The sequence below is a fragment of the Lepisma saccharinum genome, chromosome 21 (assembly GCF_977018435.1).
Source record: "Lepisma saccharinum chromosome 21, izLepSacc3.1, whole genome shotgun sequence".
NCBI lineage: Eukaryota > Metazoa > Arthropoda > Insecta > Zygentoma > Lepismatidae > Lepisma > Lepisma saccharinum.
In genome coordinates this window covers 19,903,766-19,970,376 of record NC_139249.1, presented here as the reverse complement: position 1 = coordinate 19,970,376, position 66,611 = coordinate 19,903,766, and the positions used below count along the sequence as shown (strand labels likewise).

The window sequence follows — 66,611 nt, the reverse complement described above, 5'->3', positions numbered from 1 at the left end:
GGAACTAATTCATAACAAGCTAAAATTTGGTATGTAGCGTATTTATAGCATTAATAACAACATACCAAAAGTCCTCGGCGATCACCCGTACGCTAAGTCCGCCATATTGCAAAATGGCAGACAATGAAAGTTTTCACGAAATAACAGAACTATCATTCATAATAAGCTGAAATTTGGTATATAACATCTTAGTAACATTAATAACAACATATCAAAGGTCGCCATATTGAAAATGGCGGACAACGAAAGTTTTCACGAAATAAGAGAAATATAATTCATAACAAGCTGAAATTTGGTGCATAGCTTCCTTAACATATCAAAAAGCCACGGCGATCACCCTGACGCGGATAAATTCAAGTTTTCACTAAATAAGAACTATTAGACAATAGCTTGATACATATCTTTCTTATAACACTAGTAACATCAAATACAACATGTTAAGTTTTCTGCAGATCATTGACACGGTAGGTGACGGCGCCATATTGGAAGCACGGCGGATAACTTCAGACGGGCTATTGTTTTCACGTGTCTTGTTCTGTTCACAAACTAAATCAGATTGTCACCATATTAATGCACACCTGTAGGTAACACACCACAAAAGACATATCTGAATCAAAGAGTTCGTCGCTTGTATCGTTGTCATGTTGGTCATGGACGTCTTCGTCATTGTTTCCTCTTGAAACACTGAAAACAAGAATGGAATTCGGACAGGAAACACCTTGGCCTGCCTGCATGCAGATACGTATTGTGCAAAGTATTAAAACAAGATATTAAACCCGAATTTACGTAAATTATTTAAAGAACTTAAAGATTGGTTTATGTAGGCCACATTCTCCATCGCGCTCTTCTGACGACAGGGTCTCCTCCCCGATTGCATGCGGGGACGTCGAGGGAGCAGAAGTAAACTGCGCGGGTGGCTGTTTGGTCAGTTCCACCGCTGGAAATAGCGTTGGCAGGAGAAAACTACTTGTTCCTTTCCAGGGTTGCCCATCCCCCCCAAAGTCTATCACGCACTCCCCCCAAAAAGGTAGAACACCCCCTCCTTTATGCCGAATTATTTACTCAAATTATTTTGGTTACAAAATATTTTTCGGAACGATATAATACAGACATATTTAAGCAATATATGTTTACTTTAGGTACATACTTTAGGCTTAGTTTCATGTTTGCTAAAAAAAACGTTCAAAATTGCTCAGGCTCACTGCCATTGTTAGTGCACTGAACCTTATTGTTAGCAGTTTGTCTGCTTGACTAACCTTGTGTTATTGTATTAATGCGAACAGCACGTCCCCCCCCCCCCCAACCCGATTTTAAAGGCATAAGAGGTGGCAGTGGTGGCGATTGAGTTCCAAAATTAGGGTGGCAAGGTGCCAAACCGTGGGGTGGGGCAAGGACAGTATACTTTCCCTTGGTAGATAAAGCTTAGCATACTGCAGGAGCAAAATGGGCTAAGGTGGGGTGGGGGGACAACTGAGAGGTGATGTTTCACTTCAACCCCATCTCCGTGATCACCTACAGCCATAGGTAGGTATAAAAACTGTACATAATAACCATAACTAAAATCAATAACAAGTCAATCAAACTAAACGATGCCATATATAGAATTGATATAAAATTTTGTCCCCCCCAAAAAATTCCCATGACGCGTCTCGCGTCATGAAACCCCCTATGGGCACCCCTGTTCCTTTCTACTGCTGTGCCGCGCTTGGCAGAAGCAGTGTTGCTATATGAACGGAAATTTGAAGGAAAATCCAGGACCAATTTTCGATGGACAGGGAAATTTTTATGACAAATGTCGCAATTGCCGGAAAATTTGAAATTGTCGTACTTTTGATCTACTTTGATGTTTTATTTCTATTATATGTAATTGATTGATTGATTTGGTTTATTTTACCTCGCTTTTCTGCCACATTTTGTCTAACCGCGAAGATGAGGATGAGTGATGATATAATGAAGTGATACTCACAAAGCACACCCATGCTTAAGCCGGGATACGAACCCGGGACCCCTGACGACGTAGCGCGATGTGCTAACCATTCCGCCACAGGGGCCGGCTATATATAATTCATCTAGATAGGGAGTGTTAATAAATACGAGCTATATAGCTAGGTACACCCAACGGCGAAAGAAATAGTAGGCAAATTGTCCGTCACCATTTTCATTCAGTCCGTTTTCCACAATGTGATGATCATGAATTGAAGTAAAAACGTCGCTAGAGGACAACATGTATCAACAGAAATACATTCCTTAAAACAACACAGGATGTGGAATAAAGAGGAATGAAAATAATGATGGACAATTTGCCTACTGTTATCTTTGCCATTGACTGTACAATAAATAAGATATGTTGCGTGGTTAACACAGCGCACTACGACTCCAGGGGTGCCGGGTTCGAATCCCGGACTAAGCATGGGTGTTCTTTGCGAGTATCACTTCATCATATAATCACTCATTCTCATCTTCGCGGTTAGACCAAATGTTGCACAAAAGCGAGGTAAAATAAACCAAATTAATCAATCAATAAAAGAATTATTGCTGTAAACCAGGTCAAATTTCATGACACGCTGGACGCTTCGGTGTTCAGTCTTACGGCGGGCGCCCTACATGCTGGCAAGGGAAGTGCGGAACGGGGGAAAACGCAACAGACCAACCAGACAACAGCGGTGGCGCCGAGAGTTACGACTTCGCGGGAGGAGGTGTGTTGCGTTTCTTATCGCGCTGGATAGGTTGCTTCCCCGCTCCCCACTTCCCTTGCCAGCATGTAGGGTGCCTGCTGTAAGACTGGACAAGAGTTATAGAGCCGTTGTACAGTCACGGACACTGTCGGCTTGTAATGAATACATTGACTTTCAATGGAGTTGTTACAAGCCGGCAGTGTCCGTAACTGTACAAGATCGACTACTTTGTTGATAGGGATGTGTTTGTTTCATTGATTTGCTTTATTTTTATGCCACTTTTGTCTAATTTGCGAGGATGGTGACGAGTGATGATGTGATGAAATTGATGAATGGACACTCACAAACATCCATGCCCAGACCAGGATTCGAAACCGGGACCCCTGGCGTCGTAGAGTGGTGTGCTAACCACTTCACCACGGGGGACGGCTGTTGAGACGGATAAAATTGGAGGAGGAGAAGAGCCAATACTAGAATAATATATATATTTGAGACAGATGTCCTTGCTTTTCAATTATATGTACAATCTAGGAAGCTTTCCCTGAAAATATTTCATACACCCTTGAGCTAACCCAATCGAAATTCTCTCCCAATACCAGTCTGGAATATAGATCCGATGAAAATGTGGGAAACGTCCTATCGTACGAGTGACAACTTAAGACTCGCTTCAATGGTCAACTGGCAACGCGCTTGGGATCGTTTGAGCGTGACACGAAATGGACAGGCTGTTTTATGCAACATTGTGCAAGAAAATCTCCGAGGGTTCCTTGGCATGAAGGAAATTTCTCGTAGGCGTAGATCGACGCAGAATGATATTTGTAAAGGGGAACACCCATGCCCCCCCCCCCCATTTTGTTTACAAATATTTATTCTTACCAGATGGAGAGTCGTCATGGGGTGAGGGTGGACACTGTACAATAGTCCTGCCTATGTAGTCTACATGAGATTTTTCTCATTAATTTATAGTTTTGCAAAAATCATACAAATAACTAACTCTCTGGCATTCCCAAGCCCGAAGGTTTATTGCTGAAGCTACATGTTTTCTAGTTGACTTTATCCTTGTCAAGGTCAACCCAGACTTCACAATCCTTACCAATTTCCCCCAGGTTCATCACCCGAACAGAGCAATAATGAGAGATAGGAATAGGTAAAAATAGAGAAATAGAAAGAGTGAAAGACAAACAGAAAGAAAACAGTAGAAAGAGATAAATGAAGATTCAAATGCATTGATTTGCTTCACTTCACTTTTCTTCCACTTTTGCATGGACGTTGCCAGAAATGTTTGTACATGGGGGTTAAGCCATTGATAAAACTTGAATAGTACAAACAATAACAGTAAAAATTATTATTATCATGATTATGATTATACAAAAACAAACTAAATAAACCAAATTCATTTCAAATTATTAATTTATTATATCTTTGGGAAGACATTTCAATGCTATCCACAAGATAAGTGAATATCCAGCAGAACTATTTTTCATTGTATTTTTACATTTCATACAGTTAGTGTACTGAAATGTATTCAGGTACCCATGTTATTCGACGCTGGGTGGGTGCCGGGGCCGCTTTCAACGTTAGAAAAGTTCCCGGATTTGAACCGGCCGGGGATCGAACCCGGGACCTATAACATGGTAGTCAGACGTGTTACCGACTGAGCCACCGCGGCCGCGGCCACTTTGTATTGTATTGTCACATAAAATAAATGTAAACCTAAATATTTTTTTATTTGAAGTACATTGTAACTTTAGTTTGTTTTTTATTACTGAAATTAGGTATTAACGTTGTTTCTATGCATTAAAAAAGTGCATGCACAGTGTTGTCTTAATATACTGACAAATTGTTACTGTGTAGAGGATAAGAAGGCAAACAGTTTTCTCAGTAACATCTTGTTCGTTGAGCCCTCATTTCAACAGTATGAGATCTTAACCCCCCCCCCCCCCCACAAAGAATGAAAGTACAGTGAAAATGTAAATTAGTTTTGACTTTTCTACGGGACCTTGCTCAGCAACAGATCCAATATTATGTATATGCATTGTAATCCTTTAATTAAGCATGCTCCCTCATAATTAAAAAGGAATAGTACATATATTGATATGATCACTGGCGGCCGATGAAAGGGGGGGCTGCACATATTATATTTTGTTGCCATTAGTGCAAAAATTAAATATTTGTACTTCCGCTTTCTTACTGCGTCCCGTTGCGCTGTGTGGAGCTTTCAAATTCACTTGGCGCGCGACAAGCGGCAAACTGGTATATGAAGCCGCTTTCCCCTCGGCAAATGCCAGTAGTATATCTCCATGTTAACTCTAACGCGCACTGCTTCCACTTCCCTCCCTGCTAGGCCCTTTTCAATGCTAAAAAGCGGACTGCATTCAATGCAGTCCAATGTGCAGACTAATGTACGGTGGCACTGCCAAGTGGTAGAAATCGAAATGATACGGCGACAGCGTGCATAAACATGCGATTACCGAGAGAAATAGTGGCCGGTCATGTAACGCGTCCGTTTCGCTTGTCAGTAAGTGCGTGATAGTTTGTTTTCGAATCGATTCAAAGAATTATTTGTTTTCTGGCAGTAAGTTATATGATCTAGTGTTCTGAATGGTAAATGGTAGGGGTGTGCGGGATCCCGAAAAGTCGGGACCGGGATCGGGGAAAACATTTCCTGGCCCGATCCCGACTTTTCGGGATCCCGAGCAGTCGGGAAATACCGAATGGTGATTTTAAAATGTCGTTAATTCTCGACGTTTTCTGCATTGCAAGTGTCTGTAAGTTATCGGAAATTGTTATTTTTATTCAGAAATACAAAAAACAATCACTTAAAGTGAAAATGACGTGTAGAATTCGAGATTTCCAGAGCTTCGGGAAATTTCGAACATTTCCCGTCCCGAATGTCGGGATTTAAAAAAATTCCCGTCCCGATTCTGTCCCGCACACCCCTAGTAAATAGTACAAGTAAAAATGAATAATTCAGTAGCCCTACACTATTTAAAGTCTGTTCGTTTTAGCTCTTTAACACTGCAAGAGAAATACGACATAAAAATACGCGTGGAAGACCAACTCATTGTTGAATATAACGCGAGGTGCAACAAGCCGCCAGAAACAATACACTAGGTGTTTCAATCCTGAAGGTATTTTTTTTTTATGAATGCAGCCCTCCCAACATGGAAAGCTATTAGCTGGATGCAAGCTTGCATTAAGCAATCTAGTCTAGTTACCACAATTGGAAGTTGCAGCAAGCTTGCCAAGGCATGCTTGCATCAAGCTTTTCATAAAGCTGTAAGCTTACAGAATGCAATGCTCGAAGTAAGCCATAATGTGTATATTTAAGCTAAATATATATATCTTTGTATCAGGCACGTATCCAGGAATTCCTTTCGGGGGGGGCTCAACACCATTTTTTTAAGGGGTATAGTAAGAACCTCACAATCTGCTCACAATTGTGTGTTTAAGACCAGAGGTGGCAATTGGGTTCCAAAACGGGGGGGGGGGGGGGTGCGGAAGGCGTTGCAAGGAAAGTTTACTTTCTCTTGGTAGCCAAGGCTTAACATTAAGAGGTCATAATGTTCAGGCAAAAAAATAAAAAATGGGGAACAACTATCTCTTAAATCGTTGCCACTGTAAGGCTGTCATTTTAATCAGAACGTGAAATCGGAACATTTTTTACCACTCGACTCCTCTGTTTTCATGTATTAATATTGTGTGCCGGAACCATCTCAGTATGTGTGTTTGTCCATTTCATCTCATCAGACATAAAAACATCTATGGTGTCTTTGAGTGTTTTTACTAAGCTGTTACACATGCACGGGATGGACAATCCACTCGACAACGCGAGATTCAAACTGTGGGCTGCGAACTGGAAGCAGACAGCTCTCGAATATTTCTCTCTGATTCGAGCCTGAACACCACTAACGTGTCTTGTCCTCCCATTTTTCAGCTCTTATAAAAGCCGAAACCCACCAAATTGTTCAGATTCAGGCCTTAGCACTCACAAGTGTTCAAAAATGCCTGTCACAGCTTCCGCTGTCTTGTCATATATCGGCACGAAACAAAGGAAGTCTTCTCGAATACAGGTGGATCACGAAACAATTAATGCACAGTGAAAACCCCTCCGTTCCCAACACATCTAATGTTTCGTCTCCCAGTATGATGAAATGCTTACTCATTTATCTCCAGTGACGTGCCCAAGGGAGGTTTGGTGAGGTAATAACCCCATTTGACCCAGTATTCCCCCTCTCCCTTCCGAAAATCCTGGGCACGCTTCTCTTTATCTCGGACATTTTTTTAAAAATCAACTCACCAAAAGTTTTTATCGTCGTATTGGAGATTGAAGTAAGATGCGTTCTTCCTGCAGGTTTGGATATGATCCTTTAGGGTGCTGTCGTCTGCCTGCCTTCACACCTAACCTTAACAAGACCCTAATTTTCCATCCTTGTGACTTGGATTTTCAAGACTTAGGAAGGTTTCAGACCGAAGGGACACGCGATACATGTCCATTGGAATGGGCCAATCAACAGCAACGTTTCACACCGTAGCGACACAAAAGGTCGCACAAACCTAATTTCGATTTGTGAAATCCTCAGGCGACAGGGTGTGAAATCTCCCTTATTAGGCCACTGTCATTGTCACCTCGAAGTAGTAGCTCTTGTTGACCACAGAAAAATTATCCTCAACCGGTGATAATGCTCCTCAGTTTTCTTCTCTCTCCTATATTTTCTGTGCTTGTTACGATTTGATATAGGACATGTACTATGTAGACATTTTAACGAAAAATCGGTTGAAGTCAAGGATGGCTAGGTGGCTCAGTTGGTAAAGCCCTGATTTGGGTCCTGGTAGAGCCTGCAATTTCCGCCTAAAATGTCTACATATGCAACATCTTCTTGCTTTCTCTTCTCGACATTCATAAAATTTTCGGATGTCTCTTTATGGTAGTTAAGTGTTTGAATGTGTTTCGAACCCAGTAGGCTTAAAATAAAGTATTTTTTATACCATGAAATTCTCGGACTGCATATACGAAATTAAGTTCTGGCAAAACTAAATCATCACTCAAAACTTTGATTTTCAGTTGATCTATGCAGTTTATTTCTGTTTTAATAAACCACTCCAATATCCGGTACTGCTGAAATATTCACTTTAGAGAGAGACCTTTGATCTCTTCAGTCCTCGAACCGAACTAGCACTACACTGAGGCCCCGGAAATTCTGCTGTCGTCAATGTCTTCATTTTCGAATCACTATATCTTATAAAGCAATCAGAGGACGCTGACTGATCTGATCACCAACGACTGTATGAATTGTCACACTTACCTCTGAAATCTCATTAACCGATTCTTTGTACACATCAACCGAAAAATTGAATCCGCGTATTTATATCCTCATTATATTCTAGAACGTTCCGCAGTTAAACGATTCGTTAATATCCTTCTCTCATTCAAGAACGTACCCCTTCCCGCCTTCCAGAGATTAAAAATTACAACGAATCGCCCTAAGTGTGGCGCTACCTTTGTTGTGCAGCTTCCAAATGCTGACAAGTATCTACATAGTGCTCAAGTGCACTGCGAGAACACCGAAAGCACAAGAAAAGTGTACGTGCAATATTATCAACAACAGGGTTATAGAACATTCTCCGTCTTGCCTCGATAATTGTCTATCTCCTTAAATCATCGTCACATTATTCAAAAAGCCAAAAACCTGATTTCATCTACTGTAAAATAAAAAAAATTCCGGGGGGGGGCTCGAGCCACCTCAACCCCAGCTTGGATACGTGCTATTAACAATAACAGGGTTATAGAACATTCTCCATCTTGTCTCGATAATTATTTCTCCCAAATTATCATCACATTATTCAAGAAGAAAAAATCCTAGTTTTATCTAGTGTAAACAGAAAAAAAATTCCTGAAAGGGGTCTCGAGCCTCCTGATTCCCACCTTGGATACGTGCTATTGACAAAAATAGGGTTATAGAACACTCTCCGTTTTGTCTCGATAATTATTTCTCTCAGATTTATAAATTTATTATCTTCACATTATTCAAGACGCCAAAATTTTAATTTTATCTAGTGTAAATTGAAAAATTTCCTGAGGGATGGGGGGGGCTCGAGCCATTAATATAACAGGGGTATAAAACATGATCCGTCTTGCCTCTATAATTATTTCTCTCCTTACATTATTTTCACATTATTTAAGAAGCCAAAAACCTAATTTTATCTAACGTAAACTGAAAAATTTCCTGGGTAGAGGGTCTAGCCCCCTGTGCCGAATCTTGGATACGTGCTATTATCAATAACAGGGTTACGGAACATTCTCCGTCTTCCCTCGATAATTATTTCTCTCCTTAAATTATTGTCACATTATTTTATTTCACACCACATGAAATCAAAAACCTCTTTTCATCTAGTGTAAACCTAAAACTTTCGGGGGGGCTCGAGCCCCCCCTCTGGATACGTGCCTGCTTTGTATGTATCCACACATATGCATAACAGCAAAACTAGGAACAATTGGGGCTAATTAACAACAAACACTCATGTTTATAACGTCACAGTTTCTATTTGCAGTTTATAAAAACTTTTCATGCTCCCCAAAATAGGCAATAGTTAGGCTGAAGAGTTCCATGAACTAATCAATGTAAACTATATGCTAGTAATCAATTTTTCTTTACACTACTTAGCTCCTAATTATATACTCTGGGATAAAAAAATTATCATGGGAGTTTCACTTTTATTCACCACATTTTATTTTCTGATCTTCGTTGCAACTTCAATATTCACACATCTTTCGAAAGATAATAAAACACATTTTTTCACTAACTACCATCAAAGCTACTTTTATTTATGTTACTAAAACTTATGTTTGTTTTACATTTGAGTCGCACCCATCTAGTGTAAGCCGCATGAAATAAGAGCTTTGGTGCTTTATTCACACTGGAATTCATTCCACTGTATTTCGGTTTTATTTTATTTTGTCACTATTGTTTATGTTTAGTAAGTATCTCTATTGTTATATTAAATGCGTGTCTGTATTGTTTTATTTTTAAAAAAATGCATCCTATCACGCTATTTATCACATGCATCAAGCTTACATCCAGCTTGCCATGTCAAGCTTGCTTTGACAAGCTAAAAGGAAGCTATCGCAAGCTTGCCACAAGCTTATGTGCTATCTGGGTAGCATGAGCCGCCACTGGATATGATGTAATAAATTCTAGAAAATCCTAGATTTTTTTATATACTCATCATAACATCACTACTGTCCATTATAACACAAAGGATAATAAAAATAATAATGTTCTAATTCTTTGTAATAAGCTGTTAAGTATTTGAAAAATTCCAAGTTGGGGCAGGGGTATTCTATACCAGTGACGTGCGGTGATGTTGACAGTTGGGGTAGCAATCAGTGGCGTGCCCAAGTGAGGTTGGTGTGGGTCATAATCTCCCTCCCCCCTTTAGTGCCCAGTATTCCTAAAAATAGAACATCAAAGAAAGGAAAGGATTGCAAAATGAGGAAGGACTACTGAAAAGAAGCACATGTTAATCTCACCCACTTTCGAAAATCCAAAACATGTTGATTTGACTATTAATCCAGAGATCCCGGGTTCGGACCCCGACCTGGACATGGGTGTTATTTGTGTTTGTCCCTTCATCAATTTTATCGTACCATCTTGACGATTAGCCAAAAGTGTAGCAAAACCGAAGTAAAACAAACCAAATGAAACAATCAATCAATGATTTGATTTATGCTACTTAGCATCGCTGTCACATTTGGTTAATCGCGAAGACGGTACAATACAATTAATAAAGATACAAACACCAAAAAAAAAAAAAAAAAAAACATTCCGAGGTCGGGGTTCGAACCCGGAACTCCTGGTGTCATAGCGTGCAGTGATAACCACTCCCCCACGGCTGGTTGATTTGGTGTGTAAGTCCACTTTATGTACATAAAAGCTAATCGGGACTGGGCCCACAGTTTAAAGTCGGATCCAAACCACTATGTGCGTCCACCTGGTACCGATCCGGGGCCACTTGCACTCCCCCACGGAGGTCGGCCGACAACAAAGATGAGTGGAAATCTGTAATTATTCGGATACTTGGGTATCGGTAAAGCAAACTGCGTATTTACTCAGTGGTACGTAAATTTCAATTGGATTTTTGAAACACCATATTTGCATATGATTAACGTTTTTCCAAAAAAAAATGCATTGCTTGATTTCCCTAATTTCTTCATCTCACGATCTCGTTACTGAAGGATCCGGGTTCGAGCCCTGGCCTGTGCATGAGTGTTCCTTTGTAACAACTTTTAATCCGTTTAATTTAATCAACGTTCACCGTCATGGCAGAATTTAGGTAAAGTGATGGAATAGCAACGCTAAAGAAAGGAGGGAAAATACAAATAAATTCCTCCCAGTGCATCTGCAGGCCACTGTGAAATCAGGAGTCCAGAGTTCTCTGTTTATGATTGTCCCTCGTGACTTCCATAAGCTCATTAGCTACTTACCGCGATTAAATCTATACAGCTAGAAAAAGTGATGGAAGGTGGCAAAAATTAAATATATTAGAGGGGATGAACAGGTAACAAAACACACTTTTTTGTAGTTTCTTCAAAAATATTAATTTGGCTTTTTTAGTTCTGAGATACATTTTTCATTCCAAATTATTTCATTATTCACTGCAGAGTACAACACATAGGAACAAGAATGCGCGCTCGTCACGGGTTCGAATCCCGGCCTGAATTGTTCTTTGTGAGGTCCCTTCATCAATTTCATTATATCATCACTCATCCTCATTTTCGCGATAACCAAATGTGGCAGAAAGGTGAAGTAAAATAAACCAAACCAATAACAACAATTAGTCTTCTTGCCCAAATTAATACATCCGTATTTATGACTGTTTAGCTTACCCATTTTTTTATTGGAGGCCAAATTATTAATATATTTAAATAAAGCACTACTAAAACGAGAGCGAGAGAGAGAGCGTGAGCAAATATTTGTTATTTAATCATTATATATTCCATATTTGAAAAAGAAAAGAAACCATAACATTTTTGTCTGCACATAATACAAGTACGTTCCCATTCATATACAAATAAAACTACATCCCATATTATACATATATATTGTACAACGTTTAAAAGGTTGTGTAAATACAGAGAACATAAGTACTGCAGAAAATTTTCCCCTGAGTTCTTTAGAGGATTTACAAAGGAATCGAAAGGAAACCTATCCCCTATCTGTCCTATAGGAGATAGACTGGAGGACCTGAAACCACGGGCTTTCAACCATGGGAGCGGGGTGCGAGGCGGCAAGGGAGGTACAGGCAAAAAAATCTTCCCTTTCGCTTCGGGCAGTTGTCTATACCTGGATCTGGTAAGGCGGTAGAAGAGCCAGCTAGGGTATCCAGCCTTGCCAGCTGATCACATCGAGGGACGAGAAGCGCGTGGAAAGAAATGTTGCATATGAACTGAGGCTTCAAGATAATAAATATTGTGATTTGAAAATAATTAGAGACGTGAGATTGATTGATCTATCTCTGCTAGACTAGCTACTCCTCAGTGCACGTCACTGTTCTATACAGATATTCTAAAAACTGCATTCATAATCCATACGAGCAAAAAATTACAGATAACAATAGTTTAGCGAGATATACATCAGTACAATGAGTTTTACAATGGAATTGCGATTCTGCTTTTTGTTTGACAATCACATCTTCTGTAAAGAATAATAAATTCTGCAACAGATTTTTGAAATTGTAAACCAAGCCGTACAATCAATCACAATAATATTACAGTTCTCTACAATCTCTACAGTTCCACATGATTTTTGTTTCCACAAATATCAACAACGTGACCCAGTACCTGAAGTGGAAAATCTTAGCTGGGGGGATGTTTGGTTGAGCCTTGGTGATGCTCCAATGGCTTAACATGGTAACAATGATACAACTGGGGGAAGCATTTGCAAAAAAAATTGCTGCTAGCTGAGGGAATACAGTCCCCTTGCATTCCCCCAAGCTTTTCTTCAAGGTAATCCCTTCACAATCAAGAAACGGGCCTCCCCGGTGGCGCAGTGGGAGCGTCGTCGCCTTGTAATCAAGGGGTCCCGGGTTCGATACCCGGTAGAGGCACAAGTGGTTCGGATCCCACTTTAAACTGTAGGTCCAGTCCCAATTAGCCTTACTGTCCGTAAAGTGGACTTAAAACAACAAATCAACCAACCACAATCAAGAAACAGGCTCATAGCCGACAGAAATGTATACATGCTTCCCTCCCCCAGAAAGCAAGATTTATTTATTTCAGAACTAACCTGTCAGTCAACTTGCTTAGTCCTCACCACACCTTAATAGAATGCAAGAGTAGCGAAAATCGGTCAATGTGGTGAAGTTCGGATGAGCCGCGGCTTGTTTCATGAGAAAAGGAAAAGAGGGACAACTGCATATGTATATATAGTCCTGCATGCATAAAATGTACGTAGGGCCAATGCGGGCCACATTGAGGGATGCTGGGGGCCACATGTGGTCCGCGGGCCGTGAGTTTGACATGGCTGGTCTACAGCATTCAAAGGCAATTCCTTTTAATTCGAACATTCGAATGTCAAGAGAGTAAAGAATGTAAGCCTGTGCAGCTGTTTCATTGCCACGTCACGTCATTTGTTTGCTGTGTTCAGTTCAGTGTGGTGTAGATAGCTGCCTGTGCAGTTGGTGCCATCAACCTATTCACGTGGCGAGTGTGATGGGCTGTAACAATGAAGGTGCCGATTGCAAATCCCACCGACTCGACTCGTAAGTACGTGGTATGATTATTTTTTTGCAGGCAGAAATAATTTAACCCAGTGCCATTCATCCAAAACCTGTTGCAATCTATGGCTAAGATGTTATGAACGTGGCAAGTGTATGGAAATGGTGCGTAATGTTGTAGAATGGGTGAACAGATAGATGTTCATGACACAGAGCAATGAGGATGGCCCCCTGTCATCATTATTATTATTATTTATTATTTGAAGTAGGGTTACACTTAAGCTTACAGTATTTTTACCCGGATTATCTTACTACAGAAACAGCTTTTTGCTGGATGTACTGAAGCAAAAGGTTAAGCATGTCATTCAAAAGAATCGACGTAACTTTTGCCTTTTATTCTGAAAATGAAGGAGCACCTTGCTGGTAACCGCTTTGCAGGTGATTAGGAACTACAGGATGCTGTGATGGACTGGTTGAATCGCCAGGTGGCAACATGGTATGAGGGGGGATAGTTCCAAGGTACGAGAAGTGCTTCAATGTCGAAGGTGATCATGTGGAGAAATATGTGGCAAAATGTGTATATTCTGTTTCTGCAATATTATCAATAAATATCTTTCTATGGCGAAGCGTTCTATCCTTTCCAAATGAACATAGTACGATAATCTGGTAGATTTTATTTATACATTATTAACACTACTGCATCAACATAAACACATATATTTTATTAAAAAAGTAGAAGTTAAGAAACTTATTAATCAAAAAAATAAGAAGCATTGTTTTTTATGTATTTGGTCTAGGAATTAATTCGTGCGCCTGGACAAGAGATGGCGTAACGAGCGTATCGTCCCATAGTTCCGTGTATCCACACATGCGTTGAAAACTCCTGTCAGCGCGCATCGTTCGTAGTATAGGGCAGTTGATTGACGCGTCAACAACAGCATTTTGTAGTCAACTGAACATGGCGCAGTTCGTGCCAGATAAAGTGTTTTTGCGGGGTGTTCTGTTTCATTACTTTAACATGCAGAAAAGTGCTACCGAAAGTCATCATATTTTGGTGGAAGTGTATGGTGACCATGCGCTAGCTGAGCGAACGTGTCAGAAGTGGTTTGCACGGTTTAGAAGTGGTGATTTCGGCCTGGAAGACCAAGAGCGACCTGGACAGCCAAAAAAATTTGAAGACGAAGAATTGAGAGCGTTGCTCGATCAGGATTCGTGTCAAACGCAGGAAGAACTTGCAGAAGCATTAGGCGTTGATCAAACAACAGTTTCCAAACGCCTCAAAGCCATGGGAATGATTCAAAAGATGTCACATCGGGTTCCACATGAATTGAAAGACAGAGACGTTGAAAGATGAAAAACCATTTGCGAATTGCTGCTTCAAAGACAGAAATGAAAGGGGTTTTTGCATCGCACTGTTACTGGCGATGAGAAGTGGATCCATTACGAGAACCCGAAATGAAAAAAGGCCTGGGTGAAGCCAGGTGAACCAGGTCCATCACAACCGAAACGAGATATTCAATGTGCAAAGGTTATGCTGTGCATATGGTGGGATATGAAAGGTGTGGTATACTATGAGCTGCGGCAACTGGGTGAAACTATTAATGGAGAACGTTATCGACTACAATTAATGCGTTTGAAGCAAGCTCTGGCCAGGAAACGACCAGAATGGGAGAACAGACACGATAAACTTATTTTTCAACATGATAACGCTCGCCCACATGTCGCAAAACCGGTCAAAAAATATTTAGAAAATGTCGGATGGGAAGTTTTACCCCACCCGCCGTATTCACCAGACGTTGCTCCTTCGGACTACTACTTGTTCGATTGCATGAATAACGATTTGATTGGACAGCGGTTCACTTCTTCAGAAGATATCGAAAAATGGGTCTCTGACTGGATCGCTTCAAAGGATGAGGACTTCTTTCGCCACGGAATCCGTAACTTGCCTGACAGATGGGCGAAAGTGGTGGCTCGCGATGGACAATATTTTTCTTAAGGTATTTATGTATTTTGTGTTTGAACTACAGCTTCAATGTGTGCGTAACAACCACACAAATTAATTCCTAGACCAAATAATATTTTGTTCATTACTTCTCAAATTAAATGTGTGGGTTAATTTCTACTTTGATGGTTTTTATTTGTACTAATAAGTTAATCAGTTCAAGGAGGTGGTGAAACAGACAGCCACGGACATGAACTGTCCTGGAGTGGCTATTTACTCTCACTAGAAATTGGAATCATCAGATAGTAACAGCATTAACACAATGGACCACTGACACAAATGTGCATGTGCTGACTAGACAGGTCCAGTGGCAAAATAGGCATTTAATGGATAAGGGAAACATTAGATGAAAATTGTCTGCTGCTGAAACAATGAAGTTTCAAATATAGCAACGGAGCTGCCAAAATAGGGCTCCCGCATAGTCAAGTGGTTGTGGGTGCCCCCAAAATTTCGGCATTGACCCAGCGTCGTGAGGACAATTGAGAAGCTACTTCAAGAAGAAGTAGCAGGCTCCAGTCACAAAAATCAGAAAACAGTGGCGATGGGATCTGATGCCCTTACCACGCATCACCCAATGCAAAGCTGTTCTGGCACGCCCTGGCCCTTCGAGGGCTGTTGCATCACAGAGTTTAGTTTAGTTTAGTTTTAGCTGCCAAAATAGGTTAAAAATAGATTTAAAAGTTGTAAAAGCTATCATCAGACCTCTTTTATCAAATGTTCCTCCACCCCTCCTCTCTTTCAACTTTGTTCGAGTCAGTGGAATACTCTAGAACAGGGGTTTCCAACTGGCAGCCCGCGGGCCACGGTGCCTTTTCTTGCGGCCCGCGAAGCCAGTTTGCAAAATACATTAATTTTATGTATTTTTATTAAAATACGTTCTTTTTTTACTGAAGGAATGGAAGCTCTGTGAAGAAAGACAATATCACAGGTAGAATTGATTTTGTAGTCAATAATGATCATCAGAAGAATCTAAAGTGACATAACTTTCTCTTCACACCATGCATTCGCTATGCGGAATGAACTCGCCCGCTTCAGCGAAGGCATCACTCTTTGCGTTTAGAAACAAACTGCGGCGCTATAGAGATCTGTTTTACTATGCACGAAGTACGAAGAGATTTCGAGTGTTCCAACTCGAATTCTACTGTGACTGACTGTTCAAGTTTCTGCAAATATTGAAATGAGCAATATCTCCAAAAAACGTACGATTCAAAATGAAAATAGATTATAACTCCATTAAGCCTTGTTTCCATGATTATGAAAAACTAAATATGCTGACCAAGGCAGTAATTTATTTTATTAAAAAACATAAACTAACGTAACGTTTCAACCTTCTAGCAAGGTCTTCTTCAGACTCTGTATCAAGTACAAAAGTAACCAGATATATATTACCCTTCTTGCTGTATCTGGTTACTTTTGTACTTGATACAGAGTCTGAAGAAGACCTTGCTAGAAGGTTGAAACGTTACGTTAGTTTATGTTTTTCAATAAAATAAATTACTGCCTTGGTCAGCATATTTAGTTTTTCATGAAAATAGAACCTATCAAGAACGTTGGGATAAAGACTACCTCGTTAGAAACAACAATGGCAAGAAAAGGGGCCAGAGTTTTTCAAATACCTTTTAAAGGAACGCTTTCCAAACCTTCGTAGTTTGGGGCAAAGAATGACATCGATGTTCGGCAGCACATACATGTGTGAAAGTGTTTTTTTCTTCAATGAAGTTCATCAACAACCGCTACAGAAGCCGACTAGCAGATGCTTCACTGCTTCACCTTCAGAGACTTTCAAAAACAGAAATTGAAGTGGACATTCCAACTTTAATAAAAGAAGCATATCGGCCTCAATTTTCACATTGAACACTTACCATGAAGGGTTCTTATTTGTATGGTGTGTTTTTCATTTCTTTCAATTCATCCATAAGTATTGGGTTTTTGTGAAATAAATTGTAATTATACATTTTTGATCTGTGATTCCATTGTTTCTATTGCATCATTTTAGAAATTTAGGTCATGCGAAAGTACTACATTTTCAGTTCAGTACTTACAATTTTTGTAATTTTTAATCCCCCCCCCCAAAAAAAATGTGGCCCGCCAATCAACTGCTGGATATAATTTTGGCCCTTGGACCTTTTGAAGTTGGAAACCACTGCTCTGGAAGGAATTCTAAGCAGATGTAATTTTTCAGATTTTGAAATATCATCGCAGTTTTTCAAAAAGAGACGAAATTTAAAAAATGGCTTTGCTGACATCGGCCAAAGGTCCAGCCGAGCCTTAATTTGTTCTTGTTTTCATCACCGTTTCTTGCATTCCATCCTCTATTTACTTAATTTACTTCAATTAGTGCTTATATTATTCATGGAAGGCACAGGAAGGACTCCTGCGCTACCAAATAGTTATCACTCTCACCTTTGGTGCAGCGATCCCAGGTTCGATTCTCGGTGGGAGCCCCCAAAGTTTTGGTGTTGACATTGATACAATCACGCATCACCCAAATGAAATAAAAAAAAAACAAGTTACTATGGCAGGCCATGGACCTTAAAGGGGTGTTGCACCATGGTGTTTAAGTTTTTCTTTCCTTTTTACAAGCTTCATAATATGGTTTTCCATCAGCTCTATAGCAAGGCAAGGGCCAGAGGTAATTCTATTTATTTACAATTTTTTCTTTTCATCTTTATATATCTCCATTCATAGCATTCCTTCATTTCCTTGCCCAAAAATGCAATTAAGTGTAAAAATACTCTACTCACTGATCCAGACCAATGAATTACTGGGATCTGTATAAACATGAGCAGCATTTCAATCGAGGATTGATGACGGATGCAGAAGGATTCAATTCTCTCCAAATAAGTTTTGTTCTTCAAAATATTGACAACAATTTTTGCGAGATTTGTAACATTCATGTAGGTGTGAACATATACACAGTGCTTGGAAGTACTTTTTTGAACGAATTCTAACTGTAACTAGCTATTTTTGAAATTAAGTAGATACAACAGTAACAGAATTACTTTTTTGAAATGAAAATAATGTTATCAACAGTTACTTTACAACACTTAAATTGGTAACTTGAAAATTTCTAGCATGAGGGGAGATAAATTTGGCAATTCTGTATCCAACTGTATTTTCTCTGGATGTACTGTATTGTATTGTACCCTATAGCTGCAGGAGGAAGTAATTATTTTATGCTTGCATTGAAGGGAAGATAGTTTTAACATTAGGGCTATCCACAGTTTATTTTGAAAGGTGACAATGAAAAATATAAAAGATATCAGCACCCATTCCCACCATCCACACTCTACACTAGTGCTGCAATAAGCGATTTTCACTCGAGCAACAAATAGTTCGCACGGGCAACGCTAGATGGCATACAGAATTGATAGTTCTTCCGCTCGAGCGAAAAACGACCGAACGAGCGAAATACACTCGAACTCTCAAACCCTAAATTAGTACAAGTATTTCCGTCATTTGTCTATGGTAGTGGGCCCTCAAATATGCATCGTGAAGTAAAAGACGAAGTGAAATTGAAAAATCACTGAACATAGTCATCATCTCCATGTTAAAATGCAGTTTTGTATACCTTACCGAGATACGTGAAAATGAAATAGATGATTACGGGCTGAAACTGCTTAGGCTGACATTTTATGTTTCTACGATTATTATCTTATTAAAATGATGCCTTTATTATTTCGCAGAATATTGTTATCCTTTTCAGTAAGTGAACAATGATGTACAGTCAATGGCAAGGATAACAGTAGGCAAATTGTCCATCACTAATTTCATTCCTCTTTATTCCACACCCTGTGTTGTTTTAAGGAATGAATTTCTGTTGATACAAAGCAGATGTTGTCCTCTGCCTATTCACGTTTTCAATTCATCATCATTGTGGAAAACGGACTAAATGAAAATGGTGATGGACAATTTGCCTACTATTTCTTTCACCGTTGGGTGTACACGTACGTGTTGCACTGTGATACGATATTTGTAATCGCTTACGCAGGTCTCTCAGCATGTGTATCCATTTTACGTTTTGGTGTGTAGATACTGCATACTTTCATACGTGCTGTATTTGAGTGTTACATAATATACAAAATGGTTTCCTTCCATGTATGGGTTTTAGGATGACAGTGCTGCTTATTAGGCTCTGAAATACCAATCATTCCACTACAAGTGTGGTACGTTCGAGCATAGCACGCTCGAGCGTGGAAGATTCGAACGAGTTTGAGCAAGCAAAAGTGGTCGGATGCAGTACTCTACACCTTTCCATCCTACCATCTAGTGGTTTATGTGGAAACTAACCCTTACAGTAACAGTCTCATTCGGCTCAACCAGAGGACACAGAATTCAGTATTGAGCAGATGATTTTTCCTTGGCTACTTCATTGATGACCAGATCCCACATCAAGCAGTAAAATTGATTGTGCTAAAAAGACTTTGGCAACTAATAACTGAACTGTTGATTATTGTACACTCAACGGCAAAAGAAACAGTAGGCGAATTGTCCATCAACATTTTCATTCGGTCTGTATTGCACAATATGATGATAATGAATTGAAATAAAGACGTCAATAAGCAGAGGGCAATGCATATTTTGCACCAACATAACTCCATTCCTTAAAACAACACAGGATGTAGAATAAAAAGTAATGAAAATTACGAAGGACAATTTGCCTACCATTATCTTTGCCGTTGACTGTACAACACCTTTTCTGTTAGGCCTGCCACACACAGGATCCAACATGACACAACACGACGAGTCAGTCTCGTCACAAACCATTTCAGTGAAGGTCTCTTATGGACAATCGTACACCGGACAAAACATTTGAAAGTAGTCACCTTGTGACAGGTTGCGATGGTTTGCAGCAAAATAATGAAGGCTCTTGAAATTTGGTCTCGTGTGGAGCAACAAAACAATTTGCATGTGCACCAATCCATTCACTTCAGGCACAGATATCTAATCAAAGACAAGAAAAATGGGAAACTTGAAGCCAGCAATTAAATGTAGTCATTGGCTTTTACAATAAATGGTTAATATCGTACTTGCTAACCAATTATTTGCTATAAATATATTCAATTTACTACATATAAACTGATACATCAATTCTACATGCACATTGATAACACTGATTCTGCTGTACACTGTTACACTTATAATGAACTGCTACCCGCTTCCCAAATTATAAAAGACAGGTCCAGACCTATTGCATACATGGACGGAATCTGCAATCAGATTTTAGCTAACAAACAAAATGACTCATCTTGTGTTGCATTGTGCTGTGTCCTGTCGTGTTGCATCGCATTGTGTTATGTCGGATCCGGTGTGCATCTGGCCTTAGTGTTGTCGATCTATCAAGTTAATACTACAACAATAGGTGGCAAAATACATTTATTATCTTTAAATATTTATTTTTGGCCATTGCAATTGCTAGCAGATCCTTCACAAATATATATATGTAATACTGCCAATTGCATTTCTGGAGGTCAATTTGCTTTTAACTTGCACATGGCAAACATTGATATGAACCTGAAATATCAGCACCACTTTGCAAAAGTATACAACACAAGATTCATTTTTTCTAGAAAAACAAAACAAACATTCTAGATTCTTCTTTAAAGTCATCACTGTTCTAATTACCTGTCTTATTATGTAAATAAAAAAATAAAGTTCAAGTGTTCATTTTTCCAGTTATGAACCAAAAAAATCACAATACATCTTGAGTACACTCAATCACATGAACAAAAATCAGCCTCATTCAGCTCTTCTTCAAACCTCACGCAATGTTCATTTGTACTTTACTGCACGTCCATTCACACATGTACATTTAGATCAAAACTGTTCAGAGAGTGCTTTCGGTACTCAGGAATAACGCAAAATAACATCCACAATCATATTATGAAATGCACGACATTTATCACATCGAAGTTACAGAGTAAAACCCTCACAACATGTTAAATCCATTTAATTTGCTCCTCCGGCCTTGGGGGGTAGCCATCCTGGAAACTGTTGGCATTAGTACGCACACCTTCCAGCTCCAGAACAGGTGTCAATGACACATACGGTTTGTTGGAATGCAGGGATGTCAACCTAGGGTAGTACTGCCTGTAGCACAAGTACGAGACACACAAACCAAGCAGAGAACCAACAAAAACGTCTGGAAAATAAAAACTTGTCAATTAATTCTCATACAGAACCATTACAATTGGCTGGAGGATGAATGAAGAGGAACTTGGGACAATGGACCAAATTACAATCTGGGTACAATATCAGTTCTCAAATGAAGCTATAAATTGTACAAACCTAAACAGCTAAGTGGATGGAGGGTATTCAGAACACGACAAGAGAGAAAGGACTTTTGGAGACAAGCATGGAGGAAGGCAGTAAACATATTAATGCACACAGAATCACATGTGGAACATTGTACAGTCATGGACACTCCTGAGTTATAATGATCCCATATAAAAGTCACCAGTATCATTTTAGCCCAGAAGTATCTGTCTGTGATTGTACTATAAATCTGCTACAAAAGATTTTGATATCCACAGAAATATGAGTGGAATGATATACGTAGTATGGACAGAAAGCATTTGCAGAGCATGGCCATGATTTTCACTTTTTTTCCAAAAATTCTCAACAGATGGCATACCAGATAATCACAAGTACTACAAAAGTTCAAATTAGGTGGAACAAGACATTGCACAAACATGCAATAAATGAAATTAGAAAAATCCTCAGAACTAAACTAAAACAAATACACAAGGTTTAAAAATCCACAGCAGATCAAAGATAAAAACAGAATAAAAAATACAAACACAAAATGTTGACAAAAGCATTATAGGATGAAATAATTGCAAAATTATGGCAAAGCAATTTTACATCTCAAAATTATCCTTGTTCTGATGTGACCTTGAAAAAACTGCAAAATTCTAGTGGACAGTGGCAAACCCATCGAAATAGGATACCGTAAGCACACTAATATGAGAAAAATTCAATATGCTGACCAAGGCAGTAATTTGTTTTATTATAAAACATGAACTAAACGTAATGTTTCAACCTTCTGGCAAGGTCTTCATCAGACTCTGCACCAAGTACAAATGTAACAAGGTACAAAAACAGGACGATTTATATACACAAACATTCCTCCCCTCCAGACTATTAGAAAGTTGTTTTGGAACATTCTAGCATGCCCCTTGTCAAACGTACTTTCACCTAAAAGGCTAAACATATTTACTTCCATATAGAATGTGGTTGGACTCTTTTTATCTCACGCTCTATTTTCTTCCTTCTTCTCTCCTCTTTCTCTCTTGTCCTTTCCACTCTTTCTAACACCTTCTTCCATTCTTTGTTTAACTTCAGTCCCCCATTCCAGTTCATTGTGTCTTCTTCACCTTTCTTCTCTATTTCCTTGGACTCCTTCCATTTTCTCACTAGCATTCTCTTCTCCCTTCCTATGTGCTGAGCCTCATCCCACTCTATGTCATGCCCTGTTTCTCTCGTGTGTTTAAATATCGCATTTCTCTCTTTCTTAAGTCGTACATCATCCCTATGTTGTTTCAACCTGTCTTTCAGCCTCTTTCTCGTCTCTCCTATGTACACACTCTGACATTCTTTACATTTCACTTCGTAGATAATCCTTTCCTCTTGCTCTTCTCTGTTTTCCTTTTCCTTGTTTGCATTCTTCGCTATTCTTAAGATGCTTCTCCCTCCCTTCCTGTAAGTTTTAATGCCTGCTTTCCTACGCACTTTGCATAGTGCCTCCTATTTTTTTCTCTTCCTCTTTTCCTTTCTCTTTCAATTCTCCCCTTCTTCTGTTTATGTCCAGTCTATCCTCCTTCTCATAGCCATTCTTTTCCAGCTGTTTCCATAGGCTATTTATTTTGCCTTCTTTTTCACATTCTCTCGTGCATATTTTCTTGATTCTGTCCTGCATATTCTTTATAAAATTTCTTTTTGTCACCTCACTTACATCACTTCTTTTGTGGCACACTTCTGATGCCAAGCGGTTTCAATTTCTTGTCCTCTCTTCCTTTTCATCAATATATCTAGTCTGGAGGGGAGTAAGGTTTGTGTATATATATCGTCCTGTTTTTGTACCTTGTTACATTTGTACTTGGTGCAGAGCCTGGTGAAGACCTTGCTAGAAGGTTGAAACATTAATTTATGTTTTATAATAAAATAAATTACTGCCTTGGTCAGCATATTGATTATAACTCCATTAAGCCTTGTTTCCATGATTATGAAAAACTAAATATGCTGACCAAGGCAGTAATTTATTTTATTAAAAACATAAACTAACATAACGTTTCAACCTTCTAGCAAGGTCTTCTTCAGACTCTGTATCAAGTACAAAAGTAACCAGATACAACAAGAAGGGTAATATATATACACAAACATTACTCCCTCCAGACTATTTAGAAAGTTGTTTGGAACTTTCTAGCAGATGACTTTCACTTTCCAACTTTACTTTCACCTAAAAGGCTAAACACAATTACTTCCTTATAGAATGTGGTTGTACTTTTTAATCTCACGCTCTTTTCCCTTCATTTTTCTTCCTTCTCCTCTCCTCTTTTTCTCTTGTCCATTCCACTCTTTCCAACATCTTCTTCCATTCTTTGTTTAACTTCAGTCCCCCATTCCAGTTCATTGTGTCTTCTTCGCCTTTCTTCTCTATTTCCTTGGCTTCCTTCCATTTTCTCACTAGCATTCTCTTCTCCCTTCCTATTTGCTTAGCCTCATCCCACTCTATGTCATGTCCTGTTTCTCTCCTGTGTTTAAATATTGCATTTCTCTCTCTCTTAAGTCGTACATCATCCCTATGTTGTTTCAACCTGTCTTTCAGCCTTTTTTTCGTTTCTCCTATGTACACACTCTGACATTCTTTACATTTTACTTCGTAGATAATCCCTTCTTCTTCCTCTTCTCTGTTTTCCTTTTTCTTGTTAGCATTCCTCGCTATTCCTAAGATGCTTCTCCCTCCCTTCCTGTAAGTTTTAATTCCTGCTTTCCTAAGCACTTTGCATATCTTTTCTGTGGTCTTCCCCATACTCCTTATTCCAAACCTTCTCTCCTCTTTTTCTTTCTCTTCCAATTCTCCCCTGCCCGTTTTCTTACTTCTTCTGTTTATGTCCAGTCTATCCTGCTTCTCATAGCCATTCTTTTCCAGCTGTTTCCATAGGCTATTTATTTTGCCTTCTTTTTCACATTCTTTCATGCATATTTTCTTGATTCTGTCTTCCATATTCTTTATAAAATTTATTTTTGTCACCTCACTTACATCACTTCTTTTGTGGCAGAATACCCCTGCTGCACACTTCTTCTGATGCCAAGCGGTTTCAATTTCTTGTCCTCTTTTCCTTTTCATCAATATATCTAGATAGCTTAACTTGTCTTCTTCTATTTCAAGTTCCAATAATATCCCTCTTTCTTCATCTTGAATTTCTTTGGCAAAAATGTCAAGCTGCCTCTTCGTTCCCTTCCATATGCCAAAACAGTCGTCCACATATCTGCAAAACAGAATCATTTTGTCACCTCCCTTTTCTATCACTTTCTTTTCCCATTCATTCATAACCAATTCAGCCAATGCTGGGCTTAGACTGGAACCTATATTTAGTCCTTCACTCATTAACATTATTTTATCTCCCATTATACTGTAACCGTTATTCCAAATGGTTTCCAGCGCCTTCACTACCCTTTCACTATCCCATTCTCCTATAATTTCTTGTCCCATTCTCTTTTTAATAATGTCCAAAACGTGTCCCCTCTTGATGCTCGGGAACATACTTTTCACGTCTAAGCTAAACATTGTCGTCTTCATCTCATTTAACTTAAGTCCTTTTATGAGGTCTACTACTTGTTCACTGTTCTTAACTGCTCTGCTTTCTTGCTGTGTTACTAACACGTCAATAACTTTCTTTAATTTCTTTTCTAAGGGTTCCAAAATATTGTTTCTGCAGTTCATTACTGGTCTTAACTTTATCTCCTCTTTGTGTATCTTTGGAAAGCCTTTCAAACTTGGTAGTCTTCCTGTCTCCTTTATGCATTTCTTGAATCCACTCCTCCTACAGTCTTTAATTATTCTTTCTTTTATAGTTTGTTCTTCACCTGTTCCACAAATCTCCTCATATCCATTTTCAAATATGCATGAAAGAATGTGAAAAAGAAGGCAAAATAAATAGCCTATGGAAACAGCTGGAAAAGAATGGCTATGAGAAGCAGGATAGACTGGACATAAACAGAAGAAGTAAGAAAACGGGCAGGGGAGAATTGGAAGAGAAAGAAAAAGAGGAGAGAAGGTTTGGAATAAGGAGTATGGGGAAGACCACAGAAAAGATATGCAAAGTGCTTAGGAAAACAGGAATTAAAACTTACAGGAAGGGAGGGAGAAGCATCTTAGGAATAGCGAGGAATGCTAACAAGAAAAAGGAAAACAGAGAAGAGGAAGAAGAAGGGATTATCTACGAAGTAAAATGTAAAGAATGTCAGAGTGTGTACATAGGAGAAACGAAAAAAAGGCTGAAAGACAGGTTGAAACAACATAGGGATGATGTACGACTTAAGAGAGAGAGAAATGCAATATTTAAACACAGGAGAGAAACAGGACATGACATAGAGTGGGATGAGGCTAAGCAAATAGGAAGGGAGAAGAGAATGCTAGTGAGAAAATGGAAGGAAGCCAAGGAAATAGAGAAGAAAGGCGAAGAAGACACAATGAACTGGAATGGGGGACTGAAGTTAAACAAAGAATGGAAGAAGATGTTGGAAAGAGTGGAATGGACAAGAGAAAAAGAGGAGAGGAGAAGGAAGAAAAATGAAGGGAAAAGAGCGTGAGATTAAAAAGTACAACCACATTCTATAAGGAAGTAATTGTGTTTAGCCTTTTAGGTGAAAGTAAAGTTGGAAAGTGAAAGTCATCTGCTAGAAAGTTCCAAACAACTTTCTAAATAGTCTGGAGGGAGTAATGTTTGTGTATATATATTACCCTTCTTGTTGTATCTGGTTACTTTTGTACTTGATACAGAGTCTGAAGAAGACCTTGCTAGAAGGTTGAAACGTTATGTTAGTTTATGTTTTTAATAAAATAAATTACTGCCTTGGTCAGCATATTTAGTTTTTCATAAGCATATTGAGTTTTCATATCATGGAAACAAGGATTAATGGTGTTATAACACTAATATAAGCATATATCCCACAAAAAGGCACCTTCATGGAAGACTTTCATAAAGTACACATCATAGGAAATGGTTAAGAATCTGATGTTAGTACAGTTGAACCTGTGTTATACGTATGTCAAGGTGAAGAGAAAATAATACGTATAACTATGAATTACTTACAAATCAGATTAGATACCATGCCATATCATTACGTAAAATACTGTAATTTTATCTATTTTGAGCAACAAGATATAATACAGGTTATTTCTATCATAAAATGGTAAATTAACAAATCTAATGGTTTGATTCTTAAATACAGGTAAGAAGCTTCCTCCAAATCTGCATTTCTTACCTATAATTGACAGCTGTTTTTTGTTGATTTACTACCCAAGTTTAAAAATTTGTCTAAAATAGCATTTCTCTCACTAATGACTGTGCAAAGTCTGGTATAAGCGAAGGCCTAAATCTGCAGCTATTTCAGTTTTTAAGTTTTATGTAGATTAGCGCCAACTACCCATACAATTTTTTTCTTTCTGCTCAAGCATGTAACTTTTCCTCCTTCTGATCCCCATGCCCGCCCAGTACAACTGAAAACGTTCACTGAAGGAAGCCGTTCTGTTGTGTACTTTCACATCGCAATTACGTACAAAAGCAAATGTGTTTCATATTCTGAACAACTTAGGCAAATCTTTCTCCTGATTTCATGCCACCTCTCCTTGCCTTCTCTGTGACACCGTCGTGCCACACTCGTCTTTCTCAACTCGAGACAGATTGCCGCTATGCCCGCCTATCATTTTTCATATTTGAAAGTCGCCTTGTGTTTTTGGAACAAGAAATGTCATTGCTGTAGCTTGATTATATACATATGAATTTTATGAAAATTAGTACGAATAACAACAAATTACATATAAATGCATTACGTACAAATAAGGTTTAATTAACAAGTTTTTAAATTGTATTTTGCCGGGACCTACAGTAATTTACGTATAAAACAGAATTACGCATAACCAAGTTACATATAAAGCAGTCACAACTGTATTAGCAAATAACAGCATCAACCAATAGTAGTATCAGAAGGTAATCCACCATGTAAATCTACAGCATAAAAATAATTATTCTCAAATAAATAGTTTTTCTCTGACTGTAAAAAAGCTCATTTACTCCACAAATTTAACAACATTTTGTTATAACACCATTAAGCCTTGTTTCCATGATTATGAAAAACTAAATATGCTGACCAAGGCAGTAATTTATTTTATTAAAAACATAAACTAAAACGTAACGTTTCAACCTTCTAGCAAGGTCTTCATCAGACTCTGTATCAAGTACAAAAGTCTTGACACAGAGTCTGATGAAGACCTTGCTAGAAGGTTGAAACGTTACGTTTTAGTTTATGTTTTTAATAAAATAAATTACTGCCTTGGTCAGCATATTTAGTTTTTCATAAACTTTTTGTTGTATACGTCCCTATAAAAAGCATCATGCAATCATATAAGGGCCACCCACACAGCAGACATGCAATTTTCTTCACTTACCATGCCTCCACAACATACAACAAGCTTTAGCATTCATAAAAATGCAGAAAGATCACAAAAATTACTTGCCTTGCCAGTGATGGTGGTAATCGCATGTCCGACTTAGAGCAATGATAAGACCGACCACTATAGGTGAAAGGAATGTGCAAAGGCGCCAAGATCGTCCTCGACCAGCAGCATTGAACACTTGTAGTTTTCCAGCCAAATAAAATGAAACAAATCCCATACTGGCGAATGCAACTGGAATTCAAGAAAATTTATTTATTCTTAAAATGCAGGCATGCACATGTACAGAACACAAATGTACCAGAAGTCAAGTCTACATATGCCATAAAACTTAACAATTTACTTCACTTGCAAACAAAGAAGAATTTGATGTTGGAACAAGTCAATTTGCAAGCAATACAGAGTTAATGCTACTACTAATTATACTACTTTATACTTGTAGGTATCAAACAATAGTTATCCAGAGACAGAAGGAACAGAAATCTGGTTAATTAAATGATTTTTATCCCAAAATGGTATTTTGTATGGTAGTTAGGTCTACATTAAAGTGACTGAGTCCCCCCCCCACCAGAAAATATACTCGACCTCTTCACTCATTTTTTTTTTCAAACGCTGTCACTATACTCATTCTCACCACTATCAACAGCTGTGAACATTATATTAATTTTTAAGTTGTCCAGACAGTTATAAATTTCATTAGCTTTCCATTGCAGCCATACCATATCAATCTTCAAAAGATTTGCATATAGAAGATACTTTTTTACAGGTTTCATTGTTCTGTAGACTAATGGCTGTGAATATTCATGCAAGCACAGTAAAACGGAAAATAATTTGAATACCTTTCAAAACATCCAGACAAGCAAAGCAAAACTCACATACCTAGAGAACTAGTGGATTTACAACCAAAGTATTTTTAAATGCAGAGAAATTAGTACTCACTTTTCCTGCAAAACTGCTTTATTTGTAGTTCTATTAATTTCAGTGGGCACTGAAATTAATAGAACTACAAAAAAAAAACAGTTTTGCCGAAAAAGTGAGTACTATTTTCTCTGTATTTATCTACTACCTTGTCTCTCATTTCCCAATTATGAATGAAAGTATTTTTATTGTCTCAGGTTTTAAGAAAAGATTCCAAAAATTATTTTCACTTGAGAGTTGGTTCTGTAATATTTTAAACTCACTTTTCATCAGACAATGTAAGCAGACATTGCCAAAAATTATTGGGGGGGGGGGGGGCCTCTGATCACTGAAATAAATTAATGAATGACTCACTCTCCCTTTTTTAAGTTTTGGCCTCAGAGTTCGAAATCTCATAAAAACCCATGAATTCCTAAAAAATATCAAAATTTTTATTCTAAGTTCGAATGCAGAATATTAATTGTCCACAGATGGATTTCGTCAACCATAATAGCAAAATATTCCAGCCTTTTAATATCTGCTACCACGGAGCGCAAAACAGATCTCCATAATATATCAATGATCTCGTTCTGAATGTCATGTGAGAGCCATTTGTAGCAACAACTATCCCATTCATGCACATCGTCTTTTGAAACTCTTTTTAATAAAAATTTTAACAATACTCATAATTACATACTTAGTATATAGTAATAAGTCATGTGTTTTGTTGTCTCTGGTCATAGCCCCCCCCCCCCCCAAAGTTGATGGTTTAGTGGTCTCAGTCCACCAAAGTTGATGGTCTAGAACATTTCAAATGTGTATTTAAAGTTAAGTTCATGTGGCACAATTCAGAGTAAACTTTACAAGAGAAGAAAAATAATACATTACATCCTCTTAAGCAATTATTTGGGGAGCTCTGCCCCACATCGTTAACATTGGGGGGTGGGGGGCATGGAGTCGGCGCCTATGATTGTAAGTGGTTGTAAGGTGTACACAAGAAATTAAATAAAGATGAATCCAACATGACAAGCACAAAATGTACCTGCATAATTCAAATTCCTCACCAGCCATTAAAACGAAAACATCTGTACCTAAAGATATTTATGTGTTATTATTATTATTACTTTCTTATACTAGTGGAGTTACATTGAAAGCTACAATTTTTGTATTTGCATTTTTGAATAGAGACAATGTCGTGGGCGTGATTCCCCATTTTAAAAAGGTAAAATAATTAGTAAGTTTAAAAATATTTCTGAGATATTGAAAAAAAAATTACAATATGGATTACAATACTAAAAAAGTAAAAAATATTATATTCACTTATAAATGTTATGTTTACAAAAATAATAAAGTTGTAAAAATAATACAGAAAGAAATTAGAGACAAAATGGTACTTTACAAGATTGGAGGCAAAACGAATAACAACAATAAGCAAAAGCCAGCTGAAATTTAAAAAAATAAAACTGGTAAAAGTTAACAAGTGATTATGACAGTATTGAATGATGTGAGCATGCAGAAGCACAACTTTCATGATCTGGAATTGGTGACTGCCTTAATCTTAAGATACTGTCCACAAGTGGATGTGGCCATGTGTTCCACGACTTCTAGCACAGTGTTGCCACATTCTGTACACAGCAGCATTGACAAAGAACCTATTTAGAACTTTAGACAATGTCAAAGTAATTACAAACACCTTGGATCTGGCAATCGTGTAAATGATGTAATGCAGGAAGTGCATGTTGGAATTTAGACATTGTCATCAGATATGCAAATGCAATCATCAACACATGGAGGAGGTTTAAATTTAAACATTTCGCTGTGGGATTTACACATGCTTATATCACTTTTGACGAGTAGTTTTTCGTGACATTTTCAGAATTACATAAATTTGTACAAAAAGTATTCTAAAGTAACTACTATGAATATTAAGACTATTCTTTGAACAAAGAATCATAGCCAGGAAGCCCTCTTGGTGTTAGATTTTCATTATTATTGAAGTGGATAAATGATCCTTGTCAGCAATAATCATCTCGGACGTAACTGATGAAAAGTTGGGTGTAGCATAAAGCCCATCTATATGGGCAAGGTACATTTCAGTCACTTTCTTCAACTGTCAAGAAACAGCAATATAAGGCCATGGATGTTCCCAAGGTAAAATATTCCGGAGGTAAAATAGTCCCCCGTTCGGATCTCCGGGTGGGGACTACTTTGGGAGGTCCCTGGACTAAGGATAAGATCTACGTTAGGAATAAGGATATTAAATTAGGCACCTGGAATGTTCTGAGCCTTTACCGGCCTGGGGCATTTCAGTGTACAGTTAACGAGATAGTGAAGTATAAATTAGATGTAGTAGCTGTCCAGGAAGTTAGGTGGCCAGGAGAAGAGAATTGTAAAACTAAAAATTATACTTTTTTCTATGGTGGTACTGAAAATCATAATTTTGGAACAGGCTTTTTCATAAATAATAGAATTATCCCGGCTCTTAAAACAGTAGAATTTATTAATGATAGGATATCATATGCAGTTTTACAGGGTAGGTGGTGTAAAATTATTTTAATAAACATACATGCACCAACGGAAGATAAAGATGATAATACTAAAGATGATTTTTATACAGAGTTAGAACAGGTCTTTGATAAATTTTCTCAGTATGATATGAAAATTCTGTTAGGTGACTGTAATGCACAGATTGGCAAAGAAGAGACATTTAAACCCACGATTGGTAAAGAAAGTCTTCATGAATTAAGTAATGATAATGGTATAAGATTGATTACTTTTGCAACCTCAAAGAATTTAATTGTGAAAAGTACCACTTTTAAACATAAAGATATCCATAAATATACCTGGTCTTCTCCAGATGGTAAAACTCATAATCAGATAGATCATATTCTCATTGATAAGAGAAGGCATACTAGTATAATTGACGTTCGTACACATAGAGGTGCTGACTGTGCCAGTGACCATTATTTAGTAATTGCTAAATTAAGAGAAAGACTCTCAGTGATAAATCATAAGCAACAAAATCTAAAAGTTCTAAAATTTGATACAGGAAAGCTTACTGATGAAAGAATTAAGAAAGATTACCAAATTAAACTGTCAAATAGATTTGATGTTTTGCAGAATTTAAATGATAATGAAAATATAAATGAAACAGACGTAAATAAGAATTGGGAGCACATACGTAATGCAATAGAATCAGCAGCTAAAGAAAGTATAGGATACCATAAACCAAGAAAAAGTAAGCCGTGGTTTGATAATGAATGTCATAATCTAATAGAAATAAGAAATCAGGCTAGACTTAGGTGGTTAAATAACTCTAATGATACAAATCTAAACAATTATAATAGAATAAAGCGAGAAGTTAACCGCACGTTTAGAAGTAAAAAAAGAGATTACTTGAAAAGCAAAATTAACGAAATTGAAACAAACAACAAAAATAAAAATATCAGAGATCTATATAAAGGTGTAAATGAGTTTAGAAAGGGGTGGCAACCTAAAGTAAACTTGATAAAAGATAAAGACGGTGATTTTCTAGCTGACCCAAGCGATATTCTAAATAGATGGAAGAACTACTTTAATGACCTTTTAAATGTCCATGTAGGAGATAAATCAGAAGTAAATGAAGTCCACACAGCAGAACCTTTAGTTCCAGAACCTAACTTGACTGAAGTTAAAGATGCTATTAAAAGGCTAAAGAATAACAAAGCAACTGGCATTGATTTAATACCAGCTGAGTTAATTAAATATGGTGGAAATTCATTAATATGTCAAATTCATAAATTAATTTGTTTAATATGGAATAAAGAAGAAATCCCTCAACAGTGGAAAGAATCCATAATTGTTCCTGTGTTTAAAAAAGGTGATAAAATGAACTGCAATAATTACCGTGGAATTTCTCTACTCTCAACAACATACAAAATATTGTCTAACATTCTTTTAACAAGACTAACCCCATATGCTAATGAAATTATAGGTGATTATCAATGTGGATTTAAACGTAACAGATCAACTACAGATCAAATTTTTCACATCAGACAGACACTTGAAAGAAAGTGGGAATATAATCAAAATGTCCATCAGCTATTCATTGATTTCAAAAAAGCATATGATTCGGTCAAAAGAGATAAATTATATAATATATTAGTAGAGTTTGGAATACCTAAGAAGCTTGTTAGTATGATAAAAATATGCACCAGTGAAACAGAAAGTAAAATTCGTGTAGGTATTAATATGTCTGACAAATTTACAATTCATGATGGGTTAAAACAAGGAGATGCATTATCTCCATTGCTCTTTAATTTTGCCTTAGAATATGCTGTTAGGAAGGTAAAAGAAACTAACGAAGGACTAAAATTAAATGGTGTGACTCAGTTGTTAGCATATGCAGATGATGTAGACTTACTAGGGGATGATGTGATTACAATTAAGAATAATGCTAAAATATTTTTCAAAACTGCTAAAGAGATAGGTTTGGAAGTTAACAAAGAGAAAACTAAATATATGCTTACAGGCCGAAACCAAGTGTTAGGTAATAATCAAAATCTAATTATTGATAACAACTCGTTTGAACCAGTTTCCAAATTCAAATACCGTGCGTCCATTTCGATCTGCAGCCGAGAGATCGGGAGAAGCGTGGCGGGCGGCGCTGGCGGAGATGCCGACATTTGCGGCCTGTAATGCTCGCTTATTTTTACGGACATATCCAGACATTTATATAAATATTGCAAAACGAGCACTAACCTGGGTTATAATTCATCATCTGTAATTCATCCAAGTTCTGCAATTATATACACAAAAAAATAGGCTTTAGAAGTGACGATAAGAGTCCCAGATAATAAAACATTTTAATCATAGTTTTGACCAGCAACGTCCTGCTTAAGTTTATATCCTTGAAAGAGTTTTGTGTCGATGGGGATCGTTTGGAGGTTTCGAATGTGCAACACTGTATCAAGATTACGCTGCCGACGAAACCATTAAAAGTCGATGGTTTTCGTGAGCTTCCTCGATGAACTCGATGAAATTGGGGCATCGTTAGAAAGTTATCCAAACAAACCTCTACGCCGTGTTTCACAGGAGATGGGAGTGTCAAAATCATCAGCACATACAGCCACTAAGCTACTAAAATTAAAACCATACTCTTATAACACAGGTTAGTGCTCGTTTTGCAATATTTATATAAATGTCTGCATATGTCCATAAAAATAAGCGGGCATTTCAGGCCGCAAATGTCGGCATCTCCGCCAGCGCCACCCGCCACGCTTCTCCCGATCTCTCGGCTGCAGATCGAAATGGACGCACGGTACTTAGGAGTAATATTAACAAATGAAAATTATATTAAAGAGGAAATAAAAAGTAGGCTTAATTCAGGAAATGCATGTTACTTCTCTCTTCATAAACTTTTGTCTTCTCGTTTAATATCTAAGAAACTAAAAGTTAAAATATACAAAACAGTAATTTTGCCTGTAGTATTATATGGATGTGAAACTTGGTCCCTTACATTGAAAGAGGAACATAAATTGAGAGTATTTGAAAATAAGATCCTTCGGAAAATCTTTGGACCTAAAAGGGATGAGGAGACAGGTGAGTGGAGAAGGTTACATAATTTAGAACTACATAATTTGTATTCATGTGCAGATATTATTAGAATGATTAAATCAAGAAGACTTAGGTGGGCAGGCCATGTGGCACGAATGGGAGAGGAAAGAGGAGTTTACAGGATTCTTGTTGGGAAACCTGATGGTAAGAGACCTGTAGGAAGGCCAAGACAAAGATGGAGGGACAACGTCGAGATGGACCTAAGGGAAATCGGTAGGGATGGAAAAGAGTATATAGAACTTGCTCAAGATAGGGAAAGATGGAAGGCCTGTGTTGCTGCAGCCATGAACCTTCGGGCTTAAGAAGGCTAGGGAGAGAGTTCTTCAACTTCTCCAGCACTAATTATGTCTGATCCGAATTCAGTTTGAAATATCATTCAGTAACTCTGTTCTCAGTGTGTGTCAAAACTTTACGTGCTGCCATTGTTGTTTACATAGACACAGCGGTACATGTTATTCATTTGTTCAGAACCAAAGCAAGTTATTTCTTTGGACAACAGTTCAAATGTCAGATACTAGATGGCAGCATGTTCTGGTAATGCTTTTCTTACAGGATGACTTGGCTTGACATCAGCAGCGAAGGGAACATTTGAAATCGATTGCAGTCGCTTTCAATAAGTTACACATTTGGAAAAAATGAACTGAAGTCACTTGCAGCTGCGAACGAGTTAACAAAACACTTAATTTGGCATGAACAAATGATTTTTTAAACAACCCTAGCAAAATAGACTAAAAAATGCAATGATATTGATCAAAAGGATGCAGATTTTGGCATCTCTTTATTCTTATATACTAGATTTTAATGTCATAAATTTGTTTCATGTTGTTGCAAGATTGTTAATGCATTTTCTAGTGCCTATAAATGCCTATTATGCCAAATCTTGCCTACAAGTACATTTTTTAAAACTTATTCCCACTTTCTTTTCCCGCAGCACACCATAAAAGGCAATCTCTTGTTTTCTGAGTACCCTTCATAAATTCCATCAATCACCATTCATCCTCATTGTAACTAAGGAATTAGCAAAAAGAAGCAAAATAGCTACATAAAAAATAAGAAAAATGCAATAAATACAAAAAAATAAATTAACTAAGAAAATTAATTTTTCATTCAGGTACTCACATTTTCCATGAAGCTGTTTTAAGTGAAATTAATAGAAAATTACTTAAAACAGCTTCACGGAAAACATAAGTACCTGAATTATCTATTACCGCATTTCTCATTCCCATAGTATGAAAACATTTTCATGTTAGCTGTAGGTTAGGTGATAAACTGTAAATTTATTTATGAGTTTTTAAACTCTCTCATGAATTTTGGCTTTATAGTTAAATATATAATTTTGGACTGCAATTTCAAGGTAATACATACAATGTATTAAGGCCTAAAAGAGTGCCCAATTTGGTGCCTTTCTTATAAGATTTTAGTGCCTATAAGTCTGCACACTACTGATCAATGACATCACCTTGCATATTCCAGGAAGTCTTTCATTCCTTTCTTAGGTTAAGTAAAAAATAATGGAAGCAAAGTATTTAACCATGGAATTCCACATACATGAAGAATGTCCACTTGGAAAGCTTTTCCTTCCTTCTATTACAGTTGATTCATCGCCAGTGCATTGCATCTCAGGATTGGGTTGACCGTCTGGAAAGCAGCGCCAGAAAAAATCTGGTCTTGGTCTCCCTGTAAGCATGAAACTTTGTTTGAGAAACCTCATGGACAAAAATATAACGGATTTTAAATTTACTTGCAATTCAAGTTCATTAACCAAACAGGACTTAGCTTTCCCCAGGAGACAGGGAGGTTGTTTTTTTTGCTTTTGATATTTTTCTAAAAATCATAGAAAATATGTTGTTGGGTGTGTTATTATTTAACATTTTTTTCTAAAATCTACAACACTTCCTAATTTCACAGATATATAATATGTTACATTTCATATAAATTTTCTCACAATTATGATTTTTTTCTGTAACAATTTTTTGAAAGTAAAAAATATATATAACATAGCATAAAAGTTCTGAAAACATAAATTGAGTAGGTAATTTAAAATTAATTCATGAAAATAGCTTAAAACCTTCTCTTACGATCAAAATCATCACTAACTGCGAAATCCGAAGCGGAATCATCATAAGAAATTTTCACAATGTAGATATCAATTATTAAATGCTATTCTCAAGAGTATAGACGAAAGTGCAACTTAATTTGGCACAAGTACAAGTAAAATTCAACAACAAACGAGACATCTAGCATTAGAATATAAAAGAGGTAGTTACAACATTTGTGCACAAGAGACCCAGTGCGATTATAACCAGTTGTTCATTCACTATGGAATTTTATAGTGAACACTAGGCTATGCCTTTGTTCTAGTTGACACATGAAAATACAGCACAGAAGCAATAAAAATGTATGATGTATCACTTGCTTATGAAATTCCTCAGTACACCACTGAAGAATACTTTACTAACTCCCTCTAATTATCTAATGATGACCAGTCACTTTCTGAAAGTATTTTTAGCAAGTGTCCGACAACAAATCCATACTAAAATTGCTTCATTAGATTGCAAAAGAAAAATATTCAACAAGTCAGTGGTGAAATGTACAGTCATAAACACTATATCCTGTCCCAGCTTACTGTAGAGCAGGGCTCTGCATATCGGCAGAGGAGGAGAAAAATTGAGTGGTGAAAGCGCAGCATTGCCAACTGTACGATCCTGACCGTACATTTACGGATGTACGGTCCAAACCTTAGTCCGTACGCTAAATGCACGGATTGTCAAAATTTGCTCTTGCAGATTTATCCCTAATACTTCCCTAAGAAATTCTTAAACCAATCGTACGGACCTGGAGACAGAAATATGGCCCATTTGCCATGTGCGTTCAGTATTATCCTTTTCAAAAGTTTGCAACGCTGCATATCGAAGGAGGAAATCAGGAAAACTCCCGTCGCCCATTACACAAACCCGTTTCTCTCACTGTTCATTGGTAGAGCTGTCTCGCGTCATTACTTGCGCAGAGACTTGTTCTCGTTCACCTGGTCTACAGTTAGCTGGTACAGATAATACTAATTTTTTTATACTGAACATGCTTGCAATAATTTTATGCTATAGCCTGTAGGGGAGATGGGGAGATTGCAAGCAACTACCAAGATGGATAAACACTGAAGCAGAACTTAGGGAAGTACTGTGTAGATAAATGTGTCCATATCTCCGTAATTGGATCATCATGTGAGGTGGGTACCAATACTAGGTAGTCTGTCTGTAAAGAATAAATACAAAGTTTCATATGTTCTACCAACTTAAAACTAAAAGTAAACACACTCCACTTTGAATTTAAATCAATTCTCAAAGAAAGCAGCGTTTTTACCAAACACGACTGGCTCTAATTGGGAGTTGAAATTTCACCAGGAAAATTGGCAAAAGTTATTCAACATAAGAAAGCTGGACCATTTTTGGCACATTTTAAGTACCGTTCAATCTATTTGAAGTGAATTTACTTGACAACAAACTCCACAAATTTCCAAACTTAAGAACATACCATTGAGGTAAGTTTCTTAAGACTGAATGCCGAATGAAAAACACATGTTTGCTATTCACTAAAGGTAGTTCTATTAGACTCTCCTTAAGGCGAGGAGATACAGTTACACATCATGTGTGCATTTATTTGAATATCGTCGGAATGGGCAATGCTACTGAAGAAAAACGTGGGGGTTCAAGAGAGTATGAATTTCTCCACATGTGGCAGGTCAAAGTGTTTTTCAAAGTAGATTATTAAGCTAGATACGACCTGTAAAAAATATGACGAATAAGAATTTTCGGAAGTTGATTTGGGGAATCAACTTCAACATCAAGTTACGGCTATCAAATGGGAGTTTCAACTATTCTGCTGGGCAATCACTTCTTCAAACTGTCCTCTTCTCGTTGATAAAATTTTCTATTCCATCGGAAATTTGATATTCCCAAAATAACAAATCAAAAAATACTCCCATATGCCCAATGCATTTCTCCTTGCATCCTTGCAGTGTTGCCAAACCTACTGCGCATAAAAGAGCTAAATTTCACCTTAAATGGAGTTAAAACTGACTTTCAAGGAGCTAGATTTACGAAGTGCTTCCTAGAGTAATGTTAGTTGTCAAAGGGGTGGGGTGCTGCTATTACCGTTAACTCTAAATTGATGACAATTTATTCTTAGTTTTCACCATCTAGATCCGGCGGCATAACCCATCTCATGGTCGTACGAAATCGAAAATAAAGGATTCCCTGATAACAATATTATGCCAATTTCACAGCGCTAGAAAAAATGTAGCTGTGGATATAAGAGGGGATGGGGCGACGCCAATATAACAATATCACGTCACATGCAAAATGTATAATCATGGCAAAAGTTGGTCTATGTGGGCCGGAACCAGTGATGGTATCATAGTGAGGCAACGGGGGCAGACGCCCCAGTTCACAGGCAAACTAGTGCATGAAAGAACCAGATTTGGCTCCAAGAGAGCTAAGTTGGCAACACTGACTCGGAGGGGAAAGCCGAGTGGAGACTGTCTCGCATGCCATTAACAAAAGAAGTAAAATTTGCTACATATGAACCAACTTTCAGAGTCAATCTATAAAACATGCAAGATAAATAAGAAACTTAAACCTAAGAATGGAATACATTAGCATCGCCGTTATTGAAAGGGAATGTTTTGACCTTGCAGGCTGCTTGTGCAACAAACCCTTGTGAAATACATATCAGAGTTGGTACTTTACATTGCACTTTTTAAGAATCACTGCTGAAGTTAAAAAAATGGCAATACAGAAAAAATAACACACATATACTCATAACATAATCAATAAATGCACTATTAATACAGAGTTAAAACTGAAATCAATATCTCATTCCTGTTCATTACAGCAAAGGCAATGTTTGACACTATTGTTTGGATGGTTTAATTTGTGCATTGCAGGGTGCAGATAACCTGAGTTCAGTGGTGGGAATTTATTATCCCTGTGATTACAAAAGAATTTCCAATTAGTGTTGTTTTACATACGGGAAGGGTGAATTTAGTTTTCTGAAAAGGTTAATTTGTTTTCCATTCCTCCTGTATGAGGCAATTTGGTCATATAAATACTTAGTCTCTTGTTCAGAATCCTGTACAGTAATGACAGTGCCAAAAAATGTTCTGGTTCTAACATTTAGCCACTTAAGTGAAGTCATAAAATTATGGCATCCTGCAGCATAGTTTAAGAGTTTCAAACTAAGATAAATTTACTTACCGACAATAAGTTTAATAATATTTGTAAATACTCCATTTAGAGCTAATCCCAGAGACAGCGAGAGAATTGCCTGGCTGCAATCTATTTTATCCTTCTGTAGCAGGAAGACTGTAAATATTACCAGTGTTGGTGTGATGAATACTACCGGCTGTAAAAGATTTGCAACAATTATTATATCATCTCAATAAACAAAACTACAGAATAGAGAATGATGGCAATGAATAGAGAATAGGTTAAATCAGCATTAGCGTTCAACATTTCGAGCACATACATTTGTCTCATTATCAGGTAATGTATAGGGTGTCCCAAAAGCCTCCATACATAGGAATAATGTTATTTCTTAGCAGGCGAGATGCCAAGATATTATTGAGCTGGACAAGTGCATCAACCTATACAAATTTAATGGGAAAAATGTACTGCCTGTGTCGAACTCTGGAAAGCTGCCACGTAGAGTACATTACTTGAAACTTTATTTTGAAGTCACATTTCCTATGTATGGAGACTTTTGGGACATCCTAGAATTGAAGACCAGCATTTATAAAGTTAAATATATGGGTATAAGGGGGCTGAGGTTAGAATGACTGTAGATACCATAAACATTGCCAAACGTGCTGATTACTGGCACACACAAGTAAAGGAAACCATGAACCTTAAAAGGGACGTGGGACCCCAGCTCAGTCATGCCTAGAGCCCACTTCTCGAAAAAGCATAACATCCACCAATAAAACACCAGGATATAGAGTGAACCAAAAAGAAGGCATATTCGAAGCTTTGTCCCATCATACTCACATATTTAACCTTATACTGGTCTTCAATTCAACATTCCTGACGATGAGACCGATGTATGCACTTGAAATGGATGCTAATGTAACCTGGCTGGTAGCCCGAGAACGCTTGTTTGAATCACATTGCCAGGAAAGCTACAATTCCTGATATGATGTACATCTTTCTTATGTATGTAATGTCAACCAAATAACTTGACATCAAAAATGACCACCACATATGTTTCTGAGGAACTGTCAAATCTCTTAGTCATGTTAGCTCATTTCCTCACAAATACATTGACATTTGATAAACAAATTAATCATACCAAATGGAATATGGCTCATGAGCGCTCATATAAACAGTATTGTGTCATACATTACAATCTTTGTCATTATCATGTAAGTATGCTGATGCATCAGTAAAAACGAGGGCCTCCCTGATGGCGTAGTGGTATCATTGTCGCCTTGTAATCAAGGGGTCCTAGGTCTGATACCCAGTGGAGGCACAAGTGGTTCGGATCCCACTTTAAACTGTAGGTCCAGTCCCGATTAGCCTTACTGTTCATAAAGTGGACTTAAAACAACAACTCAATCAAAGTGTCAGTAAACGCATGCTTGGACCCCTCTATCCCTAATACACATTTGGCCCATAACAGCTAAATTTACAAGTGGTGATGGTTTATAATCCTTAACACCAAAAAGATAACAGCAGTTTAGTCTAGTACGTTTTGACACCAGGTGTAGTGCAGGTACATCCCATGTCAGGCTGGAGCAAGTAAATTGTGTTCAACAAAGTAGACACTGTACAGAATAAAAATGATGTTAGCGTTCGGAAGATTAAACAAAAGCCTATCTACTTTAAACATTCATTTGATTGTCGGAATGAATAAGGAAGGGAAAACAGAAATTGATGACACCATTGGTATTCTTGAAAAAATAGTTTATCTCAAGCAGGCAACTAACCATTCGACAGGCAAACTAGTATGTGGCAGTTGAATTATCATAGAGGTACTATGTATATTAATTGACCGTTTTGTAATAAAGACCTAACGGTAACATTTCTTTTCCACTTCTAGTTTTAAGAAAACAAATGTTTCCATCACACAAACTAGTTAGATAAACTTGGAAGAAACAAAGTACTACAACTAAATATCTATATAGCAGTTATATTTACTTCACATTGACTCTGATCATAAAATACAAAGAAATGAAGTATACAAGCACAAAAAAAAGCTCTGCCAAGTATTGTCTGAAAATAAAACTAGTAGCCAGTTAATAATTTGGTGTCTAGTCTAGCAGTCAAGTCTTTCTAATATGAATTCTGGCTCTATGGAAGACAGTTTAAGATTCAGGACAAGTCGGGCAACCTAGATTGTTCATGTCTTTTATCAGCATGTAACCAGTGTTACCGCAGGTAACAGCAAAACGTGAAGATTAAAAAAATGTTTTGAATAAAATAACAACATTGTTAAATACATTAACCAAGAGCGTTGCCGTCGAGTAGATATTTCCAGCCGACAGGAACGAAGAAGGAGGCAGTCTCTGCTACCCTGAATCAGGGTTGGCCCAGCCCAGTTTTTCTCACGTGTTTTTTTTTTCTTCAGAAAAACCCACCTTGAAAAAACCCACTAAAAATGTGTTGGTTTTTTTTTCAGAAAATGTTGTAAATTATTGCTTTAAATAATTGTAAGGTTCTAGAATTGTCAACATTTTGAGAAAACTTGTAAAATAAAAGCTTAGCCAAACTTATGATACTCAAAATAATTAATGTGGTACAAGTCACAGTGGGTTTTTTAAGGATATTTTTCTCAAATCATGCTAGAAATAGACTTTTAACAGAAATTATATAATATAGCCTATCCAAGAAACAAAAATCAAGAGAGTCTGAAATATTTAGATAAAACATTGAACGAACAAACTTATAATTTTGAAATGTGGTAGAACTTTAGATATCAGTCACTTCAGTATGTGCACTAGCCACATAAGTTTCAGCTGTGACGATCAACTTTTACAACTTTTGCATATTCAGGGTGGCTACTCCCGGGAAATTCCTTGAATTCTGGGAGTTATGCATGAAAAATTGGCTCCGGGAATGCTGCATGAATTCTTCGTGAATTTTTCTCCGTACACATGAAAAATTGCAACATTTATTAAATCCATATCGCACTGAAGGCATCTCCGATGGTGAAGTGGTAGCATGGTCACCTTTTAATCAAGGGGTCCCGGGTTCGATACCGGTGGAGGCACATAGTGGTTTGGATCCCACTTTTAACTGAAGCTCCAGTCCCAATTAGCCTTTCTGTGCATAAAGTGGGCTTAAAACACCAACTCAATCAATCAAAACATATCCCATTGAATTTATAAATGCTCTGAGGCAAGTTTTTAACCGATCAATTTTATTTTTACTGAGGAAGGAAAAGAAAGCTACGTGAAAAATAAAATTGAATTCTCTTGATCCGTTTACTTTCTTAGTGTCCTTTGTAAAACAATCTATCTGATAGATGGAAGATTATTGCATGATAATATATCCTGAAGTCGAATAGGTAAATTTCAGCTTAAAATTATTATACAATTAACAATTTTTCGTACATTAGTATATCCCATAACTGTGTTTGTAGATGTATTTCGAGTCTGAATATGTGAAATCCAAATGTAAACTCTGCACCTTAAATTTTATATTTGAAATATACATATGTGCCATTTATTTGGATACATTGGAATCACACAGACCCTCCATATTTTTCATATATTTGTGTGTGTATGTGTGTGTACATATATCAGAGAAAATATCTTCTGGTGACCTTCAATTTTTGGAAAATTCATCTTGAAAACTGGGAATTATACTTGAATTTTATCATGGTCCTAGAGTGGCCACCCTGATATAGCACCGCACCATGAAGGCACATTCAGGGGATATAGAGGTAGGGGCCCCGACATATTCTTGATTTGAGGCTGAGTTCCACATCTGATTTATGCAGGGACAAGACCGGAAAAATTCCAACCTTAGATCACGCACCCCAAGATTTAAACCTGGGTCTTCTGCCTGGCAGTCAGCCAGCCTGTCTACTTTTTTAACGTAATAAAAGTAATACCGCTAAGCAGTAGTATCCCCCCTTTCTCTCTCTATTTTCTGTATATTCTCTGTATTATCATTGGGACAAACATCCACATCTGAACCAGGTTTCGAAACCGGGACCCCTGGCATTGCAGCATGCTGTGCTAACCCCTCTGCCACGGAGGTTGACTAAACCACCATAGCTATCAAGCATTATTATAGTATTTCAATGTGCAACCCTAGGAACTGATCACAGTCTATTAACTGTTATGCCATCCAGCAAGAGTAGAATCAAACTGTTGGTCACATTTTTCAGAACATAGTATTTTAGATAATTTAATAATTTGTCCCACAGTGTGGCTGTGCGGTCATGCTTTGTGCTCGGGCTATGCAACGCATGCAGGTTTGAATCTCCTTGGGGAAACTTAGCAGCTTTTCTCCTGAGATTTCGGCCTGTGTATAAGACTGGTGAACACTCACCATCATGATTAAATTGGGGAGCTACAAATGAGTAGCGTAACCCGGTCTTGAAAACCTACGACGACGACTGGGGGGTCGCCATGCTGACCATACGTCACCCCGTAATTGGTTGTATGATCTCTCACCTTAGAGTAGGAGCAGGTGGAATTGCGGCCGGCAGTTGGTAGGTAGGCCTGGCCCCTCAATGGTCTGCGGGATGGGTTATGTATGCTTTTAGTTTAATCATTTCAAGGTGTGAGACCTTGATTGTCAATTCTTAACTACGTATGTTAACAGAAAATATTAAATACTAGGGACGTTCAATATATAAGTTTCCCTGTGCTATAAAATATTGTATAAAGCAATGCCATTAAAAAGAAGCACATGGTTGACAAGCGCCATCCTTCGTCTACAAGGAACAACAATCGATTCGTTATCAGATGTGAAGGCGCATGCACTCAGGGCGAAAAGTAAATGCTTGTTCGGAAAACACGGGCTCGCGTCATAAGGAGTTCAGAAGCATGGATGCTAAGGGTGTTCTGCTGATGGACTTTTTGGAGCGAGGAAGAACAATTAATGCTGACCGTTATTGTCAAACATTGGATAAACTGAAAAACGCAATTTGACATAAGCAACCAGGTCTCCTGTCAGCTGGTGTCATTCTTCTTGACGATAATGCTCGCCCCCACTCAGCAGTGCAAACACAACACAAAATTGAAGAATTGGGGTGGGAATGGCTGCCCCACCCTCCATACAGCCCCGATTTAGCGCAAAGTGATTTCCATCTTTTTCTGGTGTTAAAGTCTGAATTGCAAGGTTACCGTTTCTAAACAGATGAAGAAGTGAAGCGTAATGTGAGAATATTGTTCAATAGCCAGAGCCCTGATTTTCTTGCAAAGGGTATAGACAAATTGGTGCAACGGTGGGACAAATGCCTGAATTTCTATGGACATTAGGTGGAGAAGTGAGGAAGGATCCTCCTACACATGTATGTATAGTTTTCTAATGTATCTTAAAAATACATTTTTTTACAGCATACGGAAACTTATATATTGAACGACCCACGTAGTTTTTGATTCAGTGAACTAAAACAATAAAAATTGAATGTTCCAATATATGATTATCAGGGGAAAATGTATTTCATTTTTAAAATATATATATATATAAACCCAATAAAACCCAGTTTTGCCTGGGTTTAATCGGGATTTATCTGAAAAAAAAAAACAACTGAAAAACTCACCCAGCAGGCAAAATGCCAACCCTGTCCTGAAAAGGTGACAAGGGGAGAGGACGCCAATGAAAAGAGAAGACTTTGGGACAGTGTGCTACGGGGCAATTCATATGCCTCTTCAGGGGCCCAGTTACCGGTCAGGTCTGCCTGTATATATATATGCCAGTGTTGTCACATCGGATAGGCAGAAAAGAGCTAAATCCCACCTAAAATGGGGATACTATTTATCTGAAACAACTAGAGCTAGACTGCAAATCCAAGGCTGGCTTGAGCTGCAACTGAGACCGGTTAGGTACTAGACAAAAATATACTTCCTTCGTGTCATTCATGATTTGGACAAACCTTGCTCCAAAATACTAAGTTCGCAACAGTAGTTCGTACAGCTGGAGTTCTCTTCCACAATTTGACTGGCTGGAGGAGCGGAATTCTGTCGTCTATCACCGCACAAACGCCAAACTGGCCCAAGAAATGTGTCGTTCTTCCTCTTCCCCTTTCCACCTCATTTGCAAAGAATTGACTAGGCTCGACCACTATTCATTTGGTTTTCATAGTAATTGTATCATGAGTGCTAGTTCTTGCTAGGATAAGTGTTTGTGGCTAATCACCGAGTGGATTGCAAAAAAACGAAATGAACAAAAATCTAGGTCAAAGGCATGTTTTTTTGGGAGGAGAGTGTTATTATTCTAGCAGAATAATTGTTGCACTGATGGCCGGTAACATCTTTGAAAAAGTCACGCCACGCCACTGTCCTTTACGTTATAAATTATCAGCTAATAAAGGCCTAGTGCTTGAATTTTCTAATCTGTGATTGGCACAAACCACAAAAATTTATGTGTTACTTGTTTCTAATAGAGGCATTTCATGAAAAGTGGTCCCACTACATGCAAATAACAAAATTAATTAATATGGAAATATGCATTAAGCTTTATTGTTTGTTAATATATATAATTAACATATTCCACCAATAAAAATTGTTAGCATCTGTAGCCTATATGTTTCACGGACAGATGATCAAAATTTGCTCCATTTTTAAAGCATCACACACATAACACATCGTTTCATGTATTCAGGCTATGTCATCACACCCATTTTTTTTCATTTGTTAGCAGACACTACAAAGTACTTTATAATTCTACCCTGGGGGGTAAAGGCGGTCAGGGGCGTGATGCTGATCACATCACCCCCACTCACGACCGGATCAAGAAAGTGTGGGGCGTTACCCCCACACCCCCTATACGCCTTCATGGCGTGGTGCTATGCACAGGGGAACACTTTACCTTTTTTTTTTTTTTTACCTTTACCAGTTCATTGTGAATATTTTAATCCAATCGCATGTGTAGAACCTTACATATTATGTGAATGTCACACATGTAATGCTAGAATGCCCAAATAAAGATCTTTTGTGTGGTGTACTCAAATCAAACCATAGTTATTGTCTCCAATTCCAAACTTCAGTACTAGTGTACATCAAGAACTTTGGATTTATACAAGAAATAAATACTAGATTCTTTGCTCACAACACAAAAACAGAAACATTAAAGTTCTTACCAAATTACCATATTTAACTTGTACAGTCATGGACACTTCTGGCTTGTAATGATACAATTGACTTTCAATAGAATCATTACAACCTAAGTGTCCATGGCTGAACCTATATCACTGTTTTTAAAGTACATATAACCATTATCATATATCAAAGGTATGTTAGAAAATGTGATTTACATTGATACGGGTTAATAGAAACCATGCGTTACTGGACACTTTCCAAACCAACCTATCACAACTTAATAGTTTTCACTTGTAACAAATATAAAATATAACAACAATTCATAACTGAACAATTAATAATGTATGCTTCTGTTCAATGTTATAATGTCAAAATAATATTTTCATATAAAAAACTAAATAAAATGCAAGTTGGAGATATATACAATAAGAACTCACCCACAACACACTTGTTGGAACATAGCTGTCAGTTCTTGGATTTTTATACAGCCAGAGTTCATCAGGGTGTATCTTCCTTGTGAACGGAGTTGCACCTTCCAATTCTCTACAAATACATGATTAACAAATCATACATTTGCTACATATTCAGTGTGTAGTGACAAGAACTGATGCAACAATATTTAGAAAAAAATATTCATAATTTAAGGAATTTGTAAATTTGAGACACCTTGTTCTTTGGGAATATTATCATAGAGTACATGTAACTAATATTAGTGGGTACTCTATGGTGCATCCAGGAAATCGGTAACAGTATCCTATCCGCCGAACGGATTTCTTCATTTTTACAGAAGAAACTACTTACTGAAATGAGTTTCTGTAGCATCTTGAAGGTTCGTGGAGCTGTTTTCTTTCATCGTTGAATCTGTTTGACCGGGAATGCATGTATTTTTGAAGAGAAATATCTCTCCGACGCCCAATTGCCATTGCTTCCATTTGCTTTATCTAAATGAACCAGATGTTGCACACGTTTAATGACGTAATCTCCTGTCATTGTTTCCAACCACGCCGTTGCTTTACAAGAAAATGACGTCACTTTTCTTTAACTATGTATGCCTAACCGAACCAAACCTAACCTTACCGTGAATAGTTTTGGGGGCTATGCGGGAATGATGTTTGGGGCTATTCGTGAATGGTGTGTGGGGTATTTTCGGGTTATAACCTCAAATTTTAACTATGTTTGCCTAACCTAACCTTACCGTGAATGGTTTCTGGGGCTATGCGGGAATGATTTTTGGGGCTATGCGTGAATGGTGTGTGGGGCATTTTTCCGTTAGTAAGGTTAGAAACACTGCATATCCAGTACACAAGTCAAGCTGCGCGGCCATATTGTGTATTACTGAAGCGGAAAAAGAACAATAATAACTGTTAATCTCATAAGTTGAAGTTATTTTCGTGAAAGAAGCAAAATTACATCTAAAAGAATGTTTCGCAATGCACAATAGGTAAGTACGGATGTAAAAAGTGACAAAATAAACAAGTGAGACATGTTCGGCAGATAAGATATAGGTAATGATGATTTCGAAGGATTACTAGCAAATTCGCATGACGTAAGCCTATCACAAACAAAATAATAAAACGTTTTGCATGTACACACACACACATACATATCGATGTTATGCTTACAGAAATATCAAGGAAAGCACAGCCCTCACTACTATCTCCAACCAAATGTTCCCATCGATTTCAGCATGGCTTAATCGAGAATTAGCCATCTTATGGTAATTTCAACACGAAAATTCGCTACACAAACTTATAACATAATTTATGTTCCACTTGTCAAGGTAAGGCTAATCTAAATTTTCAGCAGAAGCCGCTATGCTTTGACTGTCTGTAGTTGGCCCAGCTGGATACAAAGTACAAGCTGAACTAGTTGACCGGGAACTTATCACCAGTACAAGTTTTGTTGACAAAACAAAGGGCAAAGATATTTATTGTTGTTGCTGTACTTTAAGTGGAAAATAAAACACGTATACATAGTTGTCTAAAATTATTAACTTAATATTGTTTTAAAATTGTTAACATTATTTTATGGTTTATTTTCGCAACAGATTTGACCAGCAATGAGACTAAACGTTACTGCAAAACAACTGAGGTAATGCAATTAGTCCTTCAACGCAACATTAGCAAAATATTACTAGGGGCGGATTTTTGCATATTTTTTCCCTTGGGGCAAAATTAAAAATCCATATGCTTTGCACTGATGAATCCATTTCACTTGATTGGGAATAATCTGGTGAAGTTTTATAGTGCATATAGAGTATATTTGAGACGTTATTGCATATTTTAACTTAACTTGCACATAATGGAACTAAAAGAAGAACCTTAAATTTTGCGTAGTAATTCAAAGTTATTTGCCATTTTCTCGACATGATTAGTAAAAATGATCCTCTGCTACAGTGCCGCCATCATATATGAGCCCGTTAGGCCCGAGCTCATCAATAACACAGGTCTGCAAAAAATAAATTAAAAAAACAGCTCCATGTGTTCTTTTTAGTGAATTTTATGTTTTTTGGTGTGCTGAATCTGAATATGACCTCCAATTTTTCCCAGCAAAAGAAGAGAAAATAGTATTGAATCCACGATTGAAGACTAAAATTGGTAAACGCTGTAAGTGTCACAATAATTCAAACACCATTTTCCAAGTTAAACTGTGAAATGTGCCATGCTTTATAATGTGGTAAACGTGAAAGTGGCTGGTAGCTCTCTAAGTAGTTCAAAGGGCGTGTAAAGAGGTCACTAGTGTGCACGTTCTTACGAGTTGATTTGCCGAACGATGCGATTTCCCAACACTTTCTCTTTTTGCACTTACAACGTTTACCACTTTTAGTCCTCAATTCTCGGTAAAAAAACATAATTTTATTATCAACTAAAACTGTCATCCATGCAACACACTTGATTGAAACATGTTCAATATTCACAATGTTGACCTGTGAAACCTTTTCTTCTTCTCTTTCATACTTCTCCTGGTGCGCTTTCGTTTCTCGGTATTTCCAGTTTTCCGCTTCCAGCAATAGTCAGCCATCATATTCCATCTTCCGTGGTAACGTCTCTCCATTTCCATAACATCTTGATGGAATCTTTCCCCCTGCTCCTCACTGCAGGATCCTAAGTTTTCAGGAAAGTAGTCCACGTGTGAACGTAAAAAATGGACCTTTAAGCTCATATTGCAGCCTTGAACTTTAAATGCAGACAGCATTCGTTCTACAATGTTTTTGTAATCTGGATCTTTGTTATTTCCCAAAAAATTGTGCACCACATCTTTAAATGAATCCTATGCTTCTCTTTCAATTTCATTCATGGAGTCTGGAAACAAGGAATCAGACAAAAGTTTACGTACGTGGGTCCCACAAAAACGTCCTCTTTCAACTTGGCTTCAGACAGTTTCGGGAACATGGAGCACAGGTATTTGAAACACTCCCCATCTCTTGGTAGATATTTCACAAACTGCTTCATAAGTTCCAGTTTGATGTGAAGAGATGGGAGTAGAACTTTTTCACGTGGAACCAGGCTTTTACTTATGACGTTCTTTTCACCAGGAGTTAGGACATCTTGAAGTGGCCAGTCGTTTTTTTTCCAATGAAGATCTCGGAATCGACTATCCCACAAGCACAGGAAGCAGGGATACTTTGTATATCCTGACTGTTGGCCCAACAATGTGATTAGTATCTTGAAGTCTCCACAAACCATCCAGCGATAACCTTCGTACTTGATTTTCTCAAGAATTAGAGCCAAACCTTTATAACTTTCTTCCAGATGCACCGAGAGTCCAACAGGAATTGAAGCGAATTCATTTCCATTATACAGCAAGACTGCTTTGACGCTTGTTTTGGAAGAGTCTATAAATAAGCGCCATTGGGATGATTCGTATTCTATGTCAAATTGCTTCACGAGCCCAGGGACATTACTACAAAAAACGAGATTTCCCTCTTTAGAATAAAACGATATGAATTCTCTCTCTCTATGCCTGTACCACGAAAACGACGTTCCAGGTGATAGAAGGTTTTTATTCTTCAGTCTTGATCCCAACAATTCAGCAGCATCTTTTGAAAGGCCCAAATCTCTAACAAGATCGTTTAACTCGTTCTGAGAAAAAAGTAGAGGCCCCTCATCCACAGAAAAATCAGAGCCAGAATCTTCCTGCTTCTTCTTCTGATTCCAATCTGATATCATCCAAATTAGGGGGTGGATGTGGTATTGGTATTTCGCTGGAGTGAAGGACTGGACGAATAGCTGAATTTAGGTTTGGGTAAATTATTTCTTTTTTGTTTCGTCTATTGAAACTATTAACATTGACCGAACAAAAGTAGCAGTCATAACTGTGGTTCTGCTGTTCACGGCACATCATTGGGATGCCAAAACGAAAAGATTGCTTCTTACCCTTATACCACAAGCGGAGATCTTCTTCGCACCTCCTGCACACCTTATGGGGAGCCCAGGCCTTGTCTTGATCCCCAAGTTTCAGTTTGAAGTATGCCAAATAAACTTTCTTCACAAAATCACGTATGTTTCTTCGTTGCTCTTTAACAGTGTATTCGCCACAATTAAAACAAAAGCTATCCGGAGAAATGACACAGCCTCTTGGAGCCATATTGCGAGAAGATGAAAGAAACGTATTGGAAAGCTTGAATGCAGAACTAGTAATGATGGATAAACAAATAACCTGTACGTACAGTTACTGAATAGAACAAGCCAGGGCTTGTTTAATCTTGTTGTCACCCACACCTCCAAGAACCGAATGAATCACGTCAAGACATGATGGTTCTATGAGCTGGCCCAAATCCCTCTCCCCTACAATATCCAATCCACTATTTCCTTCTCCTCTCCTGTCCTCCATTTTCTCTCTTTTTACTCTTTATCTTTATTTTAGAAGTCATTTTTGAATAAGAATTTTCAAATGGAGAATAACTCAGACGATTTTTTGTTCAGTGTAAGATTCCGAAGCTGTACACCCACAAAAACAACTTTTGCGAGAAACTCTGACGTGATGGAATTTTTAAAATATTTTTCCCGTATTCAGCATACAAAAATCTATAAGAAACAGTTGAAATGTCCTATGCATTTTTTTTGTTGCAGACCTGTGTAATTTGTCGTGTTGTTGTTGTTATTAATGTTGTTGTTGTTATTATTATTATCATTATATTTGTTATCAGTGGCGCCACTTGTTTGTTATAAACTTGCTTTTCCTTTCAATAAAGCCAAAAAACTTGCAACAAAATGGATCAAATCTAAGCACCTTTTTGACGATGCAACTTGAAGAGTTTTGTGATTGATTAAGTTGGTGTTTTAAGTCCTCTTTATGCACAGTAAGGCTGATTGGTACTGGACCTTAAGTTTTTAAAGTGGGATCCGAACCACTATGTGCCGCCATCGGGTATCGAACCCGGAACCCCTTGATTACAAGGCGACGACGCTACCACTGCGCCATCGGGGAGGCCGCAACTTGAAGAGCATCGAACCTACAGGAACATCTTGATTATTCACCTGATTTATATAATTTTCTTATAATTTGATGTTAGAATTTAACTTCATATGATGTTGATTTGTGTTCCATTCGATATCAAAATTAGATTTTAAACAACGTCCAATTATAAGCATACTTAATGTAGGCTATAGGCAAGAAAAACATAGTGTATGCGAGGTTTAAATTAATGGAAACCTGTGTTTCTAGCGAATTATTGTCAAATATCTATAAGCTTATTGAGATAGTAAACTCACTAAGTCTATTCCTCCATCTGATAAAATCACAAGTCCCTCCCTGCTTTAATACCTATGAATATGAAACATCACTGCTCCATTTCAACTAGGAACGAGATGAGACAAGTCGAGACCTGTCACAGCCTCCGCTTGTCTTCTGTACAAAGAGTTCTTCTCGTTCTTGTTTGTACTCGTTCTCGTTTTGGTCTCAATCAGAGGTTTGTCAAAACTTACACAGGGTAATCGGGATTGGATATACAGTTTAAATAGAAATAGAAGTACCTGCAAATACTTTATCTGATAAAATTATATGGCATTCTCAATGCATTTATGTATGCATAAAATGGGAAAAAAATAAATTGGTCATAAAAATTCTCAAAATTTATTTTCTGACAATTGTGAAATTATTTACTTTAGGAAAACCCTAAAAGAGTTTTGAAAAATAGAAAGGAAAAGAAGGTCATCATAATTATTTTTCTGAAACAGATTTATATCTTAGCTATCAATCAATCGACTACCTCCTTGAAGGAGGGCTTTAAGTAAACAGGGAGTTAGCCTGCACTGCAACATGATTTCCTGAAACTAAACTTTATCTTATTCCATCGTTTCACATTCTTTTTAAACAATTTCTATCTCCTTTTATATATATATATATATATATATATATATATATATATATATATAGCACAAATAAAGCGAACTAGTACCACAATGTAGTAGAATACGTTTACAGTGTTTTGGATTATATTGGAAAGGAAGATATGTTTGTAAACAATATTATATTTTTCTTTTGAGCTATTAGAAAAAAGGTTATTTTGACAGCAGCATATTGCGCCTGTCAAATTATTTTAGGGGAGTACAGGGGGTACAACTTGGATCTACGGATTTAGGGGTAGGTACCCCCGTTCATGCGCCACTGTTTGTTATCGTGATTCGTGGATTGCTCATTGAAATCAATAATGACAGATTTTTTATTCGCATCTCCTTCCATTTGTCAGGTGGCTTGTGCTCGTTGTTTCCGAGAAGCCAGATTGTCTTTTATGTGTAGCCTAATAATATATGTAGACCATAATCCACAACTTTTAAGACATGCTTTTAAACTTTATAAAATATTTTAAGTGTACATTTTGCCTCTTTTGCCATTTTGCCATATTTTCGCTCTTCTTTAGTTTAGTTTAGTTTAGTTTATTTGCGTCCAAGGACTACCGCTGTGTACAAATTACAGTACATGGTAATATAGGACATGTCAATACTTACATTACAATACAGGTACATTAATAGATTTTACAAATACAAAATATATAGCCAAAAATTGTAAAAAATTGGGTCTTACTCTGCTATTATATCAAAATCACAAAAAAAAATATAACATGAGAAGATATACTAATTACCCACTTTCATTTGACATTTAATTTTACAAGAATAATACGTGAGTATACTACATTATGTACATTTGTCTTATGTAAAAGCCGCTTCCATGTATTCAGCTATAGAATAAAAGACATGCTTCAGAAGCATTGATTTTATCTTGTGCTTGAATATCATCAAGTTTGGTTCTTTCCTCACATCTTGTGGTAGTTTATTGTAGAGATCTATGGAAGAATTTAGGGGACCTTTCTTACATAAGTTAAGGCGGCAGTGTTTTATGTGAAGTTTGTCTTTATTTCTTGTGTTTAGGCCATGTATTTCCTCATTTGTGGCAAAGTTGGAAATATTTTGCTTAACATAAATTAAGCATTCATAAATGTATATGCAGGGGAGAGTTAACACATTAAGTTTACGGAAAAGAGTTCTACATGAATAAGTTTTCTTTACTCCAGCTATGATTCTTATAGCTCTTTTTTGAAGCATAAAAAGGACATTGGAGTGGCCCTTGTTACCCCAAACCATAATACCGTATCTTAGTAAAGCATCAAAGTTTGCCATATAAAGGCACTTTACAGTTTGGGTGCTTGAGATGTCTACCATTTCTCGAAGGGCATAGCACACACTACTTAATTTTGATTGTAGCGTGTTTATGTGTTCTGTATAGCTAAGGTGTTCATCCAGAATGATACCCAGAAATTTTGAATTTTTGTTAGGCTCTAGTTGTGTATTCCCAGATATTAGATTGAGGCATATTTGGTTTCTGGTTTGGATTGTAGAAAATGTAATGTAATTTGTTTTTTTGCTGTTGAGGAGTATATTATTATTTAAAAACCAGTCATCTAATTTGTTTAATACGTTATTAGCCTTAGATTGTAGAGCATCTTTGGAAGTGTCTGTTACTATAATATTTGTATCATCAGCATATAATATTGCATTTGCCTCAGGTATAACATTTGGTAAATCATTTATGTACATAAGAAACAAAAGAGGGCCAAGAATACTTCCCTGAGGCACCCCACATGTTACACTTTTCATGGTGGAGTGTTGATGTGTTACGTATCCTTTTGCTGTGGTGTGAGCGATTTCTACAATTTGCTTTCTATTGGTAAGATAAGATTGAAACCACTTTTGTGGTAGTCCACGAATACCAAGTTTTTGAAGTTTCCACAGCAATATCTCGTGATTTACAGAATCGAAAGCTTTTGATAGGTCACAAAAGACTCCTACCGTGTGATTACAATTATTCAGAGATTGTGTGACACATTCTACTAAGTCTGCTAACGCTGTTTTCGTGCTTCGTTCGGACCTAAAACCATGCTGCGACAAGCTTAAGATTGAGTGTTTACTACAGAAATTTTCTACTCTCATCATTATTGCATGTTCAATAATTTTTGAGAAGACTGAGAGTTGGGAAATGGGCCTGTAATTTGATAAATCCTTTGGGTCATTTTTCTTCAGTAATGGTTTAACAACAGCTATTTTTAGCCTGTCTGGGAAAATACCCTGTTCAATGGAATTGTTTATTATATGTAGTAATGGTTGACATAGGGAACTATAACATTTCTTAATTAGGAAGTCTGGTATTTCATCAATGCCGGAAGATCGTTTGTTTTTTATACGCCTGAAGATTATCTTTAATTCCTGTTCAGTAATGGGGGAAATGAACAAGGATTTGTCATTCACTGTTATGTGTGTAGAACATTCTTCTGGAGCAGCCATAAACCCATTCCTTCTATTTGGAACTGCATTTACAAAATACTCATTGAAAGCATTCGCAATATTAGGGGGATGTTGGACTTCTTTTCCATTAATGCATATCACCATATTATTACCTAAAGATTGGTGTTTTGTTGATGCATTTCTTATAATTTCCCACATTGTTTTACATTTATTGTTTGAATTATTGATTTTACGGTCATTATGATTAATTTTTGATTGGTGGAGTACATTTTTATATATTTGCTTATACCTCTTGTAATATTTCAGAAAAGATGGATTGGGATTCACCTTACTTTCAGAATGAAGCATTTTTAGTTTTCTACTTGAGATTCTGATTCCGTTTGTGACCCATGGTTTACACTCGGTGGATATGTTTACTTGTTTAGGTGGAAAACATTCATTGTGTAACAAGATAATTTTGTTCAGAAAGAGATTAAATTTTTCGTTTGTGGAAGGTAAGTTATAAATATCTTCCCAATTTTCGCTGTTTAGTTTTCCAATAAACATGAGTATAGAACCTTCATCATATTTACGTTTCTGCATTTTTAGTGGCTTTCTATGATATTCAGTAGCTTCTCTTTTACATGTGAGACATAAAAATTGTGCTTCATGGTCGGAGAAGTGGACTGATATGTTTTCACATTGAAACTCTTTTGAGTGTACACTTATTAACATGTGGTCTATGAGGGAGAGTGTCTCTTTCGTTATGCGCGTGGGTGTAGTTACAATTTGCTTTAGGCCAAAAGTGTTTATTGTGGCTTCAAAGTGCAGTTTCCGCCCTGTATTTTTTAGAAAATCAATGTTTAGGTCCCCGCATACCAAAATTTCACATGTATAACTTTTTAATTCATCTAACAATACTGACAGATTTTTTATGAATATTGTATAGTCTGCATCAGGCGTTCTGTAGCAACATACTATTATTAAATTATATTGTGCAAGACGTACAGCACTAACTTCAAAATGTTTTTCTATAGGTCTCACAGTTTTGGGGACAATTTGTTTGGAAATTATATCATTTTTTGTAAATATGCCTGTTCCCCCTCGTTTTATTAGAGACCTTGATGAGAAACTAGCTAGGTGGAAATTTGGAATTTGAAGGTAAGTAATTTCATCTTTGGACAGCCAGTGCTCAGTAACACACAGTACATGTGCATCTAAACATTCATCGGTTAGGAGCATTTCTAAATCTAACACTTTGCCTGTAATACCTTGAATGTTTAGATGCACAATATTGCATTGTATAACTCTCTTTTTCATTTGAGAGAAACTATTGGGTGTAAGACCTTGTTCCTTAGGTTTAACATTTACAATATTTGTTGCATTTTTACATTTTACAATAAAAAATCATCTTTAAATTTGCCCGGAACACTCCTTATTCTATCGGATGTTCGTGCAGATGGTTCTTTTTGTTTTACATTAATTCTTTTATCATTTTCCACTTCCTTGTCTTTTTCATATTTTCTCACTTCACTGTAATCTTCATTTTCTTCACTACCATTTTTATCACTTACCATTTGACTGCATTTTTCACCATTCATCACAAGACAGACTTTTCCGCTATTTACCACATCACTATATTTCTTTCCATTTACCACTTCACTTCCCTGATTATTTATGAGGTGCCATTTCAGTTCAATAGGATTGCACTTTCTTCTTTGGTTTATAATGTATTCAGTTATCACCGTACCTATTGCTTTTGACACCTTTTCTTTTCCAGATCGGTTCAGATGCATGCCATGATTTGTGAAATTGTTTCTCTCTAGCCTGCTTACATCAACAATATCGACATTACTAAAGTTTTTGCACAGGTGTCTGATATTCTTGTTTGTCTCTTTTATGGCCACATTAACACAAGCTTCCGGTATGAGATCGTATCTCGTTGGTATATTAACTATGATCACTTTAGAGTTTCTTATTTCAGGTAGTTTCTTTTCCAATGTATATATCACATCGTGACCCTCATTGCATGCTACATTGTTTGAACCTGCCATTAGCACTACACAGCTGCTGATTTCTTTGTTTTGAGGTTTTAGGCTACTTACAATCTGCCCAATTTTTGCACCTGGCTTGACAAAACCTAACACTGAAACATCGCCTAGCTGACTCTTCACTTTTTCTGCCATCCCTCTGCCATGACTATCAGCATAGATGATCACTTCTGGTTGACTAACACTCGATTTTTTTATTTTCGAAATGTTTGTGGTTGTGTTTTTTGACTTCACATTTCTTCTGTACGTTCTTGAATTAGTTTCTGGGTGTATTTCTTCAGTCTGGAAATCTTGTAGTGTAGAAAATCTGTTTTTACTCTCGAAATTTATGCTATCGATGCGATGTTTTTTCTTTGTTGATTTCCTAACCACTTGAGTCCATGAGGATGTAGAATTTGTTATTTCCTTTGCCTTTTCAATAGCTTCTAGTCTGTTTTTCAGGGCTTCATTTTCATTTTTTAACTCCTTTATATCACTTTGCAGTAGATTCACTACCTGTAAAAGATTCGGGAGTTCCTCATTTTCAACACTTTTTTCTCCGTTTTCACATTGCGGACAGAACCATTCACTGTTTTGGTCGATTTCTTCATCGGCATTCAAGTTGCCGCACTTAAAGTGTAACCATTCGTCACACATGTCGCAAAGAATTCCATTTTTTACAGATCTTTTACACTTTGCACATTTATCATCATATTTTGTCTTCAATTTGAGAGGAGCTGATAAAAGTACGTCTTCACTCGTTGGCGCCATCTTTAGTTCATACAAATCCGTACACTGGTTATTAGATTACCATTCATTATATTCGTTAGAGTATGTTGATTTGGATATGTGTATATTGGTTGTCCCGGTTCAGGCTTTAGGAAATTCCAAATCGTCATGTTTAAATGGTTAATTCTTGCTTCGAGCGAAATAAGTGGCTGAAACATCTTGGAAATTGCCACTTTTTATTTCAGAAATGCCCAAATTATAACTTGTGGGGGGGGGGCTAATGTGCAAACTTCCACATTTCCATAGCATAGATGAAATTTAGAACATTTTCTTGCCGAAAAATCTCCTGATTACGAATTTCTCCAGTCTTGAATGTCGGGATTTTAAAACTTTCCTGTCCCAGTGCCGTTCCGACCAAAATTTTTTTACGATGGAAACACAAGTTTTCAATGAGTTCGTTTCAGTGCATTTATCAGAATGAATGATAGTTGAAATAATACTGAACAGAATAATATTTTGTGTCATTTGTAAATAGCCGGAATATTTATTATGACAAACTCAATGCTTTGTCGTTACTCATGTTAAGACATCATAAACATTCTGATACTTGCATCACTTCGAGATAAGTACATGTTATCTGAAACCTCAACACACGTGTAGATAGCTATGGAATCTGTTTACATTTCATTTCTAATTGCTAAGACAAACTGGCTGTCAACAAAAGTCTTCAATTCAGTCTAAGGTGTTGTTAAAGATTATCATTCGACAACTCATTTCATAAATACCGTGGTTATAAGTAAGATTGCAATTAACCGATACAATTGTGTAAGACAACAGAACTTTTCTATTTTTTTTATTGTAGTTTGCTTTGATAACAATTGATAAGAACTGTAAATATGGAATGATTGATAAGAACTGTAAATATGGAATGAATACTGTTCATATACACGAGCAATATAGTAATTCAGTTTTCTTTTTTTGTCTAATATATAAAAATGTATGTATGTATGTGTGTAAGTATGGATGTTTGCTCCGGCATAACTCTCGAACGCCTGGAGCGATTTCAACCAAACTTGGAACACATATCGCTTGCAATCTCGAAAGAAATACTGTGGGGGTAAGACACCCCTAGGGGTGGGGGTGGGTGACATGTATATTAGTATGGAATCCATAGTTTTCAAGGTCGCTAAGATGAATAGTGACACTCCCAATGCCGTTCAACTCCAAGACACCTCTGGCACCCCTAGGGGTGGGAGTCGGAAGGGTGTGACATGTAAAACGACCGATATTAGTGGAATCCATAGTTTTCTGGGTCGCTAAGACGAATAGTGACACTCCCAATGCCGTTCAACTCCAAGACACCTCTAGCACCCATATGGGTGGGGTGACAATGAAGTTAACATGTAAAACGGCCGATATTAGTGTGGAATCCATAGTTTTCTGGGTCGCTAGGATGAATAGTGACACTACCAATTCTTGCTCTTGGAGGTGGAACTAAAAATTGTGTTCATAAATTGTTGTTAAAGTTATATTATAGTGAATTTGTAAAATATATTACTTTATAATTTGTATACAGTAGTTATACTTTTAAATACCTTTAAATAAAATTAGTTACATTTTACGCTATAGTTAGAATTCATTAAACACCCGAGCAACGCCGAGTAATCAGCTAGTTTACTATAACATCCACAAAACAAACACAGATTTGCGAACACATCACCTCAATTTAAAATGGCTATAATTGACATCGTATATTTAACCTCTCAAATTGAAAGGACAAACTATTTTATGTCTCTATACTCTGTCCTGTTTTACGTAACAAATATTACTTTCTCATATCACGTAAAAAAATCTTGAGAAGGCGGGGCTCCGTGGAGGAGTGGTTAGCACAGCGTGCTACGACGCCAGTTTTCCATGGTTCGAATCCCGATCTGGGCATGGGTGCTTTTCGTGAGTGTCCTTTCATCATATCATCAATACTGTCATCTTCATTATTATCCAAAAGTGGCAGAAAAGCGAGGAAAAATAAATCAAAATCAATCAATTCTTGAGGGAAGATTAGTGTAGCAATGTTCCTTATTTGACACCAGTGTTGATATGACGTAAATCTAAACAGACGAGACAGATGATTTTTCTCAGAATTCACTCTAAGGGAAGGGAGGGGAGGGTCAAAGTTGCTTCACGGTGTAAAAAATATTTTAAAAGTAGTAGAAATAGCCCTAGTGCAAATTTCAGCACTTTATGCGAGTTACGTGAAAATTCCAAAAGGAAAACTGTTTAAAATTCTTAAAGGTATTGGAGATCATTGAAATCATGTTCGAAAAGACAATACGCTATGCTACTAATGTATTTTTAGTTACTTCAGTATCAAATCAAACATGTTTATATGTACTACACTACGTATTAAAAACGACGATCTTTTGCCAATTTTTGTACGTTCAATTTTGTGCTGCAGGATTAAGCAATTAGTAAAGTTTAATAAATATAACTTATATTTTGCAAAGGAGCAACCATCCAAAACAATTCATAATGTTTCGAATAAATAGACCAACTAAAAGCAGATTTTTTTTCTTGTTTTTTTTTTCACGGAAGACGTAGGCGTACACTCGATTCTGTGGGTGTATGTATGTATGTCCAGGAAAAAGAGGACATGCTAGATTGTAGTCTCCGCATGTACCATGAGTCACCACTGGAATCGGAACACCGCCTCTCCCCAACTTGACAGAGCTGTAGAATTGTTGGTTACAGCGCGAAGTTTTCTTACATATTTGGAAAGTCAAGAAACGGACATATTCTTCCCCATTTTTTACATTAGATCAGTGCAAACAGTACACGTGTCATTGGTCTTACTCCTGACTATTGGAAAGCTAACAGTAGCCTACGTATACATTCAGCCCATTGAAAAGTAGTATTGTTCATTATATAGAGTAATAAACTTTGTACACCAACAAATGCTCACAGGACAAATAATAATGTAAATTCGTTACGCAAGTATCTCGTCATTCATTTATTAGATCCTGGCATGCGTCATGCTTAGTTTTCATAAGTTTGTGTAATAAAGAAACAGGTAATATTGAAATAAAACACTAAGTTCCATACTAATAGCTCTGTTTTGTCTGAAGTTTATGCACAGATAGGCTAATCGGGACTGAACCCAGAGTTTAAAGTGGGATGAAAACCACTTTGTGCCTTCTCCGGGTATCTAACCCGAGACCCGTAGCTTTGTTTTAGGATTAGAAATAAGTAGGGCTCGGAAGTTGAAGACCTATAAATTGCCAAAAAAAAGACCTATAAAAAGACCTAAAAATATAAAAAAGGGCCTAAAAACGAAAAAGAAGGACGTATAAATGTGATCCAAATTAATTAATAACTTCAGTTTTAATTACATATTTAATGTATATGGTCGTATACACCGTGCTGAAAGCTTCAAAACGAGAGAAAGTTGCAACTTACAGCGCGACCTTCCAGACAAGTTACGGTTAAAGGACCTTGTACAGTACCTGCTTCAATCGTCCAAAAATGTTTTTTCTCTCGTTTCATCGATGGTTCAAATATATTTATATATTATTTTATTTCTTTACTACAGAAATGATGTTTAAGAGGTGATGGTGATGATCTGATGATGATTCGAATTGAGAATGGGCAGTAAAAATGTAGTCGAAAGAAGGTGAAGTTGCAAAAAAAAGTCAAGACCAAAAAAAGGCTAAAAAGGGACCAATATGCCAAAAAAAACGCCGAAAAGGCAAAAAAGGACAAATAAAACCCACCTTTTTCTGGTCTACAATGACCCAAAATGAACATATATTATGTCGGGCCTCGTCTTCGGACAGCAGGAAAAAAAAGGATATTTCCTCAACTTCCGAGCACTAGTAATAAGATTCAAATACAAGGAACAAAGATGATGCAGTTGAAAGAGGATCTTCTGTCAATATTGTGGGGACATAACACGCGTAATAATAATAATAATAATTTTGCTAGAACGAGTAAGAAATAGTTTCTGCCTCAAGAACCTCTTTTTCAACAAATCCTTGTCTATAATGAAGTATAGTAGGCTATGATATGAGAAAATGGTTAATAGCAGTTCTCGAAGTGGGAGGAATTTTAAGATCATTCTCGCTCCTCAGTTAAGCTACGCAAAGTGTCTCCTCATCCGTTTCAGTGTCATCATGTTAAATTATAATTATAGAATCACCTCAATACTCGAATAACAATTTCCACTTCATGCGCCTAGTAAATATCGACGTAAATATTATATTTGAAGGGATCGGATGTAAAACATGGTAAGTGGTCATTCTTTAAATTGCCATGTCTTAAATTTGGATTGGACTCAGTGAAGCCTTCTTAAATTGCTAAAAGCAACACGAAAACAATCTTCCAATAATCTTTTTTCTTAATGAACTCAGAAATTACCAAAATGTCAGTTAGGCTACCATGTTTTACACCTGACCTCTTAATTTAACAAGATTAGTTACATGCATGTTTAATGAGAATATACTGTATATTTCTGATGCTAATAAAATTAAATTTAAGTATAAATGGCAACACGTAGTATATAAGGTGTGGTGAATCTAATAGTGTAGTGATAATCTGTACATGTATACCTTTTCTAAAATACATTTGTGAGAATTTCTATTTACATATTGCATTTTTACAGTATCATTATGCATGTGCATTTAGTGCTTTCCTTTCTCCTATATGAATCCAGAACTGCATGACACTCTTTTACTTCCTCGCAGAGATAAATGACAATAGGTACATTATTGTTTCGAGTGTCACGCCTATTGCAGTAAAGAAGCAGTTTACAAGCATTACTTGCGAAATGGCAGATTGCTCAAAAGAAGTGAACACCCAAACAATCACAGACACCCTCCTGAGATTTGACCCACAAACTATAGTCTTCAGCAGTGTCATGGTGATGTTTGTGAAGTGTATCTAACTACTCTATAGGCCACACCCCCTCACCACAATTTCCAGTAACAGTTCTAGTCAAGGAACTTTCAACGTCACATAATCACATTTGGCACAATTGACTTGGCCAGCAACAAACCCATGTAAACAGCAACTTTTCCTCTCTTGTGTTTACTCGGTGCAGTGAAAACTGAGAATATGGGCAGAACACTAACGACGCTAAAGGTAGATCCATGTTGTGAAGGCCCCTCAGAAAGCACCCCCCGTTCGTTTTTTAGGAAATACTTTGACAAATGAAACATAATGGTATCATTATTATCATACTCTATTTCTGAATTGACTTTTATGTATATTTGAGAGAAAATTTGCAAACTTCGAAAGTACAAAGTGTTCAAGAGAAGGTTCGTCGACTAATGAAAATTAGTCTCCTACTTACAGGGGCGCCGAAACGGAGGTGGCCCCTCCTTATAAGGGGCTCAACGTATAAATTTTAACATTTTGGAACAACATATTATTCATGTGATGAAATTCCATAAATTAAGTAAGGATTCTGCGTGAAAACATTCTAGGTACTTATTTCCTCAGATTTTTAATTCGAATTATTTCTTCTGTTTGTGATTATAAAACTTTTGCATGCAAAGAAGCAGGAAATTAACAGGATTCTCTTCTGAAATGGGCATACCAAAATTTGGAGTCGATCACCCAGCCGACTCTTCATAGTGTTCAGCATGCCTGTGCGAACGCCCCACATCAGTATTTCTTCTTTCGAGCACACAGTGAATTTAGAAACAAACGTATGACATATATGTAATCAAAATATAGTTCATTTCTTGTCCAGATAATAAAGTTCGATGTATCCTGGTATACAATTTTGTGTTTTCAGAACTAGTCAATTGCAATTACAATTTTTTAAAGGTTTTTCTCAAGCGTGTCCCTACTACTGACCCTCCCCCCCAAAAGGAAAAAGTCGGTATTTATGCTTTGCTTAGCTTCGCCCCCCCCCCCAAATATCGGAAGAAATCGGCGCCTATGCCTACTTATGGTTATTGTACGGTATTTTTACGTACACCGTATTTCAGCGCATAATCGTTGCAGATTATATGCCATTTGTTGCTTGCACAAAAGTGGGATGCGGCCATTATGTAAAACTTCTTTTTAAAAATTTTTGCCGGTATCACCGGTACTTAAAAATCATTCATTACTAGGTCAACTGTCTTTGGTGCAAGATAAGGATGAACGGAATACTCGTGAATATACGTTAAAATTGAATGAGTCAAATTGTGGCACACCATTTCTTCGTGACAGTTTAGAGAAACATTTTTCTGAAAGAAACGTTAGCACATTAGTTGTTATTGATTTGTGCATTATAGTCGAAATATTACACTTGAGAAAATTTACTACAATGTTGCGCAGTACGGAATTACAAAATTTAATCTTCTATATCCGAATATTCTGCGCCGAAATCATTATCTTACGCGCCGATGCGATGATTTCACGGACTGATAAAACAGGGTTCGACAATTATACGGTGGCGACGATTACACGGTGAAATACGGTATGTAAATTATAAAAACTTTTCCAGAATTTCAGTAGTAGCATAGTTTCTGCAAGGGCAGGCTACTTTATTGGAAATAGAGCTCGCGAGCTGACATTATTTGATATAAAGTATAGAAAAGATCGGCTACAATATTCACTTTAACAATTTGTGAATATATTGCTTAATATTGGTGAATTGTTAATACAACAGTAATATTTGTAACAAGATTAGTCTCATATGAGTATAATGTGAAAATAAATTTCTAATGTTAAGAAATCCGAGTAGGCTACACATGCATATGATTTATGGCAATATAATACGATTGAATGTTATTGTAAAAAGTCAATCAAAACGTTGAATTGTCTTTAATGTAATAACCCTATTGGAAACTACAGAGAACCAGGGGAGGATTTGCCACTAGGCATGGGCGTATTTAAGGGGGGTTCAACAGGCCCAACCCCCCCTTTTGCTTAGTTAAAATTACCAGATTACCTGTTCTGTCCGCATGTTCATAAAAATTTCTTCGGACTTATTTTATTTTCCTAAATTCGAGACGGATAGGAGGAGATATGGATGGGAAGGAAATCACGTAATTCCCCTCACCAGATGGGACTGCAGACCAAATGTCTACAATTTCCTGAAAGTTTCGGAATTTCTGCGATAAGAAACTACATTGGGACTGTCAAATCAGTTATCATTTTTTTCGCCTTGAGTCTTCTTAAAGAAATTTGGTTTTTAAAAACGCAGTGCAAGAAAACCAGGTAAATATCATAACATTCTCAAGTTGTTTGACACAAGATGAACAGAAAAGTATCGATACTACCCAGGTAAGTAGCGTGACCGTGACTACATACACACAACTTTGTCGGGTCTAGAAATCCCCTCCCCCCGCTCCCCAACAACATTCCGGCCAGCAGTGCCCTGGATTTTCACTTATCATACCAAAAGGTGACCCCCCCCACACACACTTTTCGTGAACTATAATATATACGGCCATACCACTAGGTTATCCCAAGCTATAGTCTAGGAACTGCAAATCCAGCGGGCTGCACAAAAATGAGACATTAAACGGGTAGAAGTTACAAAGGCCATCGACTATTAAAATTTCTTAATATTGTGGCAAATCTTGACATTTTTCCCAGAAATTTTTGTGAGTATTTTACCATCAAATGCCAGTGGAGCTGTCGTTCAGTGTTTTAAGAATAATTAAAATTGCCCTCAAAAATTCATTGTCGGACAGCAAACTTTCTAGTTTGGCATCTTTCACAACGAATGCTGATATCCTGCAAGAAACTGACTTTGAATATCTCATTCATCAGTTGGCTGCCATGAAAGCCAGAACGAAACAGTTTTAGGTGGGTGATCTCTTGTTAAATCAAGGTGTATATTATATTATCTAAGTATAATGAATAATTTTTCATCATTAGTATGTATATTTTAAAGATTACAAGTGTTAATAATAATGAGCATGCATTTAGTAGAACTAACTACCATGATACGAAAACTGTTTATAATAATAATAATGACAATAATAGAATGGTGGCAGAGGGCTCAAAACAAAGGATAGGGCCCTCCCCGATGACGTGGTGGTAGCGTCGTCGCCTTGTAATCAAGAGGTCCTGGGTTCGATACCTGGTGGAACCCGGTGGAAGCACGTAGTGGTTCCGCTTTAAACTGTAGCTCCAGTCCCGATTAGCCTTACTGTGCATAAAGTGGACTTACAACACCAAATCAATTAATCAAAACAAAAGAATAGCCTAGGGGCTCAAATTTTATAAATCCTCCTTTGCAGAGAACAGTTATGGAATTGTGCTAAAGATAGAGTCCCTTATTCAGTTCGCATCAGACACTTGAATTC

At 37.2% G+C, this 66,611-nt stretch overlaps 1 protein-coding gene across 1 annotated transcript; it reads right to left on the bottom strand.

Annotated features, from left to right (window-relative positions):
• Window positions 1-20,434: 20,434 nt before the first annotated feature.
• On the bottom strand, window positions 20,435-48,683 carry LOC146004487 (phospholipid phosphatase 5-like). Its single transcript, XM_083143347.1, has 6 exons — window positions 48,452-48,683; window positions 47,267-47,372; window positions 39,814-39,961; window positions 36,113-36,241; window positions 28,136-28,306; window positions 20,435-21,535 (listed from the first exon to the last, which is right to left on the bottom strand). The coding sequence occupies exons 1-6, from the start codon at window positions 48,538-48,540 to the stop codon at window positions 21,333-21,335; spliced, it is 846 nt and encodes a 281-aa protein (XP_082999473.1). The 5' UTR covers window positions 48,541-48,683; the 3' UTR covers window positions 20,435-21,332.
• Window positions 48,684-66,611: the final 17,928 nt, after the last annotated feature.

What these genes read in the sequence shown, in the direction of transcription:
- LOC146004487 (XM_083143347.1), bottom strand. Translation starts at nt 48,540, where the DNA reads ATGGCTAATTCTCGATTAAGCCATGCTGAAATCGATGGGAACATTTGG. An exon ending in TATTATTAAACTTATTGTCG is followed by an intron (nt 36,242 to 39,813) that starts GTAAGTAAATTT and finishes TCATGCTTACAG; the next exon opens with GGAGACCAAGACCAGATTTT. An exon ending in TCCAAGTGGACATTCTTCAT is followed by an intron (nt 28,307 to 36,112) that starts GTATGTGGAATT and finishes CTTGAATTCCAG; the next exon opens with TTGCATTCGCCAGTATGGGA.